Source organism: Bidens hawaiensis, unplaced genomic scaffold (genome assembly GCF_021521415.1).
Source record: "Bidens hawaiensis isolate Kalapana, Puna unplaced genomic scaffold, B.hawaiensis_p1.1 tig00022321_1, whole genome shotgun sequence".
Lineage (NCBI taxonomy): Eukaryota > Viridiplantae > Streptophyta > Magnoliopsida > Asterales > Asteraceae > Bidens > Bidens hawaiensis.
In genome coordinates this window covers 24,565-86,540 of record NW_027493473.1, presented here as the reverse complement: position 1 = coordinate 86,540, position 61,976 = coordinate 24,565, and the positions used below count along the sequence as shown (strand labels likewise).

Sequence of the window (61,976 nt, the reverse complement as noted above, 5' to 3'; positions counted from 1 at the left end):
ATAGTTCTGTTCACAAGTCACTCGACAAGAAGGTGTCACGTAATTAAATCTTAATTTCCTACTTGCACTGTGCTTCATTAATTAGTCAAAGAGAATCCGTTGACAAAAGAACACTGAGCAATAAAGTCTGTGGTCAATGGCCGATGGAATGGCTAACCCAAAACATAAGGCAAGAAGTTAACCCATGACTTTACTAAAGTCGTTCAAAACTCTTCTATATAAAGCAATCACCTTTCATTCCCAAATCACATCTTTTCACAATATTCCAAAACAAATGGCAACCAAACCACTTAGCTCGCGTACCTTGATTCCTATCGTCATATTCATTATCGTCTTGTTACATCCCATGCATATGCAATCTGAAGCGGCTATTTTAAATTCTCATGGTACGATCTTCTCTTCTTAAATGGTTAGATATTATAATAAAGTTTCATAGATTTGTTGTTTATAAAGGTTGGCAAATGAATTAATTGTGTTTTGTTTATGCAGAGTTATATCAAAACCATCGTTATCCGCCATGTTTGTGTTGTCAGACAGAAGCACCACCACCGCCCCATTGCTACTGTGCATGCTTTGTGACCCATGGGAACAAGTCACCTTGATGTTAACAAAATTCAAGAAGAGTTTCACAAGATACGTTGAGAATATTAACTTATGTTTCTTAAAGATGTATACGCGTTAAGCACACAGAGAAAAAAAAAGGAAAAAAACAATAATGGGTTTTTGTTACAATCATAATATGTAATATGTAATACAATTTGTTTATAACAAAATGTACTTTTTTTGGTTAAATTTGACACTTATACACATCAACATCAAATCTGTTTATTTAACAAATCTACTAGAAGTCAATAAAGTAACACTACAAGTTGTATATAGAAAGTTTAGAAAAATCAACTTATTAATTATAATAACCTCATTATTCTAAGCTTGTAGTATGAAATATCACCTTTAAATAATTAATCTCTCTAAGGATCGCATTTTAAACCCGATCATTTCTATAATTTGTTTTAAAAATATACCTATTGTGTCAGGTTGACAAGGTCAAACTTAATAAACCCTTACACAAGTGATATATGATATATGTATCCTTAAAAAAAGTAACATCCTAAAACCATTGCATAGTAAATCATTTGTAACAAAATCCAACTTTTTAAGATGTATTTCTTTCTTTCTTTTTTGTATATGTTTTATGTTAACACTTCACTATACAAAACATTTTACTACTTGAAAAAAAGATACACGATCAAAAAAACATAAGCGACGGGGATCTTCTATGAGAATCTTTCAAAGCTTCTGCATATTTCACTAACTCGGATTTTTGACCACCCATAGATGACGAACGCGACCGACAACCACCACTACCACTACCACCACAGACGTCGTCCTTTACAATGGGGTCAGTATTATAAAAGCTTGAATCACTATGCCTATGCCTTAACTTTTTAGACCCGCCTGTCGACATTCTCGACCTTTGATTATCCGGAGACCAACAAGAATTCACGTCATCACCACCTGATTCAGATCTCCCTCTACTATGAATTCGACGATGATTTTCTTTATCTCTGTCTTTATCTTTATCTTTTCCTCTTAATATTCGCATGAGTTTTCCAAAAAACTTATTATTTTTATGAGGTAACCAATCATCGGTAAATGATTCATCAAACTCACTAGAATCCATGTTGATTGAAGCTTGAGAATTTGACCTTGACCATTGATAGGAGTCGATTTCTTGTAAATTGATCAAACTTTCGCCGCCATCTTCTTTGTTTGCGTATTCGAGGATAAGTTGTTTTGCCTTATGTTCTGATTTGGGGCTTAAGTTTTTACTGAGGTCTTTAGCGGTTGTTTTACCGGGTCCTGGTTGGTAATTCCGAAGCTCGTATCGTAAACATGCGTTGATCCATCTGAGATAAACGAGTTCTTCAACATCGGCGCATCTGTCTGCTTGAAGTCGTTCGATTTCTTTTGATAAATCTTCATTTTGTTTCTTTAAGTTTTCACTCTCTTCTTTTAGTTTCTCGCCCTACGAATTTAATCAATACACAATCCGTGAGAAATGATTAGTGAATAATGGATTGTGCTAAACATACCTTGAGGACCCAAGTTCCTCATTTTACTTGTTGTACCACTCTTGTCACATGATATTAATACTCTTTTTTTCATACTAAAAAGGACAAGTGTATAAGGTTATTTGGCTTGTATGATATGTTGATAAGGTTATATACGAGCTTTTATACCACCATATAACTTTGTTGAAACTAATAGATGTGATAGTGATTTGTTGTGTTACGATCAATATAACCTCATACGGTCAGTCATTAAAAGTCATACATGTCTTATTATCTTGTATGACCTATATGATATGACTGGCATATTGGTGTGCCAATTTATAGGCCGTATAACTTTACTAGAAACTGATTGACGTGAGAAAAAGTCATACGACCTTGTAATCTTAGCCAACCCAAATAATATCTTTGATTTGATGTTTTCATGGGCATGAGAAAATTTTAGAAGGCAACGCATGTTTAGCCAAACTATATAAACGTGTCAAATAAAAGAATTAATGTGCTTACTTCGGCATCTTCTAACACAGATGTAGCCATGATTTGAACACAATCTAACCTATGATCCAAATCCTCCTTTTCTAACTGCAAATCATGGTTCGATTTTCTTAATTCTGCAACTTCAACTTCTAAACCCTTTATTTTTTGCAGCTCTAATTCGACTTGTGAATCAATCCTGGCATATTTATTTTCATCTTCTTGCATCTTTTGAACCCGTTGATGGAATTCCAATATTTGTTTCTTATTCTCTTCGCCTTCTGATTTAAGCTTCTTTTTCAACATCTTTATTTTGGCTCGTGCGTCGTCAAGTTCTGTTACAAGTTTCTTATTATCAGCCATTTGTGCCTCTAGCCTCTTGTTATCTGCTTGTAATGACTCGATCTTTAGTTCAAAAAGTTTAGCTTCCATATTATTCAATTTTACATGGTTTTGAAGCTCCATGACTACAGTTTCTTGCTCTTTTAGACCATAGAATTCGAGTAACTTAATCTCCAAATTACTTTCTCTCTCTTTAAGGTTTTTTACCGTGTTTCTTAAACTCTTGAGCTCTTGTTCATGGGTGTCTTTTTCTGCACACGAATATTCTTTTGGTGATTCATTATTTGCTCTTACAAATTCGGTATTGTTTGAGTAATGCAATTCCTCCTACACCATATCAAAATCAAGTTTCTTTAAAAACAAGAGTTAAGATTACATGTCAAACAGGATGACCAAAGATTCCTTGTGGAAGAAGGAACAAATTGCTCAATTTGCAAGCAATAACATGTCATGTATGAATCAAACATTATCTTTCATGCCACAAAAAGATATCCTTCACCCTCAATTTCCATAAAAAAACATTGCATTAAAATATTTAATGATATTTAAAATGTTGAGTTTCTTCATAAGATTGTATTTGGTATCATAATTAAAGAATCTTGTATGATCAAAACATATTAACCTTGTGACAAATCCGTTTTGAGGATAGATTCTTACATGTTTATCCTTTGCGAGAGGATCAAAACGGAGATGATTGCTTCTCGAATTCATCTGTTCGTTGCAATCTGACCACAAATGACAAATTCATAATAATAACATGGACACATGTTTTTTCTAATCAATATACAATAAAACAACACGAACCTGAACGTGTTCGAGTATCATCCGGGGATATAGAAGCCTTCAATCTTTTGTTTATAATCAAAGAATAAAGAACTCCACCAAAAGACAACGCTATAGCCACCCCAAATTTAAATATCACCGGAGTAATATCTCGGTTTTCATTCCCCATTTTCTAAATAAATAAAATTTCACCATTAAGGCATGTTCTTGATAATCATCATCTTTTATCTATTCATCCTGAAAATTAACAAGTTATAAGCATGACCCATTTTATAAAAACGATGAATTAGCAAAACCCTTGATTGGTTTTGCACGTAAATGCATATATGATGTTAATTTGATGAAACAAAATTGAAGAAAACTTACAGAGGGAGAGCTGATTCTTGAAGAGATTGTTTTTTTTTTTTTGGTGAAGAATCAGTTCCTTCTTCAAATTGGGCCGACCGATAACGGTTGATATATGAAATGGGGTTTTTAATATTTAAACGAAACTCCAAAGTAATTATTTAATGTAGAAACGGTATACGTTTGAACATGTGGATTATATTTGGTGTTATATGTTTCATGTAGATGTTGTGCCTTTTTTTATTCTTTTGGAATTTGGATGAGTTTGTTCTTGAAGTATCGGATGCCTAAGTTAGGTTTTAAACGTATGGTGAAGAGAATGGCTTTTAATTGAGTTTGGCTATGTTAGTTATATTTTCACAATTTTATGTTTATATGATCTACCACTTGTAATATATATACTATGATGTATATTGTATCTTTTTTTTATATATATGTAAACTCAATTCACTTCTTGTCTGACTTTTAAATAAACGTAAATATTATATTAGAAGGGAATTACTTCACGTTTAAGCATGTTATCTTTTATCCCCTTGAGTGTGTAATACATTTTTCATAAACTTCCTAAGGATTTGGTGAAGTGTGAATATGATTTACAACATTTTTTAAGGGAAATTCTCCAAAATAATCTAAGCGGAAAGATAGATTTCATAAACACCTCACTCTTTTAAAAAATGGCTAAACTGTCCCGTCCCATTCTCATATTCACAATGAGATTCAACGTCGAATAAAGAATTGCCACGTGGCTTCAAATCTCATCGTCACGATAAAATTGATCTCAATCAATATGTACCGGGAAATGTTTTCCTTGGAAATTTTCAAAATGGTGGTTCATTTTTGGATCACTCTTCCCGTTTGGCTTATTTTAAGATTTTTTCCCCATTTTTAATCTTTTTCAATACATATTAGAACTTAGAAGTATGTCATATTTCAACATATTTTGAGCCCAACTTATTATTATTATTATTATTATTATTATTATTATTATTATTACATTCAACAACGATAAGACAAAGAACAACAATGAAAGTAATGGGTTATTACAAGTGACAAACATAACCCGAACCAACATATGCTCATATGAAATCGAAATTGAAAGTACGATTAAGTTTTTTCGAAAAGTAAAAAAGAAGTTAAACTATGATTCCATAAATTGACTCCCTCGAGAGTTTCCAAATGCCTAAGCCACACAGTCAATCATAAGAGTAAGAGAGAGTAAACATGTTCCTCTTTTTTGCGGGTTCTTCAGAGCCAAAAAACAATCCAAGATAAGGTGCTAAGTTAGTTTTCATAAGTGATACTTGAAAAGCCATGAATAAGTTAGTTTTCATAAGTGATACTTGTTCCTTGCAACATCGAAGGAAAGCCATCACTTTAGGGTTTTTTTGGGTGGAGAAAGCACCTCACTACGCATGGTCTTAGAATCTAAAATCCATACGCTCGCTATCAATGACTTTTTTATTAGAAAATATAAATATTTTATCAATCTCAAAACCAACAACAATTAAAAATAAAAAGAAATTTATCATTTAAAAAAATAAACATTGGGCCTTTGTCGATTAACTTCTCTGATAATCGGAATCAATGTCTCCGATCAATCACTCCTCCTTCCTTTTTGAAATTGGCGCGTCTTCTTCCTTAAAAGCCTTCATCCTCCCAGTCTCATAAACCCTGAAAGAACCCCTTTGTTCATTAACCCATGGGTCCATTTCAAACCCTTTACACTCGCACCTTAACCACCCTCATCAAGCCCTTCCAAATCCCCAACCTTTACAAAACCTTCCACTTCACTCTCTCCACCGTCTACGACCCGCATTCCGGCCGTCTCGTAACCCAAGCACTACCCGACCCGAACCAACAACCCGACAACAGACAACCCAATTCAGACTACACCAACGCCCTCCAAGACGACAGGTCATACGGGTCTGTATTGAAAACCGGATACGGAACTAATAATATTATTATTAAGAAGAGTAGTAGTAGTAGTAGTAAGAGTAAAAGCAAGAGTATTTGGGTTTGTTCTGAGTGCGGGTACTCTGATGGGAAGTGGTGGGGGAAATGCAGGGAGTGTAATCATTATAATACCATGAAGGAGTTGAAGGAGTTTCATGACAGTGGGAAGGCGACCGGGTTTCAGGTGTCGGAGAAGGTTACGCGGTCGTGGCTGCCGAAAGAGGGCGCTGAGGCGGGTCCGTTGAGGTTAACGGATGTTAACCGAGGGGTTAATCACTCGGATTGGCGGTTTCCATTGTAAGTTTGTTTGGTTTTTGTTTTGTACTAGGTTTTGATTGTGTTTTTATGTTTATGTGTTTTTTTTAATGTTTAGAACTGGATTGTTTGGAGATGAAGTATCTAGGGTTCTTGGTGGTGGTTTAGTACCAGGTATGCGATTAGGGGTGTTAATTTCTGTTTTGAGGGTTTGGGTTTAGTATAAACGGATTTGGGTCAAACCTATTTAGCTATGCGGGTCATGCTCGTTTCAACTCGGCAGGTTCATTAGATTTTTTAATGCGAATATCGTCATAAATTAACCTGGTTGGGTAATTTATGTCAAAACTTAAAAAGAATTAACATAAGGTTATATTATTAAAATGTAATTTTTTGATATACATTAGTGTATTTTGTTGTAAATTTTTTAATTTTGAAGTACTAATATGAAAAAAAGTTCGGGGAAAATGGGTTGTGTTTGTGTCAATTTGCGAATATATGTGCCGTGTTTGGCTTCATACGTTTGACACGGTTTTCGGGTTCGGGTCAAATATTCGGGTCTGTGTGGGGTTGACTTGCTAACCCGCAGAAACAATAATTTACACAATAAGCTATTTTACACTCATATATTGCGGGGGTATTTTTGTCATTTTGCAGGTTCTTTGGTTTTGGTTGGTGGTGATCCGGGTGTCGGAAAGAGTACACTAATGTTGCAGGTATTTTGGATATCATGGCCTTTAGTTAATCTGCACAAAACTTATAATTTGTTTTCTATGAATATAACTCTTTGTAATATTATTATTTAAACATGATAGGTTGCAGCAGTTATAGCAGAAGGACAAGAGCTCGGTAAACCGGCCCCGGTGCTTTATGTATCAGGTGAAGAGGTATAACAATAGTTAATCCACTTTCATTGTTAATATTAAAATTTATATTCATTACACACTTAGATTTATAACATTTTTAAAAGTCTTTTAATACAGAGTGTAGAACAAATCGGGAACCGAGCAGATCGTATGGAAATCAACGCAGAAGAGTTGTTCTTATATTCAAGTACTGACATAGAGGTGCTTGTTTTGTTTTGTAGTTTTATAAATTAGATGGTAATGAACATATTTTATAACTTAACTAATTATGATTTCAGGATATTTTGGTAAAAGCTCAAGCGCTCTCGCCACGTGCTCTAATAGTTGATTCTATTCAAACGGTTCATCTAGGGGGAGTTCCGGTAGCGCGGGAGGTATCTACCAGGTTAGTTTTTTTTTGTTTTGTTTGATTTTATTTTATTAAATAAAACTTGAAATTCATTTTGGTAGATATGATGTGGATTTTAAATGTTTACAGGTTAAAGAATGTACTGCTGCTTTGCTTCGATTTGCCAAGAAAACAGACGTACCTGTATTTTTGGTGTGTATAAAAAACGAGCCTTTTATACTCGTTTATTGACTATTAATTTGTTATTTTGGATTGAAAAATCTATTTGGATTTGGGTCAGATTGGGCACGTAACAAAGTCGGGAGACATAGCTGGACCGCGTGTATTGGAGCATATTGTTGATGCAGTGTTATATATGGAAGTTGGTACTCTTTTGCTTTACAATTTTTATGAAGTATTTATAAAAATAATATGTTTTGTTATAATGATATTTTATGATTATACAGGGGGAGCAGTATTCCTCTCACCGTCTTCTTCGTGCATTCAAGAACCGTTTTGGATCCACTGACGAGGTATTTTTCTTTTATTCTTCTTATAAAATCAAGTATATTTGGGTAGTTGAGAATTAGTTATGTTTTGCTTTAATTTTCAGCTCGGTGTGTTTGAAATGATGCCATGTGGACTACAAGCTGTCAAGAATCCGAGTGAGATTTTCTTGAGTGAGGAACGTTCGGATTCGGAATTCTTGGCAGGTCTGGCAATTGCTGTAGTTATGGATGGGTCCCGCACGTTTGTCGTTGAAATTCAGGTGCTTTTTGTTTAATTTCTTGAATTCTGTTTTAAATGTCGATCGTGTCGGATTGTGGGTTGGTTGGTTGAATTGCTCCCAAACATGATATTTTTTATTAAACTGGTCAAAACAAACACAGCCCACTAAAATAAACAGGTCATCCTACAAAAAGTAATCATTTAACTTAAGTTTAGAAGAATTTATTTGCAGGCGCTATGTGCAGCCGGGTCCTCTCTCTCTAGGCAAGTGAATGGGGTTCAAGCAGGTCGAGCTGATATGATTATTGCTGTAAGTAATCATTAGAAATAATCCTTTTCAAATTTAATGAAAATCTATTACTATTTTATTTCTTTTTTTATTTAGGTTCTTATGAAGCAAGCCGGTCTCAAGCTCCAATCAAATGTAAGTTGCAGTTTCTTTTAATCTGCTTCAAGGAAAATGGCTCATAGTTTTTCTTATTTTTATTATTATTATTATTATTATTATTATTATTATTATTATTATTATTATTATTATTATTATTATTATTATTATTATTATTATTATATTAGCTAAATATTGGTTGTAAATTACAGTCGATCTTCTTGAATGTTGTTAGCGGGGCTACTCTAACCGAAACTGCTGGTGATTTGGCAGTTGCGGCAGCAATATGTAGCAGGTATGTTGTATAATGTATAGTTTTATATTGTTATAAATTCAATATGAAAAATGATGTGTTTTAAATTCATTGTGTTTGAGGGCCCTAGTTTTCTTGAGTTTCCTATCCCAAGCAATGTGGCATTTATTGGAGAACTCGGGCTTGGTGGCGAGCTTCGTATGGTAAGATATTGATTAATTTTTATTTGGTGAAATAAACACGTGTACTGACGTTGGTAATTGTAGGTACCAAAAATGGAGAAGAGGGTGAGTACAGTGGCAAAACTTGGCTATAAAATGTGTGTTGTGCCGGTGCAGACTGTGAAGTTGTTGAAAGGGTTAGATTTTGGAGAAATGGAGGTTTTGGGGTGCAAAGATTTAAAAGATGTTATAAACAGTGTGTTTGTAACAACTTGAGAGCTTCAAGTGATGTTTTTTTGGATCATATTTGTACAGAGTGCCATTTGAACACTTCTTTTAAGAAAGTTGTACTGTCTTTAAGGAGACAAATGGTTGATGTTTTTGGGATGTAAACAATCTGGTTTTTATGAGAAATTGCATATCATGTGACAAACGTATTTAGTGTTTCATATTTGATTGTTTTACTTGTTTTGTTCCCATTTAGTTATTAATAGTAGTGTTGAGATACTGTACAATAATGCCTTAACGTATGATATGTACGTGAGACGCTCAAATGCAAAAAACAAAGGCAAGAATACTAAAACGCTCAGCCGAAAACCTAAAACACTCAGCCAAAAACTAAAACGCTCAAAAACGGGTTTTGTGAAAAAAAAATTGATCGATTAATTGGGTATGTATTGATGATTCCAAGACGTTGAGATATGATTTTATGAATCAATTTCGTGAATATATGTATTCTTGTACGTTAAAGTACGTTAAGGATTATTGTATTGCATCTTTTCTCATTAATAGTATACTCATTGTTTTATTTCAAGTGTTAAAACTCAGGTTTTAGGTTGTTAATAAACCGTTTAGATCCAAAACAAATTGGTCAGTTTGAGATTCAAATGGTTACAAACTTTAAACATATAGTTATTTCTTTATTATTTTTTCTTTTTTGAACGGCATCTTTTCTTTGTGTTTAGATACATCTGTTTAAATTACCGTACTTCCTAAATTAGAGAGTCCCATTTCATTTTTGGATTGTATATATAATCAATAAAAATATAAACCTTGTAAAACTTACAATACATTTTTTTTTCAATTTTTAGATTATATATATTTATATATATAGGGTTTGAATCAAATACAAATGGAATTAACATATTAAACGTGAGAATCAGGTAGAATCTTTATATATACAAGTAGAGTAATTATGTAATTACATCATAGAGTAATTACGTAATTACTCTACTAGTATATATATTTACTCTACTTGATTCTCAGGTAGCATGTTCATTTCATTTGTACGTTAACTTTCTCCAATATATATAATCAATAATCATTTTAACCTATTATAATATATATAGGGAAGAGTTAATATACATATACAAATGAGAATCAAGTAGAGTAATTATATATAAAAGTAGAATAATTACGTAATTACATCATAGGGTAATTATGTAATTACTATACTTGTATATATAACTAATGTACTTGATTATCATAATTAGCACGTTAATTTCATTTGTATTTGAACCAAACTATATATATGTATATATTAAAAAGCAACTTTGCTATGTGAGTGTAAAAACACTATTCATCAAAAGTAGTTTCTATGCATCATGTATAACCCTTTTGATGCAAGTGTGTAATACTTTTTTTCTCTATCCACACCGTAATCATGCTACTAGCGTTTATAGATGACTCTTCGATCATATAATTTATCAATCAATCATATTATTTATGTAATTTTAGGAAATCTGAAGTTTAATTACCTAAACAACCACGCATTGGCCAATACTAATTCATACTATTGCGTAAGCGTAATGGTTTTGCTTATTTATAATTGCATAACGCAACACGTACTTTTTTTATATAGTTTCGAAGACATTCTAATGCACCGGATACACATGTTTTGGCGCCAGTCACATGCCACATCACGCGCCATGTCATCAATAATTAACGAAGTTAACTGGGATTGTTATTGGTAACAAAACTGATAGTTGGGATTGTTACCGGTCACATTGTTAGTTGGGATTATTATTTGCCAATAGTTGATAGTTTGGATTATTAATATCCAATTTTCCACTAAATATAACATAAAACATACCTGTGTTATATTTATGTTCTAAATATAACATAAATCATACAAAACTGATTATGATATACATCTTCCTTATCAAGGTTCATCAAAGATGGAGTTCAGAACAACTCTTATACATAGCACCGAGTTTCAAGAATCCCCAAAACAAAACAGAAAAAAACTTGACTTAGTGTCGAAAATGCCTCACGCCGGTAAACAAAAGCGAAACATTGTATTTATTACAACAATCGATCGCATCTTTATCTCTTATGCTACCACCTGGCTCAGCAATCACACCAATCCCACTTTCACATGCTTCCTCTACCGCATCTTTCCATGCTGTTTGACATAACATTCACCAATTTAAAATATATAAAATCATGCTACTAAGCTGAATAATAAAATGAGATTGGTTGGGTAACTAATTAGTTAGTTAATTACCGAAGGGGAAAAATGCATCGCTAGCCAAAGCAGCTCCTTTGACCTCGTCTCCGGCTTTCCTTATAGCTATTCTTAAACTATCCACACGATTCGGTTGTCCACTTCCCATTCCTAACATACAGTTATTCTGCCACAAGATTACCATAATTACAGTAATGTCCTTAATGACATTCACCCGAATTTGGGCATTCCCTTCAACCCCAAAGCCTAACAACGTAAATGCACTTGATATTTTTGAGGAAGACAAAAATACCCTTTTACCCATCATTGAGTGTTAAAAAAACTAGGGTGTTGTTTGGTCTTTTTACAATATCTGAGCATATTTTTGGGCGGATTTATTATTAAACGAAACATGATACCTACTTGGTGTAGAGGTGTGCATGAAACCAAGCTAACTGACAGTAACCGAAATTACCGGCTTGTAACCAAACTGAACCCAACCCAAAATCAATGCTTTTATGTTTGCCAAAAATCAAATTCCCGGTTCGGTTTCAGTTTGTAAATGTACCGAAAACCAAAAAAGACCGTGAAAACCAAACCAACTTTCATAACCAAACTGAACACATAAATACATAATTATCATTTAACAACAAAAACTCAGGCCCAAATACATCATTTCGGGCCTTTTTTCCGACCCAAATGAAACTGAATCCATTGTAAAAAGCATGAAACCGAACCATTTTAAAAGAGCTCAAAAATTCTGTTCAGTTTGAGCCCAAAACTAACCCAAACTGACACACGCCTACTAGAGGGGCCCACACACAACACCAAAAAAAATATTAAGACAATTGCAATGATACTATCATACTAACCTTCGCGATTACAATGGCGTTGCTTTTAACGTGTTTCACACACAACCATGCAAATTTTGCATCACTAAGCTCCTTTTCTTCTGGTGATTTTTCAGAAACTAAATCAAATTTAATTTCTTCTGGTGTTAAATCATCTGAATCCTGAGCTAGCCAACCCCCGCCCACTTGTCTAAGTGATAACTTCCCTCTACTATTTTTCTTTGCTTCAAGAATCCTCAAAGTCTTTGACTTTCCACGTAGGATTTCAAGACCTTTTTGACTATAACCAGGAGCAACAACAATTTCATAAAACATACGGGTTTCACCGTCTGTCGGGCTTCTAAATTCACGAATATCCCTAGCAAGTGCCTTTGTTCCAAAATCATATTTACAAGAGTTAGTTACACTTAAATGCACCTTTTACTAAGGTTACTTGCATATGATTGTAGGAAATGACAAGAAAGAACCATTTTGGGATATAAAGACTAAAAAGGTAAAAGTTACTAGGCCTGTAAAATGAACCAAACAGTTAGTGAACTGTTTGCCGAGAAGTTCGTTTACGTTCATTATGTTTGTTAGCTTACATCCGTTTAAGTTTGTTCGTTTACGTTCGTTAATATATTCATTTGAAGTTTTTAGGTTCATTACAATTTAGTCTAGCTTTAGAAATTAAAATATTACCCATTACAAACAAGTCTAGTGTTATTAACTTTTTAGATCCAACACATTGTTGTTCACATTTACTTTTAGTTGGTGTTAGCTCAGCTATGTTCGTTTATCTGCGTTCATTTATGTTCTTTCATTAACGTTCGTTTATATTACTAACGAACAAATATAAAAGAGCACGAACAAGAAAACCTTGTTCGTTTAATTGCTCGTGTTCGATCGTTCACTTAAAGTTAAACAAACGAACAATCGAATATGCTCCTTTAGTGCTCGTTGGGTTCATTTAAAAGCCTAACAAGGTTACTTGCAACTTGCGTGCAATTGTAAAAAAACAAAAAGTGAACCATAATTTTTAGACACAATGACAAAAAAGTGCAAGTTACTAAATAAGTCGATGACATGGCATATTCAAGAAATTATAGCATTGATAAATTTCAACTAACCTCATCAACTTCTCTGTTGAAGGCAACTATACCACCAAATGCACTTACAGGATCAGCTTTTACAGCTAATCTATAAGCTTCAATTAGATCATCACGAGAAGCAACCCCGCACGGGTTTGTGTGCTTTACAACAACACAAGTTGGGTTCTCAAATTCACAAACACAATTCCAAGCTGCATCAGCATCTAAATAGTTATTATATGACATTTCCTGCACAAGGAAAGGTTTTATTACATTAATCTTCAATAACATTAATATTTTGGTCAATATTTGAACTAATAAACTGAATACTATAAACTCACTTTCCCATGGTGTTGAATAGCTGTTGCAATACCACCACCATTAACTTCTGACAAGCTGCTGTCAGTGTAAAATGCAGCCTGCTGATGTGGGTTTTCTCCATACCGAAGTGAACTTTTAAGTGAAAGTGGCACTGTGAAGCTAGGTGGAAATTTATCTTCCAACAATAATAAGATAACAGTAAGTTTTCTTGTACTAATAAAGATAATCGAAAACTTGTTAAATTAATATTTTTTGGTGAAGTACCTCCTTCAGTTTGCTTCCACAACCACTCAGACACTGCAGAATCATACGCTGCGACATGTTGGAAAGCTTTCCATGCAAGTTTCCTTCAAAAATGTTGGTCATCTTTGTTTCCTTTGAGGAATTCTAGGAGTAGAGGGTAGTCTAGGAAATCAACAACTACCAACACATCCTTGTGATTCTGTTCAAAAAAGTTTAAATACAAGAAAAACATTTATTAAGAAGCAAAAAATCATTTATTAAGAAGTCATTGCATTTCTTATTAAACATTATATATTTAGTACATAATTTATTTTAAAATTTTAAACTAACAAACTTTAGTTAGAACAATAACCTTGGCTGCAGCTCTTATCATTGTAGGGCCACCGATATCAATGTTCTCAATCCCATCGTCAAATGAAATTCCATTTGCAGAGGTAACTTTTTCATAAAAGGGATATAAATTCACCACCACCAGTTCAAATGTACCTATAATAACGCTTAAAAGTTGATTAAATGTATATGCATTGCATTTGAAACCATTCAACAGGAATATCAATTATGTAGCTTACCGATGCTGTGTTTTTCTAGTGCTTCCATGTGATGGCTTTGGTCTCTTCTGGCAAGAATACCTCCGTGCACATTAGGATGTAAAGTCTTTACACGACCATCAAGCTGCAAAAGATGGAAAAGGGAACTAACATTAGAACTCACCTGTAACCATATGAAATACGCATTTTTTGATGCTTTGGTGATTTTTACCATTTCAGGAAACTTGGTAAGTTCTTCTACTTTTGTAACGGCAATTCCAGCTTTTTCCAAAGCGGACGCTGTTCCTCCAGTCGACACAATTGTATATCTGCAGGTTCAGGTCAAAGACTTCACAATTTTGACTTAAAAAACTTGACTTCACATATTTGAGTGAACAAGTTTGACTTAATAAAACAGCTTACAGTTAAGCAGCCAAATCTATATCAATTTTCTTAAATCTAGAGCTTAAATGCAGCGTGAATGGACGAAAACAACTTCTATAAAAGAATGAGTAGTGCTTTACCCTAATTCTTGAAGTCCAGCAGCAAGAAGATCCAAATCCTTCTTGTCTGACAACGAAATTAAGGCCTGCTTACTTGCTGAAAATTAGTAAACATAAGTAAGATGACAATCAAAATGAGTTAGGTATAAAGATGATAGTATGACTGACTATGAAGTCCAATTGCATGTCCAAAATGAGTTCGGTTTGCGTCGGTTTTGAGTTAAAAACCGAACCAAAAACCGAAACTTTGATTTTTGAAATTTTAAAAACCATTCGGTTTTGTTTTTTCAGTTTGATTCGGCCTCGGTTCTTTCAGTTTTGCCATTTGAGCTAAAAAAAAAACTTAGTCCAAAAAAATGAAATTGGACCTAAATCATTTTGTTAATTATTAACTAACTGATTATTATACTTTTAAGCTAAAATATCTGTATTACATAATTATTAAATTCTTAAGTTACTTTAAATAAAACATTGAAAAATAAAAATTCAGTTTCTTTGGTTTTAATTACATGTCCGGTTCGGCTTTTACAAAAACATAAAACGAACCCGTCGGTTTTCGCTTAGGTTTTTTCAGTTTCAGTAATTTCAAAGTAAACGTTCAATTTTATAAAACGTCAGTTCATTTCATGCACTAATTAAATCAAAATTAATGTTCAGTACCGTTTAAAGAATCGGTAGAGGCAGCCATGGTTTCAGCAGCTTCAGTTGTGGCTTTGTTACGGTAACAATTCAATCGAAATGGATATGTTACAAGCTGGATTTAATAAACGTATTGTGAGTTGCAAAATGTAATGAAATAATTAAAAGCGTAAGAGTTACGAACGAACCTGCTGAGAGGAAAAATTGCAGTTTCTGAGAGAGTCGGAGAGGCGAGAATTAGTTAGCCGGAAATGAAAAGTTATCGCCGGAGAAGTACGGCTGATTGCGGTGGTAGAAGAGGTGTACGGAGCTCCAAACCTCAGCAGCATCTTTGTGAGGGTTTTGAGTTATGGGCGGGTGTACGGTAATTAAAGGTGAAGTGGGTAAAAGCAAAGCCCATTAAGTACTTACTTGGGCTGGACTGATAAGTACTTACAAGGCCTGTGTTTTCATCTGAGTGTATTATACAGTTGACTTCGAGTTTGTTATAGATTTTAACTACACGGAAACGTCTCATTCATCATTTTTTTTCGTAGTCTCCTAACACCATGAAAATCAGTTAGCAACCGTGAGAGGGGCGGGCGGTGGAGGTGGTGGTGTTCCCATTTGGCCCCGTTTTTTCCCCACCTCTCCACGGACTTGCACTATGTGTGCTCAGTGCACTTATACAAGCGTTTTAAAAGCGATGAAGGAAAAATACTAAAACAAGTTTGGATGGAAACAAATAAAATGTTTAGTTATATTTTGAATTTTATTTAAAACTACTCATCTTTTTGAGATCCACTAGTACAATGAGTAAATTTAAAAAAAATAACCGTTCTCCCTCGCACTTCACGATCGACTTGCATATCACCCCTCGTTAATTGATGCTATTTTGAACTTTTGGAACATCTTTACATGTATATAGTTGTTACAATATGTTTACTATTTTTTTGTATGATGATTTTATTATAATTACCTATTTAGTACATAACTAAATAGTACGATACATCAATACAAATTAACCATAAAAACTATCTTAAAAATAAAAAACACAGGGTCTTAAAAACTAGCCATTTTAAAACCATCTTCTTTCGTCATAATATGTCCCTTTGATTCCAACAATTTTCATCTCTTCATATTTGATGTTCTCGATCCTTAAACTCGATGTCCTGGTAGGTTTGGATAACTGACTTGTAAAATAATATCAAAATGTTGCAAAGATCCTAGGATGTAGTAAGTGGGGTCCTAGAGTATAAGCCTGGTGATTAGAAAACACGTCCTACATTTGACTCTATGCTCAAAATACATTAGATTTGTAAAACATGTGGAGATAACGTACATTTGAAATGAACATGTGTATCGGCATGTTCTTGCACATCATCAAGTACTGAAAGCAAAACAACATGTTCCTACATTGATCCATGTATATCAACATGCTTTATATTTGTATTTTCCTTAATGTGATCATGAGTATCAACCTAGACACGAGGTTAGTAGTACTTCGAAATAGGGTATTCTTGTTTTTCTAATCAATAAGATAAAGTGAAAAACTCATTAATTATTGGGTCGTTGGCAGACATGGTTCATCTAATGGTAATAAAGAGGATGACTACGTGGAACTATAGAATCACACAAAAGAAGTATAATTTAGTAGTGATAAAGTGTGTTTTGGGATTTCTTTTATCCAAGTTCCCATAATTTCATTATTAGACCACCCGTAGTAACAACGTTGAGGACGAAAACGCGAGGGTACACCCCCCCCGCGTTATATGAAATTGATTTTTGGCTGCGTTGTATACAAAACGCGGGGGTTGGCACACAAATCAAAAAAATAGCCGTTGGGTGGGTGGGTCTTGGAGCCGGTTTATGTTATTGTTATGGTGGTGGTGGGTGAGTTACAGATCGGAGAAGAAGGAGAAAAATGGTGGTGGTGGGTGGTGGTAGCGGGATCGCCGGTTAAATGCCAGTCGTCGGAGTTAGTGGCCGGCGAATTGAAGAAGACGAGATGAGGAGTGGTGTATTATATATTTTTATTTTAATTTATAACCCACACCATTTTGTTATTGTAATTTTAAACCCATAATATATTTTTTATTGCAATTTTAACCCCACACCATTTATAGGTAAATAAGTTTCAAAATCTCCATATTGGTAAACACTTTTTACCCAAACCCCTTTGGTAAAAAAAAACTTGGTTTATGCTTATGTTTATGTTACTAATATCATAACTATATCAAATATTCATCGTAAAAATAATAATATTAGATTACTACATCCGTTTAATGTATTTTTTTAATTTTAATGTAGTGTTTTAATTATATATTTAATTATTTAAATGAATTATTATTTAAAAAAAACAAATAAAATTAACAATGAATGGGCGCCACGTGGCGCATATCCCCTGGTAATGGAGAGTTATGACTACAGCCTGTTTTTGTACAAAACCATAACTCTGACTGGGCGCCACGTGACGTATAACCCCTGGTAGTGAAGCTTTTTGGCTACACACGGTCTTAATTAAATACATGAATCCCAATAAATGCATCAATTGTTTTTCTTGTTATATTATTCATATCGAGCGAATGGGGTAATGTTCAATGGTTGTTTGTGATAGTCAAGTCCATATCGAGTCATGTGTTGTTTCTATTCAATATTCCATTTTTCTTGCTAATTTGTGAGCTTTTCTAATATATTTTTTTTCACCATTTACAACGGGGTAATCAAGATCTTAACTGTACTATTAAAGCAATAGACTTTAAGTCCATTTTTCCCTTCCTATTGGTTGATCTCATATTTTCCATATATATCAATGGTTTCTTTAATTTTCATCTTAATAAAATAAATCAATAATATATTAAAATAAGATTCATCAATACTATTAAAGTATTATCTTTCATCTTTCATTTAATGTTTAATTTTTCATTTTGAATATTCTAATTAATGTAATATTTTAAAATCGTAGCTATAGTTTCTAAAACCAAATATTCAAAATTTCATTTTGAATATTTTATTATTTTTGGTTGATTTCATTCATCACCTTTGTTTATTTTTTATATAATATATAATTTAGATAATTATTTGATATTTCATCAATAGAAGAAATTACGAATTTAATATAGAGATTACGGATAATATATATATATATAATATAGAGAGATTATCGATTTAAAATATTAAAATTTTGTTAAAATATTATATTTATTTAAAATTATCAAATTCATAAAGTTGTAAAGGTTTGTACCATTCATGTTAAATTTAGGAAATAATGACCCTTTGATTAAGGAAATTGGTTTAATTACGGAATTTGTAAATTTGAATTAGTTATTGTATATTCTTTGAATGTAATTAATTTGTAAATATGAATTAATTATTGTATAATTATGGTGTAAATTTGAATGTAAATTTGAATTAATTAACAATCATTAAGTTTTACAATATTTACGGATGTTGACCCACTGACCCATTGACTTAATTACGGTCATTAAGTTTTAACAATTATAATACAAAACCATTGACTTATTATTGTTTAACAATAACAATTGTGTTACGAATCCATTGTTGACCCATTGACTTAGTATTGTAAACATTGACTTATAATTACGATTTACTAATTAACAATTGAGTTACATATATATAACAAAATTAGTAGCTTTTATTTCACACCTTATATAAATTACAATACATAATATGTGGTGTTATAATTGATGATTAATTATACTATTGTAAATAATATAATTAGTAACTTATATTTTTACATTAATAACTTTATTTTCGAATGTTTAAATATAGTCAACATTTAGATTAAATAATATTTCATTTATACTAATTTAATTATGTAACATTGCATTTTACAAAATTCAAAATTTGAAAATCCATTAATTACGATTTCCCTTGTATTCGTTCTTACTATAACTTTTTTTAAAATTTTTGAAATTTCCTAAATTTATGTTTCTAATCAATTACTTGTATACCTTCCTTCTATAATTTAGTCTACCCTAATTCATTTCGTATAAATACGTACATTTGATAGGTTAATTCTTACCCCATCAAAGCCTCTTCAGTAAAAACGATAAGCTTGTGCCAAGGTTTTTACTTTTTGTTGTTTTTATATCTTTCATTTTCTTATTCATTTTTTTGCTTAAAAGTGTTATTGTTCCTAAATGATTTTTTTGTTTTTTTAAATTTTTCACCACTAGCAAGATGGAGCCAACAAATATCACCATGTTAAACCAATTGGATGTTCTTAACAATGAGTGTAGCCAACATTCCCTAACCATTTTAATCTCTCTCTCTCTCTCTCTCTCTCTCGGCTTATTCCTCAACCGTCTCCTATATTCCGGTAATGGTCAATTTTGTTATACGTTTTTCCGGTAAGGTTCTATTGTTTCCGGTAAGATTTTCGATAATGTTTTATATTATTTTAATTGCTATATAATTTTTTTATAATCTCTTTAGGTTGTAAATCAAAATCCAAGATTGAATTAATATGTTAAAGTTATTACAATTTTCCGGTAACGTTTTCCGGTAAGATTTTATATTTATTTTAATTTTTATATTACTTTGTTATAATATCTTTAGATTCTATATCAAAATCCAAGATTAAACTGATAATTTTCCATTTTTGTTTGTATTTATATTAATATTTATATGACTTTTTCTTATAGTCTTTTTAGGTTATATATCAAAATCAAAGATTTAATGGAGATCTTCACTATTTTGTTTTTCTGGTAACGCGATTCAAATTTTCCGGTTGTAAGTTATAACATCAGTTTTACATTTTTTCAGATGATTCAAATCTTCCATAATTTATAATATATTTATTATGTGATATTAATATTAATATTTAATTTTATCATTTCAGGTTATTGTCCTCAACTTGGTATAGCTAATTTCATGGATTGAGAATTGTTTGATAAAATGTCTTTTATTTTTGTTTAATATTTATTTATATTTATGTTAGTATTCATGTATTTATTTATTTTTCACAATTTATGTAATTTAATTAATTATTATATAATCCTGAAATAAAATTTAGTTGATTATTCTATAATACATTAAATTATCTATAGTAAATCTTATATCGTTGTTGGTCAAAGTCAAATTACATTGAATATGTTTAAATAACATTTACATATTTGATTATATTGAATAGGTTTAAATAACAACAATTTGAATAAATTAACGATTTGACTCAATTTGACCATTTATATTGAATAGGTTTAAATAAAATTTGCATATTTAAACATAATTCTCATTCCTAATTTGACTAATTTTTTTCAACCCTTTTTATTTTTTTGAATACCATCCATAAATATAAACTAATTTTATAATTATTCAATATTCATGCATTAAATAAAAAAATATTAGTTTCTTCTAAATATTTCAAGTTATTGTGAATTTAATGTCAATTTCATCTAAATTCCTTAAGTGAATAATAAAAATTATTTATTTGAACCATTTTGAAATTCGAATTCTTGACCACTTACAAAAATATGTTATATAGTTAATAATCCGGTGCTCACGTACATTATAGAATCTTTAATACATTTGACCAATTTAATATGTCTTTATTATAATTTTTTAATTACAGTGTTTTAATTAAGGTAACCAAAAAATTATTATTGTTAATTAATTAATGTATTTACGTTTTTATAAAGATTCTTATATTATGTTAGGTGATATAATGTTTTAAACACGATCAATTACAATATAATTAAAATTGATATGTTTAAATCTACACCATATTTCAAGCTTGAGCATAAAATTAGTAATGTACAAGAATAAGTTAATAATTAATATTTATTACCATTAATATAATTAATCATATCAATTAAACGAATTTTGGTAACTGGTATGAATTGTCAATTCCCATACATTTAAAATTAGACCAAGTTAACAATAACATAAATAATTAAGCCTAGAATAAAACTTTGTTTAGCTTTATAAATTTATAATGTATACTAATTAAGCCTATATATTAAATAATTTTTACTATAGACGGGATATGAAATTGAAAATTTTAATTGAGTCAACTAATTAAAAATAAATGTATAAACTAACTTCAAAGGATGTTTATTATATTGGATATGATATAATTAATTAAGCCTATGTATATACTATATTTATTTATTAAAATTATGTTTACTAAAGAAGAAATAATTTACTTTATGATAAATTATTTAATAGTTTTCTTAATTTACTTTATGATAGCCATTTATCAAAATTAATTACTTTCTATAGCAAAAATGGTGAGACTAACTTTTCTAATATCATTAAATATCCCAAAATTCAAAATCATTTGAATAACCGGATTAAAATCACATTCAATTACTAAAACCCCGTATAATTCAATTTACCATAATTATGCAAAATCATCAGTTTATGAATTAATTGTAATTAAAATATTTAATTATTCTCTATATAAATGGGAAATATGTTGACTTTTTTTATTTTTAATAAATTAAGAGATCAGTTTCACAACATTTGGTACCAAGCTTAATAACATATTTTCATATTTAATTTATTTATTATGTTTATTTAAATTTATATCATTGACTTTTGTAGGATTATTAAAAACTTTTTTGAGGCAGTTTTATGGTGATAGCACCCATTGTGGAGGTATAATGATTAGGATGAATAATACTATTATACAATAGTAAGCTTCAATTACTACTAAATATTTAAAAACCACTAAAAATTATTTTATTCACCTTTTGTATGTATTAAAAAATGAATACATTATTAGTATCTTACTAATGGAAAATAAGATATCAATAGGCTTATAAACTATCATCTCATTCTCAAACTCTAATCGGGTGTTAGGTAAAAACCTCAATTTATTTGGTGTTTGTTGTATAAGGTTTTTTACTTTATTTATCGAAAGCTTTATAAACTATTTTGTTTATTATAATTACATATTAGGAGATTGATAGTGGAATTTGAATACAAGGTAGTTTCTTACTTTATATTTATCAATTGCGTAGTTAATTTAATTTTGACCTTTAAATTGATTAATTACAAATTAAAGTATAAATCTTATATACAAGGAAGTATTTAGGGAGTTGTAGATACAAAATTTATGATACTTTTGTTAAATAAATAGTTAAATTGTATAGACTTTTCTTCATGTTTATTTTAAATTACACTTCAAGTAGTTCTTCATACACCTTGTAAAAGCACAAGGTACTTATACTTTCAAAAAAACACGAGGCTCACAGTTAGATGTCAATCCGTACATGTTAAAGAGATAAAATAATTTGCGAATTGACTATTGGATACAGGTGAAGGGAATGTTGGGGGGGGGGGGGGTGTTTCAAATGACGACAGATGAATGTACAAATTCCGATGATCTTCTAATTAACAATTCATTATATTCAATATATGATTTAATAGACTCTGTCTATCCTTCGAATTTAGACAAGTTCTATTAACTTACTTTCATTGTCGTTTGAAATTATATGTGTTTATTAGACGATTTCTATATTTACACCCGTGGCGCTCATGGGACAATAACCTAGTTTTACATTAAATCTGCTCTTTAAAAGTTTACATTGAGTTGAACTTAAACAACCTTGAGCCTTATAATAAGTTTATTTAATAAACGAGACAAAAATTCATGCCACACATATATCCTTTTGTCCTAGCTCTGTGCCCTAGCTTTGTTAGGGTGAAGGGGACACTCCCCAAATTAACTCAAACCCACCAAATTTTTACAATGAACATAAAAGCATCTGATTAAATTGCGACGGTGTTTCCAAACTACTCAATTTCATTTCTCATCTTTTTTTCATTGTTCTTATTCAACAAAGTCTTCGGGTTCGCAAACCCAAAATTGTACCCAGTTCCATCACCGAATTCAATTGTGCTGGTGTTTTTGATCGAACTACTCAATTTACCCATATAAGTGGGCCGTTTCTTTAAATTTATAAATACTTGATTTATAAAATTAAAGTGTAGCTAGAAATGAACATTAAACATTATTTTACCAAGTATCAGTACCATACCAACCGAACACATATATATCGATACCGGTACACGTTTCTCATTTTTTCAGTGTGTACTACCATTACTTTCTATACTAGGTTAAAGCCCGTGTTTCACATGGGTGGAAAATATAATAAAAATAAAGAATTACTTTATGTAATACTTAAATTCAATTATTTCATATAATAATTTTTATTTATGATTTTTTTAATAAGCTTTTGATATATTATGCAATATACTTTTAAGTTGAAAATCAAACGTTGGTGTGTGATTTATTTTAAAAAATTAAAACATTCATATCGACATTGTTATACTTAAATATTGTGTGTATAAAAATGATATTTATAATAAAATGTTTTCACATATTTAAAAACTAAATTTACAAAGACTAAGGTTTAGTTGTAAAATAAAATAAATATATTATATTTTATAAAATATAATGAGCAATGACGAACAATCTTAAATAGTTGTGTTATAAAGATATGGGAAGACACTCTGATATTATGAATTATGAAAATGTTAATACATAAATATAATTTTAGTTTTATACTTGAAGAGAATTACAGTTATATATGTTAAGTAAAAGAATCTAACACAATTACATCTTTAGTGAAGTTGGCAAACACCTTTAGTTTAAAACATGAGGTATTGGGTTCAAGCGCGCATCACACAATAATTCATTTTTCAAACCTTTATAATCTCACATTTTCAAGAACATTAAGATGTTTCATGTACACTCCATGAGAAGTTCAAGACCTGTGACTATTTCACTCATTCTATTTTTTAATCTTCGATTAAAAAAAACGTATGTGGTTGAACATATAGATAATTTGTTTTTAATACGTTTATAGTGCAGGTTTCTTCGTTATAAATTTAATTTTTTTAAAAACAAATAAAAAAAAGCATGTTTGATAAAATAAGTGAAATATACTATTATAATAAACAAAAATTATGGTTCAGCCACATATCCTCTAATTGTCATAATATTTTGCCAACTTTTTTTTTAACGTTAAACTTCATTAAAAAACGGCCAACCCTCAACAAAGGGCCACCACCAAAAAGATTACAATATATACATCGGGTTTACTAACCAATCCTTCCACTCTAAATCTTTAAAATTAGAGCGATTTCTAAGCCAAAAAAACGACACAGATTTAACTAAAGCAACCACCTCTATAACCTTAGACGACGACCCTTCAAAAACCTTTTTGTTTCTTGTTTTCCAAATAGTCCAGAAAACAATCATCATAATGCCACTCAAGATCCGTTTATACCACTTATTCTGCTTGCCGAGGCTGGGCAACAGCAGCATATCTTTAACATTTCTGAACATCGGTTGTTGTATACTACACCAGCTCCAAACCGCTTGCCAGACTTGAAACGCGAAGCTGCAGTCGATGAAAAGGTGACCTGCAGATTCTGTAACAGCATCACAAAGAGGGCACAAAGTATCATGAATTCTGATGTTCCTTCTAACTAAGGCCAAACGGGTCGAAATCCTCTCCATCTCAATTCTCCACATCAACACGTTAACTTTTATAGGAACCCAAGAAACCCATCGCATCTCGTTATTTTTCTACAGATTCCGCTCCCTGTTCAGCAAGCTTTTTACACTAGCCACCGAAAAAATACCACCAGAATCGGCTTCCCACACCCACTTATCTTTGGCTTCTGACAAAACCACCTTGGACAACAGATTCTGAACGTCTTGCATCTCGGATATTGTTTCAACAGAGGTCATTTCTATTCGCCAATCTTCATGCAAGACCATACCTGCATTCGCGTCCCATTTAATCCTATCTCGCACCATACAGTTCCGCATAACTTCCTTTGAATACAGTCCTGGCCATCTATCCATTAAAGGCACATTCCAAACCATATATCCTTCCAAAAAGAAATGTTTTCCCCATTCCCAATCTTGCCCTTTATCCAGAATTTTAGTTCTTTGCCATTTAGAATCAACTTCTCCAAAAAAAGAGCTATTTTTTCCAGCAGCCAACACTCTTAACAGGAAGAAACGTCCACCTGTTACGACCACCGTGGATACCTTGAATAACTTTTCTCCACAGCCCATCGATGTCAGTTTTATACCTCCATGCCCATTTAGCAAGCAACGCTGAATTAACATATTCTATTTTTGCAATACCCAACCCCTACCTTTTTTGGTTTCGTGACAACCTCCCAAGAAACCCAATGTAAACCACGTCCTTCCTTGCTCCCACACCAAAGAAAGTGTCGCATCATTTTTTCAATCGCCTCAACAATCGCTACCGGAGCCTTATATAACGACAAATAGTAAACCGGAAGGCTAGAAAGCACCGACTTAATCAATGTTAGTCTACCTCCTATAGATAGAAGGTTAGACTTCCATGATTGAAGCCGCCCCTTGATCGACTCCAAAACACCACTCCAATTCGCAAACCGGTTCATATTAGCTCCAACTTTAATACCCAAATAATCAAAAGGAAGCCTACCAACCTTACACCCAATAATATTAGCCATACTAGTCGACTCGTCTTCTCCAATACCCAACCCAAATAATTGAGACTTATGAATATTAATCTTTAGCCCCGAACACATAAAGAAAACCCGCAGCATGCGATCTACGTTCTTCACATTCTCTTCATTCCACTTCTCCATAATTAACGCGTCGTCCGCGTAAAGCATATGAGAGACCATCGGTCCGTTTTTACTAGTCTCAACTCCTTCAAAAACCCCCACATTACATGCTTGATCTATCATCTTAGCCAATGCCTCCATGACAACATAAACAGAAAATGCGATAACGGATCACCTTGCCTAAGTCCTTTTTTACATTAGAACTCAAACGTTGGTGACCCGTTCACCAAAACCGCTGAGACCGCCGACTGAAGAATGCCTCTAACCCATGTACACCATTTAGACGGGAACCCCATTTGTCCCTTAATATTAAGAAGGAACTCCCAATGCACATTATCGTACGCCTTCTCGAAATCTATCTTCATTAGGAACGCTTGCCTTCTATTCTTTTTTAGACACCCAATTAATTCATTGAGAACAAGGGGCCCATACAATATAAACCTGTCTTTCAGAAACGCCGACTGGGTCTCTGAAATAACTCCCCCAATAACCTTTTTCAACCTGACAGCCAAGACTTTAGAAATGATCTTACTAATAACCCCAACCAAATTGATAGGTCTATAATCCCGTAACCCCACTGGTGTCTTAGTTTTGGCTATAAGGGTGATATGTGACGTGCTACATCCCCGGCTAATAACTCCACTCATAGAACTCTTCAAACAGCTTCAAAAAATCATCTTCAAAAACCTCCAAAAGTGTTTAATGAACCTGAAGTTGAATCCGTCAGGGCCTGGAGCTCTATCAGACCCACAATCAAAAGCTGCATCCCTGATCTCATCATTTGAAAACGGCTTGATAACGACTTGGGTAAATGTATGATCATACTAGATGAGGATAGATGAGGATGATATACCAACCACCAAACATAAAATAAACAATTAAGCACATAGAGCATTATCATAGAGCATGCAATAATCACACATAAACATATATTGAATTGTGTTTTGAATAGATGTGAAAATAAAAATGAGTAAAATAAGGTATACATGCTACCCCCAAAATATAAAAGATGGAAAAAGGGGGGGATCTGTAAACTCACATTAGATAATAAGCAAATAAATACGTTAAGATTGGTAGGAGAATAAGCGTCGCGCTCGAGAGGTAGCAAATTCAAATCCTAACAAGTGTAATAACGGGAAAACACTACAAATTAATAAAAGGACTAAGGGAGAAACGAGATATGAACGGGCATTGAGGGTATAACATATTTCATTTAAAGTTTATGATTAATAAAGATTAATTAAAAATTAATATTATGTAATTGTTTATAAAATATTCATACTTATATTATTAAAGTGATAACAATATATATTTATAAAAAAATTTCATTTGTTTATAAATTTCTTAGCCAAATTACTATTATTATTATTATTATTATTATAACTTTTAGGTTTGATAAATCTTTGATGAATAACCATTATTTTGTATTATAAATAGATATATTAACGGGGAAAGAAAGTTTATTCTTTGATCGTTAATAACTCATTTGATCGGTTTATTAAACGAACGGAAAAAATATTAATATCATCTTTCTTATACGTATAATGATACACACATATGATTAACTAAGAAGTGAAAGACAACAATAACCGGAGGCTCGGTTTATTAAAATAATGTTTATTTAACGATTTATATACATAAAAAGTCAAGCATTTGATAAAAAGAACATTTAAAAAAACACATACGAAAACCGGGCATGGGGGATTCGAACCCGCGCCCCAGGCCGGTATACATTTGTTAAACATGCGCTAACCATTAGGCCAGCGCTTAGGTTTGATAATAGCATGAAACTGGAGATTCAAATACACAGGTTCAGTTCTTCCCCAATTTCAAACACAAACCCTAGGATTTTAAATTGATTAAATCGTTTAAGGTTTGATAATATTGATTTAGGGTTAATGTTTCTAGGCTAAAACCGATCTCAATGCATAGATTAATTACCTATTATGGTGACAGAAATGACGGGGAACTAAGAACAAAAGGCGCGGCTCTGTTTTGATCTTAAACGGGTATTGATGGCTTTGTTTACTGCAATTAGCTTAGGGGTTTAGGTCGCAATGTAGTGAGGGTGGTGTGGGCAAGTTTATCGAAATATGTTTACGTATTTATAATGGTTTAGGGTCGACTTTAGCCGCGGTTCGTTTTTAACTAATTAGCTTCTTTTGAGCTACTGTCCAATCAATACGTTACGCCCTGATGACCGTCGTTTGAGTCAATCAAAAACCTAATTATTCTAAATAGTTAGAGCAAGTAGGGTATCGTATCACAAGGAGTATGTGGTCAATGCAATTCGTGTAACAGATTTAATATTATGAAGTAAACGGTTTTAGTGCTGATCACACAAGCAATAGTTTAAATTAAGAGAACTAAGCAACTAACGAACAAGCGAGTTGTAAACAATTAACAAAACAAATCATACCCGGGAATTCAAGTAAGCAACCAAACAGTATCTCATGCAACCTAACAGATTGATTATCAACGATTAACTGAAAAGTGATCAACCAGACAAAACCTTAGATGCCAACAATTACTTTACACACGACACTGGTTATCAAACAGTCCTTGCCAGTGTGACTCAGTTAAGGGTAATTGCACATTTTATCGTATTCAATCTAACCAAACAGTTATATGACTAATTATCTAGCAATTGGTAACAGATCGTTCAGACCAACGTAAGCCTAAACCGACAGAACACGCAGAAATACTAAATATCAACAATCATACATCAATCATCAATAGCAAAACATAAGTATTCTTAATCACATGAGAAAAACTGTAAAACGTTACAAACTATACATCCCGGGTGCGACTCTAGGAGATTAGCTGAGCCTAGACATCATTGAATCTTCGATACGGATGATAGGAACCATATGTAGGATCTTGACACGAGCTAGGATAGTGGAAATCGCCTATAGGAACTGCTGGAATCGCCTCTTGGTCATCAAAAACGAAGTTAGGGTTTCAAATGATGAAAAGGATGATATTAACCAAAATTTCCCGTCTACACACCCGTCGCGGTACTCGACGGGGTCTTCTAGGGTCCATCGCGTACCGCGATTGACCCAAAGTCAACATCTCATTTATCTCCCATCGCGGTACGCGATGGGGACTTCAGCAAACCCATCGCGTACTGCGATGGGACTCTGTTACAGCAAACTCCATTCTTTTCCTCGTTTTGCGTGCTGGACATCCTGGGTCTTCATTCCGTGTCACAACAGGTCCATACTGAGTACTTTAACGCCTATGACCTGAATTCCAATAAAACACGTATGAAGTATCGATAGTTCTCGAATAAACAGTTAAAACTAAATAATAAACGAACTAAAACATATACAAATTAACCGACCATCACTCCCCAACATGTTCCGCCTTTGGTCGGGGTGTGACAGATAATATTTTGCCAACTGACATCCCTATCTTTTCATCTTGAATTCGTAATCATTTAATTAATATAAATCATTTAAAACATTCCATAACTTATTTCTTTATCCCTATCATATCAAAGCATTAAAATTATAACATGTTTTTCTCCCTAATATTTAATTTTAACAAAATGAATGTTTCTTAATGATTTCCCTTTTCAATATTTGTTTTATAATTTGAATATAACATTCCATTGTTTTTTTTTACAATTTAATGATTTATACAAAATAATACTCTTAATCATTTCAGATTAAAAAGTGAATGCTATAAATTTATACCTAATCTTATTTTTACTTTAAACTATAAACTAACACTTTAATTTTTAAAAACCATTCATGACTTTTAAAATCTTTCACTTTCCGACTATAATTATAACTTCTATTATATTCCAAAAACATTTATAATAATAACATGGTCAAAAGCCTAAAAACTAATTTTTATATAATCTTACTATCCTATGTGTTTTATTAACATTTGTTTATGCTTATTTTACATAAAAACAAATGTTTAAATGTTACAAGTTTTGGAACCATCCAACAACGATAATTTTCATTGTCGACCATGCATCATGCTCATGTGCATCAAATCTAGATAAATACATTTCAGGAAAATACATGTGAATATGACCAAAATATCTTACGGTCACTGTTATCCAAAACCTATATATATTGGTTTTATATTGTTTGAGATGTTTTGTTGCTTTGTAAAAGTGAACGACTTTTTATATTTAAGATAATGTTTTTTTATATTTTAAAGTACTTTTTCAGTTTTTGTGGATTATTGTTTTAAACTCTTAGTATCCGATGTTTTAATTATATATATTTTTTGAATGTTAAACACAAATATTAGTTTATATTGATTTATAAGCTAATATATTTATTTAAACTTTGAGTATTGTTTATTTAAGTATTTGTATGAGTTGTATCAATCTTCTTTTAAACACTATTATTTTTAAAATTAAAATCCTTATATCAAATTAATATTAGTACTAAATGATTTATGTTTTTAGTAGCAATCATGTGTCATTAGTAAGAAAAGTTAAGTAAATAATTTTTAAACATTATGTACAAGGAAAACTTTAAGAGATTTATGTCGCACTTTTCTTGATTAATAGTTTAATACTTGAGATGGAGTCAATATTTCAATATTCAATGGAGAGGGTAGCTGCAAATGTTGTATATGAAGAATTATCTAGAGATTAATGAAAATTTACCATCTAATTTTCTTTTCTTTTTTTTATCGTATGAAAATTTTATTCAATGTTGTAATACATATTCATATACAGATTGATTCATCTAATACCAAATTAGCACAAGTATTTCACATTGTGTTGTTTTGTTATTATAGTTTATCCGACCCGTGTATACACGGGTATTTAACCTGGTGTATAAGAATAAAAAACATATGTCAAAACAAGTTGTACAAGTGGTAACACGAAAGCAAAGTAAGGCACGACGTTATCTAATTGTGCCACACACAAATAATAAATAAAATAAAATAAAATAAAATAAAATAATAATAAATCGAAATCCCATCATCCCCAATTTCATTCATCTTCTTATTCTTCTTCTCTCACTTGCCGCATGCAATCAACCAATCACTCGTGTGAGCTCTCAATCACCGCTGAATCCCTCCGGGCCGTCCGAGTCACCGACAACAATGACTCGGCGATGCTCTCATTGCAGCAACAACGGCCACAACTCACGCACCTGTCCCACTCGTGCCGGCGTCAAGCTCTTCGGCGTCAGACTCACCGACGGCGGCTCGATCATGAAGAAGAGTGCCAGCATGGGCAATCTATCCAATCTCTATCAGTCATCCAACCCTAGCTCCCCTGCTACCTCCGACCCTATCATTGACGGTTACCTTTCCGATGATCCGGCTCACGCTTCCTGTTCCGCTAAACGCCGAGCCGATCGCAAAAAAGGTTATTATTAAAATTAAATTAAATCTCGTGTTATTGTAAACCTAATTTGATTGGATGATTATTCGTTTAGTTACAGTATTCATACGGAACTATTATATAAAATGTTATTGGGAAAATTCTCAAAATAGCCCTCTTTATAGAAAGAAAGAGATTCCAAGTTTGTCCCTCCAAATTAAAGTTTCCAGTTTTGTCCTTCACGTATCTCATCGTTGGGCGTTGTATTAGGGAGTACCGCTGATGAGCTAGTAAACCAATCGTATAACGACGCGTGGCTGGAATATGCATGGTTGACGATGCGTCAACCATGAGCCACGCGCCGTTATACGTTTGGTTTACGTTAGGGACAAAGCTGGAAACTTTAATTTGGAAGGACAAACTTGGAATCTCTTTCTATAAGGGGCTATTTTGGAATTTTTTTAATATTATCTTAAAGTGGTAAATACAAAATATTAGTTAATGATAATATAAACGTGGTTGGTGCTTTTGAGTGGATGGATAACTTTGCCTTTATTGTTTTAATTATGTCTGTGATCTCACCTATTTATTTGTCCTTTTGGGTTTCTCTGGGAATATATGAAAATGTTTGTGATTACACTCTAGCCTTGTAAGATGTAACATTTTGTGTTATGTGTTTTTTCTGTATTTGCTAAGTAACGGACGATTCATGAAGTTCAAACACATGACTTATACTGATGGATTATTTACAAATTCGTCGTTGAGTCTCCAATCCATTGTTACAAGTGTTGAGTACATGCTTGTTCTTGACTTATTTTATATAATGCATCAAAGAACTCATGGGACTTTATTGTAACGCCACTGAAAGTTGCTTCATATTTCAGTGATTGATGAAAATTGTATGCAAATTGAAGTTGTAACTGATTGTCAGTGGTAATCATCAGTAGTAAGCTAAAGCTCCTACTGATGAGTGGCAATTTGGTCTGTCAGTAGGGATGGCAAATATACCTGAGCCCGACGGAGATTCGGATGTGGGACTGGAAAAAGAAAATATTTCGTTGGTATGGGATTAGGTGATATCTGGCCTGATTACCCAAAACTATAAACCCGTTATACCCCATACGCCTGAAAAGTTTTATTTTTATTTTTAGTTTTCATTAAGCGTTGTCCAGTAATGCTTCAGTCTAATAGTTTTGTTACATAGAAAATAAACTTCTCTTTTGACTTTTGAGATATGTATTTTGATGATGTTATTTATATTTGTATGCTACAAGGTACAAAATTATCTTTCATTCTTTTGAGATATATCTCATAGTGAAAATACAAATATTAGATATTCAGACGTGATATGGTGGTGATGATACGTACCTAACTTATTATATTTTAATTCATTGTAGTTGTTAAAAACATACAGTTATATAAGAATTAGAATGGAAAGAAATAAAGTAGATTTGAAATCTTTTTAACAAATTAATGGGATGCCTGATACCATTAATTTTTTGCTGAGGGATTTCCATTGATATGATTGTCTAGCTGTAGACAGTTATAACCTTGATTTTGCTAATAATAAGATCATAATCTTGACATACGATATATGGTGGCATTAAATGCTTGCAATTTGATTTATTGCAGGTACACCTTGGACCGAGGAGGAACATAGGCTGTTCCTGCTCGGTCTCCAAAAACTGGGGAAAGGAGACTGGCGTGGCATAGCACGCACTTATGTCTTGTCCAGAACACCCACACAGGTTGCTAGTCATGCCCAAAAATACTTCATAAGACAATGCAGCGCTTCTAGAAGAAAAAGGCGGTCCAGCCTTTTTGACATGGCCCCAGACACGGTTTGTTTCGCTTCTTATGTTTGACATTCGGTTATGTAACTGAATATCTGATTATTATAACGTTTTCAGTTTATGGATATCGAGTTTCTTTATCGTTACAAAATTAAATGATTGATGAAATATGTGTGTAATGTTTAACAGGCGTTAGAAGCACCACCGGAAGATCATTTCATGCTCCCACCACCCGTGGCGGGTGCAGATCATCCGGAGACCTCCAACTGTTCATTAAAACTTTCTCTAAAACCCGACTCTGACCAATTAATGGAGGTTTCTCCAAGTGAAGTAATAAAAGAAAACACGAAAGAAGAAACTTTAAAGCCCGGAAACAATCTTCCGCCGATAATACCCGCTTTTTATCCGGCTTATATACCGATTCCGTTCCCAGTTTGGCCATCGGTTATGGCCCAATTCGACGAACCAACTAACAATGCGGGGCCCGACATGAAGCATCGGGTCGTGAAACCCATTCCTGTCCTCTCGAAAGAACCGATGAATTTAGACGAATTAGTCGGGATGTCGAAACAGCTAAGCTTAAAAGATAACAATACAGGACCTGATATGAAGCATATGGAGCCGTCACCACTGTCGTTGAAGTTACTGGCTGAACCCTCAAGGCAGTCGGCGTTTCATGCTGGTGTCCTGGTGGTTGGTAGCTCTGGTGTAAACAAGGGTGGTGGTGCTGATGATGTTGGTGGTGGTGGTTTGATTTGATGTGGTTGAAAGTTGAAAATTGAGGTGATATTTATTTACTTATCTGCATGGTTTGGTTTACCTGTTCTCTTCAAGCTTGCTCATGTTAGATTAGTGTGTTTTGTTTTTTTTTCTTTTCTTAAATATGTTTGATTCTTTTGTATTAAACGGGCTGATAGGAAAAATAATATAAAGGCATTGTTTATTAATAATTGCAATTGTTTAACATGAGTTGACTTTATTGCTTGGTACCGATACCAAAATGCTTGTTGCATGTTTCGGTACTGGTACTCGGTACTATTTGCTCTACACTGGTTATGTTAGGAAGTTCTTTTGATTTGATAAACAGTTATCCTCACATATTACGTAAGATTTTACTATAGATAACGCCGATATGTTACTATATATGTATGTACTTCACATTTTGCTCAAAGTAATGAATTTGGATATGTACCTTTTGAGCTAAATTTTTTAATAACCACTCTTTAATGAATTCGGTACAGTTCATTGCAGCTAGGTTCACAGGTTCGGTGCGGTTCATTTTGAAACAAGGCATCACTGAAACCAATAATAATTTTCGGTTTAAAAAGAAAAAAAACAACTTTTGATTTTAACCACAGTTTCACGCTTTTTAAACAAAAATAATTTCTTATTTTATCATCGCTTTTTAAAAAATCAGAATTCATGTCCAAAATCTCTTAATGATAGTTGCATTTGATCTAACCAATAACTGTATATTTTTCTGATTATATGTTGAATCACTAATCACTAAATTACTAATAGATGTAGTGCATGACGCTTAAATTGTTTTTATAATACCAGACGAATTATAAGTCTTACCATTATTTATACTTTAAATGTCTTTATACTAAATAACAAGTCAAAAGTCTACCATTATTTACACTTAAATGTCTTTATACTAAACAACAAGTCTTTTAGTCTACTATTATTTATACTTGATTGTCGTTGCACCAATTTCTTGAATATTAAACTCAATTTATGAGTACTTATGGTAGAAGACATATAAAATTGTCGTTGCACCAATTTCTTGAATATTAAACTCAATTTATGAGTATTTATGACGAAAGACATATAAAGATGTCGATGCTCGTTTTTCTTTTGTATTAAACGAGTTGTGGGATTGTTTTTATTGGACACAAGTTGATAAACAGCAATCCAAATGACCACTGGAAAACCCTTCCAAGAAGTAGAGTTGCCTGAGCAAAAACCTCAGGACGACGGCGTTCTTTTCCCGGTGGTGTTATCACCAAACACCGATTCTACATTTCTACTGCAACAGAACTCACTGCTTTTGAAGATGCGATCAGAGATCATAAGCCATGGTTGGAGTCTCTTCTCCTCAAAAGTGGTGCTATTCTCTTTCGTGGTTTCCCGGTTATATTTCCTTCTGACTTCAACATCGTTGTCAAAGCTTTCGGCTTCCCTGAATTGAGCTACGCGGGTGGCGCAGCCCCTCGAACCCAAGTCGTTGACCGGGTTTACACGGCAAATGAAAGCCCTCTCGATAAGGAAATTCCTTTCCATCATGAGATGGCTTATGTAAGTTTGAGTCTATGCCAATAGCTTTGTTATAACTGGATTTTACTAGGTACGTTTGTTTGTTTGTTATCACCGGTTTATTTGTAATGAATCTTTCGCATAACAGCTTCCAAATCCCCCTACCAAGTTATTTTTCTTTTGCGAAGAAGAACCAAGAATGGGGGAGAAACTCCAATAGTTTTAAGTCATATCATTTATGAAAAAATGAAAGACAAACACCCGGATTTTGTTGCGAAAATGGAGGAACATGGTTTGACGTATATAAAAATAGCAGGTGGATGATGATGATCCATCATCCTATACTGGTAGTAGTTGGAAGTCAACATACAAGACTGATGACAAGAATATTGCAGAAGAAAGGTATGCATGTATATTTGCTGAGATTATTATCCATTATGTTAGGACACATAATTACACACACGAACAACACAAACGAAAACAAGTAAACAAACACAAGAGATTTAACGTGGTTCAGTCTAGGTTTGACCTACATCTACGAGTGGCAACTAGGGTTCTTTTATTAAGTGATAATGTGATACATTACAAGTAAATAATGAGATCTATATATAGGAAAAAACCTAATTAGGGTTAACCCTAGGAAACTTAAGCTACAAGTTAACTAACTAGCCCTATTAGAGCTAGGGTCGGCCACACCCTGCTGCTCCTTCTGACTGGCTTGGCCCACAGTGGGCCGAAGCCTACGTAACTCAACACACCATAGTTACTATCAGAGCATCTACGTGGCGTACAAAGGACGAGATGGTTACAAACTTCCTTGATGTTGAGCAAAGTTTATTCCTACAATTAGTGATGTGGACAACATTTTCTCTCTCTATCTCATATAAACATATAGATATATATTATATATTATTTTAATGGGGTTTGTGAAGGTTTGTTGTTGTGGAATAAACGAAGGTTAATTAAAAAAGTTTGGAATCTAACGTGAAGCTGATGCGGCGGTTGTGAAAGTTTGTTGTTGTAGATGTTGATATGTTATTTATCATTTATATTTAGCTATTATTTTATCTATAAATAATAGTAGTTATTCGCGCTTTATTTTTATCACTAAATGGTTACCTTCATTAGTTGGTTCATTTGTTATAATTTTATTGTAATCTCATCCAATTATTCAATTCAATATACATAAATATATGATGAATATTTATAATAAACCAATCGTCGATTTATGTTTGGGGATTGATAGGGCTGCAAAACAAGGGATAAAGTTGGAATGGAGAGGGAATGGTGCAAAAATGATTTCAAGTCCTTTACCGGCAATCGGAGTTGAGGAGAGTGGCCGGAAAACATGGTTTAATAGTCTTGTAGTTACTTACAATGGGCCGGCGACTGATAAAATTGGCAATCAGAATACATCAGTGGAGTTGGGTAACGGTGAGCCCGTGGATGACGATGTTGTGAAAGACCTTTTAAAAATCATGGAAGATGAATGTGTTGTAATACCTTGGAAGAAAGGTGATGTTTTGTTGGTTAATAATTTGACGGTTCTTCATAGCCGACGACCACTGATTAAGCCTCCCCGTCGTATATTGGCTTCATTGTGCAAGTGATTCGAAAAAGAAGATACGTTGTTGTTGTTTTTTTGTTGACATATGCTATATATATTTTGTAGTACTTAAAAGTATTAATGTATTTTGTATGTTGTGATTTGGATACTCTTGTTGAATTATTAAGCATGGTGGTTTGATTTGAGGTGGTATTGTTGTTAAAAGCTGAAAGTTGAGGTGGTATTTGTTTATTTATCGTGCTTTTTTTTCTTCTTCTTCTTAAAATATGTTTGATTCTTTTGTATTAAACGGGCTAATAAGGAAAAAAAATATATAATAGTATTGTTCATTAATAATTGCACTTATTTAAAATGGTCAGGCTAAACGTACCCCTTTCCTTGTTATCCATACACCCTCCTGCACTTTCATTTCCCATTGACATTTGTAATTGACATGTCAATCACTCTTATTTTATTTTATAATTCTCTTAAAATATCAAATAAAAAACTATTAAGTTTTTATTTTTGTTTTACAGTTTTTTTATATATTTTGTTATTGATTTTATTATGTTATTTCTTTAAGATCTTATTAAAAGTTTGTTTATTTTTTTACATGTATTAAAAAGTTTTTGTATGTTTTCTCTAGCTAGTTTTTTATAATTTTTTATAAAATGTATTCAAAATAATTTGATTATTTTTTGTTAGGTTTGGATACATGAAATTAATGTTACGTGAGAAAAGAGTCAATTTTTTTTATCAAGTTTTATTTTATCAAACCTTTTTATTTATAAAAAATGATATTTTTTATAAAAGAATGTAAACTATCTTTTAATTTAAAAAAAAGCTCTCCAAAAAGATTAAAACAAATATAGAAAAAAACATTTTTTTAAAACAAGAAAAACAACGCTTTTAGATAAGAAAAAAAAAACATTTTTCTAAGCAAGAAAAAAATATGCTTTTATTAAAGACTTTTAAATATGCATAAAAAGATAAATAGAAAAAATATTGTTAAATAAAAATAGAAAAAAATGCTTTTATATAAATAATAATGATAATAAAAGATAATAAAATGACAAAAGAAACAACAAAAAGGTCTAAATTGTATTAATGTAAAACTTGAGGGAGTGGGTATGTTTAGTAAAAATGAGTGAGAAGGGGGTACGTTTAGCAGCACCCGTTTAAAATCGGCTATCGACATTATTGCTTTGATTAGATTAACTGATTTTGGTTACTTTCAATCTTCGATGTGTTACATATTGTCATTCAGACGATCCCAAGTGTTCCTAATCTCTATCTTGTGGCTTTTCCGTTTTGATATCTGATTTCCGACTTCTGATTGTGTTATATATTCTGTTATATTAGTGTACACTAATGATGTTAGGAAGTTGTTATTCGATAAACAATTTATAGTCACTTAAGAACATAGTTTTAAAAGTCGTTAAATGCTTTCAAGTCGGTCGTCTAGGGAGTTGCGAGCGCTCGACCTAGCCGGGAGGTATTTGGAAGTTACTCGTCAAGTACTCGACTGCTTAGACTGACTTTTACAACACTGTTTAAACCTTAAAAGTATTGCATACGGTTTCACTATAATTAAAGCCTATTTCTGTATACGTTTGCTCGTCGCTCGTAATCATAAATTTGGATATGCAACTTTTGACCTAAAAAGCTTTGTTAACAACTTTTTATTAAATTCGGGCTCGAACTTTTAACTCGAAATAATGAATTTAGTGTAAATACAATACAAAACATTAAAAGAAGTTTGGTACAGTTCACTTTGGCTTGGTTCACATGTTCGGTGCTGTTCATTTTGAAACGAGGCATAAATGAAACCAACAATAATTTTCGATTTAGAAAGAAAAAACAACCGAGACTTTTAGTTATTTAACCTAGCTGCTACATCGGTTTTTCTCGCATTTAAATTTGGATGTCAACACTCGCTTAACATCATAGTTGTAAAATTTGCGCCTAGACGCCAATTAATCACTAGTCGCTACCCCACCGACTAGTCATTGACTAATTGCTATTTGCTCAAAATCGATCAAAATAAAAAAAAAATATATGTTTTTTGGTGATTTTAAGAGATTTTGGATGGTTAAACATGTTTTATATTAATCAAAGCATGTTTTCATGATTAAACCTTATTAAAAACAAGATTAAAACTTGTAAAATTTGGCCTAACCTTAAGAGTTTTTCTGCTAGGAATGAAGAACTCAGCTGATTGTTTTGTTGTTTGGTTTTAAATGTGGACACATCAAAGAAAAAACTAGATATTTCAATAAAAAATATCAAGGGGGTTTCCCCATAACTTGTTGTTGTAACTAAGGGGGGCCCATTGGGCCTCTTTTGTTGGCCCGGCCCACTTGCCTCGTTTTGCGTGACCGAAGTTCAATCTTATATAATTTTAGTAAGGGTTCGGTTTTTCACAAGGAAGATAGTTCGGGTTTGATAAACATCGCAAAAAGCGAGTATTTTTCAGCCAATTTTTGTAAATTATGAAAAACTTACTGACTCGTTGTAAAAATCCAAAAAAAATTTTGTGGATTGCTTAAAACATCTTAAATAAGTGTTCAGTAAGTCTTTTTCGGCTTCACTGATGATGGAATGTTTGTTTTGGTATTTACGACCGTGTTTAAGTTCACAGCGAAACTATTTTTTGTGAACGATGAGATACGTAAGGGACAAAGCTGGAAACTTTAATTTGAAGAAACAAACTTGGAATCTCTTTCTATAAATGGGCTATTTTGGAATTTTCCAAATATTATCTTAAAGTGGTAAATAAAAAATATTAGTTAATGATAATATATGGTTGGTGCTTTTGAGTGGATGGATAACTTTGCCTTTTATTTTAAGGCTTTTCTAATCACACCGCCGGTGTGGTTTGAAAACCGCACAAGACGCGACGGTAAGGACTAACCGTGGCGGTGTGGTCAATCAATCAAATCAACTATCATCTCACCGTTTCAAATCATCATATTATTATCATTAATATTAATATTACTAATATTAACCTAAGTTGATAATTATAAGAATTTGATTTAAATATAAATTTGTTTTAAATATATGATTATTATGATAAAAAATGATATATATTTAAATAAATATATAATTAAATAAGTGATTTTAGTCTATAATATGAGGTATTGGCTATTTGTTTAAAAAAATATTAAATGAAATATACATCTTCATTTTGCTTTGATTTTTGGTGTTTTGGAATCAAAGCTCTCCTCGTTTTCTTTTTTGTTTGGAAAATACATCTTCTTTGAAGTCAATTTTCATAAGTTTATTATGTAGTTAAACTAATATTATGATCATGTTTATGTTACTAGTTGGTTAGATTTTAATAATTGTAACCTTTCAATATTAGAAAGCATAAAAACATAAAACCATGTGATACAAAATATAAAAGTTCATAAAAAGTTCATAACATACAAAATATTAAAGTTTGATAAAATATAACAAAGTAGTGTAAATCAATATTTACACTACCGTGTCCCCGTCGGTTGAGGCGCCGACGCCGGCCCTTAATGTGCTAGCCTCGTGATCAAAGCGTGGGGGAGGTAATGTGTAATCCTCACCGCGCTGTCGGCTGGCCTATCTCTCCATCATCCAATCCATTTGACGTTGCATCCGTAGCACCGCGTCCTCTACTCTCCGTAAGCGTGCATCCGTGGCGTGGTCTAAACGCACAACGCGATAGGTGCGCGGGTGCGTGCTGCGGCACCCGTGGCTGACATTAAAATGATAATTAAACGTTAATATTTAGACGAAACAAATAAATGTAAATGAGTTATAAAAGTAACATGAACATGCTCTGTTCCATCCGCCGCCTCATCCTCCCCCTCCCCTCTGTCGTCGTCCCCCGATTGCTCTTCGTGGTTGTCATTGACGTGCACCTCCGGGGCAATCAATGGTGGAGGCTCGACTAATGGCACCGGTAGGTACGGTGGTTTGTTGAAGTCCGTAACGAGACGGTATACTCTTCTCCCGTCGGGGTCCTTAAACTTGAGAACAATACGCATGCACTGGGCGCTACCACGGGCGGGGATAATGTCGGGATCGTAAGGGTAGCTAGCTGTGTTTGAAGTCCCAAATGATGCGCGATGCGCGTCACGTAGGGGCCACCGAGCTACGATCCTCGTCCCTGCATGTGCGGGTATGTGGCGATGTAGTAGGCGAAGCCATGGGCGAGGTTGCAATGGATCCCCGTCAGAAGGCACCGCAGAAAAAACAAGTCTGAGGCAGTGGTCAGCACCCTCGTGTCGACCTTGTACTGATGAGGCTATCAGCCTATGTAGGTACCTGCACAACGAAATATAATATAAGGTAAATATAATATAATGTAACGTAATGTAAAGTAACATAGGTTCACGTACCTGTACAACGGGTCAATGATGCAGGAGGCTTTTTCTTGGCTACCGGATGGGAAAGGCTTACTCGCAATCGCGCACCACCAAACGCGCAGATAATCGTCGGCGGCCCTGCGGACGCTCGTGGTGTAGATCGGCTGCCGGACCTCCTCCTCAGTGTAAAAGCCGATCGCCACAGCGAACTCCTTCAATGAAAAGTACCGATCGACCCCAAACATCTTGAACGAAACCTCCCACGCCCGACCCTCTGGGTTCTGATCTCTCATCTGCACCTCTGGCCTCCCCGCCTCCCGTGGCCTGAAATAAAATAAACAATTTGTTTTGAATATATTAAAGTAATGTGTAGGCGGTAAACAAAGTTAAAGTAAAAAGAAAAACACCTGAAACGCAATGTCGAATAAACCTCTAGGGTAAGCTCCCGGTGTGCGGGGTAGTTCATCGTAAACATCCTCATCCACGGCGTGTCGTTGCCGACATACTCTAAAATCCTTTTGACCGCGCCAACTGAATCCATAAAACTGAGGCTTAAAATGGTATTCGGCATAGGGTTCATCAATCGGAGCTGGATGTATCGATCGTGCTCGAGTGTCCCGAGAACAAACTGCGTGTGTGGGTAACCCACCAACACATCATCCCCTTCAATAGGTTTTGGCGGCTGTTCTCTCCGCTGCCTCCGTCGTGGCCGCTGCTCAGCCTCCTCCTCCTCATCCTGCTGGTAGATGATGTCTTCCTCTTCGATGTCCATCTGTTTATCATATATATATTAAAAGCCACATTTTAGTTTTCTCAATAAACACAACTGTTGATGGATATTTTAACAAATAAGATTACGGTTTCAAATTTTCAAACCGACCGTATAAAACCGTACCGGACGAAAGATTTAATCGTATATATTAACTGTTTAATATTTCATAATATATAGTATTTCTTTAAGTTTATTTAAAAAAAAGGTGCATTGTATAAACCCCAAACCATGAAACCAAACCGGAACCAAACCGTTAATAACGGTTCGGTTTGGTTCGGTTTTAAATCTCAATGGTTCGGTTATTAGTTTTGGATAATGCCAAACCGTTTTGGTTCGGTTTGACCCGAAAACCGTCAAAACTGGGCCTTGAACACCCCGAGTTGAGTCGTCTAACTAGGTCAACACAGTCATGATTATCAAACCTATACAACGTGATTATCAAACCCTTAAATAACCCGCTCAAGTAAACCTATATAACTTGATTATCAAACCCTAACCCGATTAAATACTCTAATATATACGAGAGTGAACCCATACAAACTTCAACATAATCATTCTTACTAATTGTAATTTTAGTAAACAAAAAAATAATAATTGAACCAAAACATTAAAATATACCTTATTGGTGAAGGCTGGAGTGAAGGAGAGATGGATAATAGGGATTGAAAGGAAGGCTGCGGATGGTGTGGTTGCATGAGAGACGTCTGGCGGTGGACTCCGGCGGTGGTGGGGGGTTAGGGTTTGACCTGGAGTTGTGGTTGGGAAGGGAAGTTGTGTTATGTTTTTGTTATTTATCGATGGGTAAAAATAAATAACCTAACTTGCTGGGTAAAAAAAAGGAAAAAACTGGAAATAAAAAAATAAGGCGCTGCAGATGAGAGTCGAACCCTGGTTGACAGGAGGGTTGGCTAGATTAAAGGGAGGAGTAACACCACCAGACCAGAGTTCCAGATTGTATATGGGTCCACTCTCAAAATATATATGGGTTCACTCTCACATATATGAAACAAATTTTGAGATGAACTTCCTTTGTATATTAATTATGGAAACCGATTCTTTATGCACGTCGCCTTATGGCCTGCTGGTTAACACTTGAAGCTTTGTGGGTAGAGGTCGCGGGTTCGACCCCTGTGCAACCCGTTTTTGTTGGAAAGTTATGTTTTTATTTCCTTTAAGGCACAATTAATCATATTAATAATAATGATGACTAAATATGAATTATTTCACTAAAACCCGAATCTGTAAATACCGTTTAACCCGACTAAATATGAATAATGACTAAATATAATTATATTATGTTTTTATTAAATAATTTATTATATTTATAATAACCATAATAAATCCCATCCGGGCCGATTGCAGGCATAGTGAACTCCATTCAACCCTGGAGCGGGGAACACCGCGCACTGACCACCTCAAACTGTCTACTACTTAATGAGGGTGTACCGTGGCTCTTAATGAATTCGGTGCATCATCATAACATCATCAGCATCATCATCATCATCATATCATCATCATATTGTCATCATATCATCATCATCATAACATCATCATCATCATCATATCATCATGATATCATCATCATCATCATAATATTAGTTTCATATCATCATCATCATATCATTATCATCTTGTCATCATATCATCATCATCATCATCATCATAATATCATCATCATCATCATCATCATATCATTATCATATTGTCATCATATCATCATCATCATCATAACATCATCATCATCATATCATCATCATCATCATATCATCATCATCATCATAACATCATCATCATCATCATCATCATATCATCATCATCATCATAATATTAGTTTCATATCATCATCATCATATTGTCATCATATCATCATCATCATATTGTCATCATATCATCATCATCATCATAATATCATCATTATCATATTGTCATCATATCATCATCATCATCATATTGTCATCATATCATCATCATCATAACATCATCATCATCATATCATCATCATCATAATATTAGTTTCATATCATCATCATCATCATATCATTATCATATTGTCATCATATCATCATCATCATCATAATATCATCATCATCATCATGATATCATTATCATATTGTCATCATATCATCATCATCATCATCAAATCATCATCATCATCATATCATCATCATCATGTCATCATCATCATATCATCATCATACAATCATCATCATCATAATATTAGTTTCATATCATCATCATATCATTATCACATTGTCATCATATCATCATTATCATCATCATAATATCATCATCATCATGATATCATTATCATATTGTCATCATATCATCATCATCATCATAACATCATCATCATATCATCATCATATCATCATCATCATCATCATATCATCATCATATTGTCATCATATCATCAACATCATCATATCATCATCATATTGTCATCATATCATCATCATCATCATAACATCATCATCATCATATCATCATAATATTAGTTCCATATCATCATCATCATATCATCATCATCATAATATTAGTTTCATATCATCATCATATCATTATCATATTGTCATCATATCATCATTATCATCATCATAATATCATCATCATCATGATATCATTATCATATTGTCATCATATCATCATCATCATCATCATAACATCATCATCATCATCATATCATCATCATTATCATCATCATATCATCATCATATTGTCATCATATCATCAACATCATCATATCATCATCATATTGTCATCATATCATCATCATCATCATCATCATAACATCATCATCATCATATCATCATAATATTAGTTCCATATCATCATCATCATCATCATCATATCATCATCATCATCATCATCATCATAATCATCATCATCATAATATTAGTTTCATATCATCATCATCATCATCATCATCATCATCATATCATTATCATATTTTCATCATATCATCATCATCATAATTGTTTATTGTAACACGCCTTTATTTATATTTTGTAATTTAAAGATTAGATGTTAGCACTATGACCTGTCTAATTTGTTTAAAAATTGTTAGCACTGTTGTTATTTTTATAATTTCTTAGACTATCTTCATTTAATGTAACATCCTAAAATTTTAATGTTGAATAAAGAAAGTTATGTTTAGTGATTTCGCGTTAATTATTAATATCGAGTAAGGAGCGGATCATGGACTTGGAATAATTGAGATGGGTTAAATGAGAATGGGCCTTAGGTCCATGGGATTTAAGGGATATAAATATCCCCTAAAACCCCAAACCATCATTCATTCCATCTATTTTTCTAACACTCCAAAAAAACACACACACCACACAACTTCGCCGCCGGCCGAGGGAAGAACCGGGCAGATCCAAGAGAGAGAGAGAGAGCGATTAGTTGTGATTAACAAGTAAACGAGATCCAAACAAGCTAAAAAAGGTATGATTCTTGATCTTTGAAGTTTAAAGATCCAAGTTTTATAGTGTAGATACGACCGAAAATGGTTGGGAAACGTAGTGGGTGATGTCGAACCATAACAAGGGTGTTAAAATCGCCCAAAATGCTGGACAGAAATCAAAGCCGTGGCTGATCTGGGCAACTTCGCCTGCAACTGGGCAACTTCGCCTTCAAAGCGATAACTTAGCCTTCAAAGCGATAACTTCGCCTGAGGCCAAGTTCGCCTAATTGGTAACTTCGCTTACGGCCAAGTTCGCCTAACTGGTAACTTCGCCTAAAGCCAAGTTCGCCTGATAACTTCGCCTAGAGCTAAGTTCGCCTGAGGTTTAACTTCGCCTAAAGCCAAGTTCGCCTGATAACTTCAACTAAAGCTAAGTTCGCCTAAGGTTTAACTTCGCTTAAAGTCAAGTTCGTTTAGAAAATAAATTAAAAATCTAATGAAAAATGTGTTAAGACAGTTAATGGAAATAAAATTTTTTCAAGCTGACCTGGCAGCTCGACCCCAGCCAGGGGCTCTGCCCCTTGGATCCTGCTAGGGGCTGCCGCCCCTAGACCCCGCTGCCAGGGGCGCTGCCCCCGGACCCCCGTTCGTTGTGGGTCATATAAAGATAGAAATACATTATGAGAAGTGATAGTTAATTGATGCGTATACTTGTTATACAGTCAGCCGTGCACAACTGAAGAAAGGGATTACGATTAACGGTGAACGTAACCATGTTCATGTGAGTTTCTAGCCCCATTTATGTGTTATGTTTTCGGGGCTGTGTGCATACTCAATATGTTTGTTAATACGCTTATCCTAAGAGGTAAGTGTATGCCTTATGTGAATGATATGTTATGTATGAATGATTGCTTGAGGGTACGTAAACGATCTTCGGATATTGCACGTACTGTCAGGTTGTAACGCTATGTGTAAGGTAAGTATGATATGTATGCTTATGTGTATGAACGTGATAAAGTTAATAAATGAAGGAAATGACGGTTGCATGGTTGTATGGTTACGAAAAGGGTACCGAGCCCTAATAATACTCGAGGTATGATGTATGGTAGTATGGTAACGAAGAGGGAATCGAACCCTACTAATATTCGAGAACTAGGGAACCGAACCCTACTAATATTCGAGGAAAGAGGGAAACCGAGCCCTAATAATACTCGTGGAAAGAGGGAAACCAAGCCCTAATAATACTCGTGGAAAGAGGGTACCGAGCCCTAATAATACTCGAGGAAGGAGGGTACCGAGCCCTAATAATACTCGAGGAAGGAGGGTACCGAGCCCTAATAATACTCGAGGAATGTAAGGCGTAATGCTCTTTATAACGTAAGATATGAAGGTAAGTTAATACAAAAGAAAGAATGAAAGTATGAAAGAATGGAAGTATGAAAGTATGAAAGTATGAATGAAAGAATATAAGTTTATGTGTATTGTATAGTGTATGATTAACTAGAACTCACTCAGCGTAGCTGACTTTTAGTATGCACGCAGGTGAGTAGGATGAGGCGGCTTGCTTGAGGAGACACGTGGCATTGAACAAGAGTCCGACATCTGAAGACTTATGATGTTTTAATTTTAATGCTTTAATGTTGAAAGACAAAGGATGTTTTGAGACAAGTTAGGAATTATGTAATGTTTTATGAAAGTTTTATATTCCGCGTAAACGTTTTAATTAACTCTGATATTTAGAACTGTGTTTATGAGTAAATCCAACACGAAAGTAGGGCTACCGGTAACGGGGCCTTACATTTACAAACCAACCAAACCAACCAAACCACAATTTTTATTATAAAACTAGTATCTCTCTTTTCCACCAATTTAATCCAACAAAACCAAACTTCATTATTTTTTATTAAATAAATTTAACTTATAAATATTTTTATTAATAATTGTTGTGTTTTTTTTTAAAAAAAGTGTTTAAAATAGGTTAAACTAATTTCTTTATTTAAAAATAAACAATATATATTTAATATAAAATTAATTTAAAAAAATATTTATATTCCTTAGAACAATTAAATGAACAATTTCATTATCAACAGTCGCCGTCATCCTACGCCGCAGTAAACGCTTACCGGGGCGGTGAACACGCTCCTCTTGCAGTAGTTGACAGCCTTTTACAGCTTTATGGGATTTCGAGTAACCTTCATAAGCACCGTTAAGTTCTAACCGCGACGTTTAGAACACCACAGAAACCACTATATAAACAGGCGATATCTATAGGCTCCATACAACAAAAAATTGTTAATCCCCCACCCATACATCACCGTAATACTTTGGAAATAATAACAATGGAGCTCGAAAATAACATCTACACAGCCATGCAAATTTTGGTCTGAAATAAACAAGAAAATTGTGGCTGTGTGAATGCTATTTTGGGGCCCATTATTATTAGTATAGAAAACGGTCTCATCGGTCTACGATTTAAGTCCGCTCATCAATATATTACCTGGAAACTAATAACGATGGAGCCCGAAAATAGCATCTACACAGCCACGATAAATTCGGTCTGAAATTAACAAGATAATTAGGGCTGTGTGAATGCTATTTTGGAGTCCATTATTATTAATATAGAATACAGTCTCGTCGGTCAATTTAACTTGGTTGGTCGAGCGGATATTGGTGGCTGTGTAGATGCTATTTTGGAGTCTTTATTAAAATCAATATAAAACGAGGGGGATGAACGTACCTAGAGGGCCCCCTTCATGAATCCCAACAGTCTCGAAAATCCCAAAAGGTTTAAGGGATTTTGGAATTCGGTCAGCTAGGAGTAATGACTGTTGTGCGTCATTACCATTAATCGATGAACAAAAGGTTGCAGGCGGATTTTGACAATTGAAGCAATTGTCGTTAATGTTCTTGTTGTGTAGATGCTATTTTAAAAATCTTAGGACTAGTTTGTAATTACTCGCTCGTTCGTTCTAATGTAATCGTAACTTGTGTAACACTATTATTATATTTCACATTTTAAAGATTACATTATCATTGTATATTACGTAAAAGACGAAACGTTTGAAACAAGGACATATTTATCGCCATTTAATATTAGTATACTTTGTATATATATATTTTATATCGAAAATGAGACGATATTATTGTAACAACTCGAAAATTCCAATTAAGATTGTATCCGTAACCCGACCCATTTTGATTTTCTTAGAGAATTTAATCAATGAAAAACCGCGTTTATCGAGTAAATTAACTATTTATTTAATTAATTATATAAAACATATTTATAAACTTTTAAATCTTGGCATTTTTGACCAAAACATAAACTACTACCCCAATTTACTTCCATCTCTATATTCAAAGGACCAAACTGCTATATTATGCCTTTTGATCCATAAACCCTTACCCGTTTACCCGTATCCATTTGACAACCCGCGACCCCTCCTCAATTTTGGAATCAAATCATTCATCATAACATACATTCCTAAATCGGCCATACCGACAATCGAATTTTGGAAACCGTGATCAATATTATGCTTATTGCGTATATGAATAACTCTAAACTTAATTGAACGAACATAGATTGAACGATTTTAATTCCTTCTGGTCTCAGTTTATGGTAATTGATTCATTCCTTCTGGTCGCTCTAACCTATCCTATAATAACCCTAAACTTAATTGAACGAACTTAGATTGGATTGATCGATTTTAATGGTTAGGGTTTAAGATCAATTAAGTGATAATCGACTTCTGGGTTTTTAAATTTATGTTGTTATGATTTAATCAACATTTGACCCTGGCTCAGATGGTTGTGAGGTGTGCGTCAATGTACTCAGCCGGCCAGGGACGCAGGTTCGAGCCCTGGCCAGCCCAGTTTTGGGTAATTTTATTTCTTTTTCATTGTTTAAATCTTTTTAATAATGAAATAAATATCTCATAACTAAAATTAAATATAAATGATATTTTCATCCAACCGACATCCATAAGTTATGTTTTCTTGTCTATAAATCTCATCAGAAGTTTTCGTTTATATGCGTGTCTATATATATATATATACACACATACATGTAATATAATTATAAATTAATAATAATAAGCTTTGCTTTATTAAAACACGGCACTTCTAATTCATGTATTTTCATCGTGAACATTTTTATAAAATATGCTTATATTAATTATATATATATATATATATATATATATATATATATATATATATATATATATATATATATATATATATATATCGTATGATATAACGTTTGTGTTAAATTAATTAATACAAGTTGTATTTATATGTGTACACAACACCAAATATGTTAGAAGTGTTTGGTTTGTTGTGATAGGGGGTTCGGGGTTTTATACACAATTTTCCACGTGACCTATATACACAATTTTAATAATTATATGTTAAAATAAATATAAAACGAGGGGATGAAATAGAATTACAAAATAACACATACACGACAACTATCAGGCACAGTGATATCATCTTATCAAATAGAATTAGGTCATAACATTGCAATCCGTACGTCGCTGCGTGTTTTATAAAAGAAATCACTCAACATATATCCCACTTGTAAGATGGTAGCATTCCATGTGAGATCACTTCATGCTTGTATTTTTGAGGTGGCACCGAATTCATTAAAAGCCTCGGTCCATCTTCATGAAGTAGTAGGTAGTTTGAGCTGGTTCGTGCGTGGTGTTCCCCGCTCCAAGGTAGAATGGAGTTTAATGTGCCTGTAATCGGCATTGATGGGATATATGAAGGTGGACTAATTAAGAGTTCTACCTTGCCACAGCTACCCCTACGACTTGTCACCACAAAATAGCGTCTACACAACCACTATATGGTTTTAAGCATATTGGCTTGAATAATTTAAATAGGGTCGATGATTTTTGAATAAATTGTAGGTCGAGAAGGAAATATCGTTGCTAAGAAACATTTTTGAGGGGGATATGGTAGACTAAAGTGTTTGTGTAAATGGTTGATGGTAGTCGTTTTTATAGCCAAAAGTTAGGTGCCGCGTTAAGGGCTTTAGGGGATGATAAGTGTTACCGATGATAACATTATATGCCACCGTTGTGACTTAACGCAGAGGTTATCACCGACATTATTTTGCATGCTTTGTAGACTTTTTAGAGTTGCTTCAGTCATCACAGTTGTTACAGGCTTTTCGGGCCATATACGCCGCGGTAATGCCTCAACGCAGCGGTAAGACCGACTTTATTTTTGCATGATTTGCAGAGAGGTTGGATACACTTCACACACTTTGTAGATTTCCAGGTTACCCATATACGCCGAGGTGAGATCTTAACTCAGAGGTTAACACCCCTAGAAACCATCTATAAAACATTTAATAAACTACAAGCTAGGTGCAAAACTAGTCAACCCCATACATCACCACACCCATACAACACGATTTAATTCCTTATCCTAGACATAATACCATGCCAAAAATAATATAGAATATGGTTTCGTTGCTCAATATAACTCGGTTGGTCCAGCGTATATTGGTGGTTGTGTAGATGTTATTTTGGAGCCTTTCTTCAAACACAGAAATGATGAACATGTTTGTGGGTCATTGATAGCCCCGAGAGTGAGATCAAAGGGATGTTTAAAAAATATATCGGTCAACGAGGAGCGACGATTGGTGTGTACCACATTACTATTAAAGGAAAAAATCTGGTACGCCGATTTCGATATTGGAGCAGTGGTCGTAACACTTTTATTGTATTTGTAATTTAAAGATTAAATTATGATTATTATACATTACATGATGATCGGTTTTGAATAAGTAAATGTAATTGATAGTTCTGAGAGTGAGATTAAAGGCATGTTGATAACATTCTCGGTCAACGAGGATCGAGGGTTGGTGTGTACCACATTACTATGAATTTAAAGATTAAATTATGATTAATTTTACTTTTTCATTTAGTTGTTTACTGTAACACTTTTATTATATTTTGAAATTTAAAGATTAAATTATAATTATAACACATTACATGATGATCGGTTTCGAATACATAACTGTAAGTTTAAATTATTAATAACACCCTACCAATATCACATTAAAAAAATTTCTAAAATTGTTGTTGACATCTACGAAATGTTCTTCTATCCTTTCGGGTGGTTCTTTAGAATGTCCTGTGGAAACCGTCTATTGGAACACTAGTAGATGATGACGCCTGGCACGACCGAGGAGGAGAAGTATGATAGACAGGTCTCCTCCGTTGACCCGTCTGTCGGAACACAAGTAGCTGATGGCTGGCACCACTGAGGAGGAGAAGTACGATAGACAGGTCTCCTCCGTTGGTAGCATTACTAGTTGAGATCTACGGTGACCTCAACTTGGCTGCTACATCGGGCCTCGACAACCATCACCACCACATGTTACCCCAAAATAGCATCTACACGGCCAACATGTGGCTTTAATAGTAACCGACTTCATGAGTAACACAGGAAGGTGTTGTTAACAATTTGGGGGTGCCGAGATAAATGTTGTATAGAGGAAATATGGAGGAGGCTTTTATGATAAACATGGAGTAGGGTGTGTTGTATTTTCAAGTTTTGTGTTAGAAAAAATAGTGAATCGGAGGGTGTGTTTGTAGACAAAAATGTTTAGTGTTTGAAAAAATGGTGAATCCTAGTGGGGTTTTGTAGACAAAAATTTTGGTTCACAAAACGCCGCGTTAACAGCATAATGCTGCGTATATATGCGCTGTAAGTTTGCACAATCTCAGATTATTTGTCATTCCAATACTTTTTACTAAATCAATATAATTTTTTAATTGTTTTTTTATTAATAACAGTTGTTTAAGTTATTTAAAGTGTTTAGAAATATGAAAAATAACTTCCTTATTTAAAAATAAACACACTTAAATAAAGTTAACATACGTATTTAAATATGTATAATAAATACATAAAAAATAACTATATTAAACATATGTATTTACATATGTATAATAAATATATACAATAGTTAGGCGCAGCATTAAGGGCTTTAGGGGACGGTAAGTGTTACCGACGTTATCATTCAACGCCGCGGTTATGCGTTAACGCCACGGTTGGCGCCGACATTATTTTTGCAGGCTTTGCAGACTCTTTACAGTTGTTACAGGCTTTTCAGGCTTTTCAAGCCATATACGCCGCGGTAATGCCTCAACGCAGCGGTAAGACCGACTTTAATTTTGCATGCTTTGTAAAGAGGTTGAATACACTTCACACACTTTGTAGATTTCCAGGTTACCCATATACGCCGAGGTGAGATCTTAACGCAGAGGTTAACACCCCTAGAAACCATCTATAAAACATTTAATAAACTACAAGCTAAGTGCAAAACTAGTCAATCCTATACATCACCACACCCATACAACACGATTTAATTACTTATCCTAGACATAATACCATGCCAAAAATAATATAGAATATGGTTTCGTTGCTTAATATAACTCGGTTGGTCCAGCGGATATTGGTGGCTGTGTAGATGTTATTTTGGAGCCTTTCTTCAAACACGGACAAGATGAACATGTTTATTGGTCATTAATAGCCACGGGGGTGAGATTGAAGGCATGTTGATAACATTCTCGGTCAGTGAGGATATTATAGATTGGTGTGTACATCGATCTTGAAATTGGAGCAGTGGCCGTTGTCTTCAAATTTGTGTAGATGCTGTTTTCAAGTCATTGTTAATTCTCATTTAGTTGTTTACTGTAACACTTTTATTATATTTTGTAATTTAAAGATTAGATCTGTATTGTTTAATTTTAAATAAAGAAATTATTTTTTATATTTTTAAACACTATTAATAAAAAAAACACAACAATTATTAATAAAAAACAATTAAACACTTTTATAACGGAAGATTGGTTTAGGGTTGGTTTGTGGATGGGGGTGGTAAACATAAGTCAATAAAATGTGAACATAATACTACATTCAAATACAACGCCATCTATAAAGTTGGTTTGCCATGTGATGACGGTATCTAACACAAGCCTCTTCAACGTCATCTTCTATCAGCATAGATTTGTTTCTAACAAGGTTTTCCATCATCATGCAAACACCCCCGGCAGTAGAAACATTACCATTATCCTGAGGAACATCTAACTCAACCAAACCAACAGACATTTCATACTTCATGTGGTGAGTAGACCTAGTCCAATAGTGAATATCATCAAGAAACCACGCGAAAAACAAAGTTATCATCTCAATGTAGTACGCAACATAACGTCGTTTTTCATTCCTCCACCTCGTGTCGGTCCAATATTGGGTAATTACCATGGTCCGCATATCAATACAAATGAGGAGCCAGTCCGATTGTTGAATCCATAATGGGAGATAAACGTAATCAACCTCCCAAAATTGAGGGTATGGTTCTTTATCACCGGCCATCTCCCTAGCGGCTAACGAGTTCGCATCTTTTATATGAACGTAGAAATCAGGAGGCAACACCGTCCAACGTTGTTCTTCGCTTGGATATTTTAATAGCCTTGACTGTCTAACACGCATCATTCTAAGTGTCCACGCTTCAACATGTTGTACAATTTCGTGATATAAAAATAATACGTAACAATAATACATGGTCTATATAATTTGTTGTAATATAATTTAAATTTAAATAGTCACTCAAAACATATGACAAACACCCGTTGGACTTGAAACCTAGCAGGGCACCCCAAAAGTTACGATTTAAAGGTTTGGTGATGAAACGAGTATGGCAAAACGGTGCATCCCCGTTGTTATAAAAATCAACGGCATCCTTCGACCAACTCCTAGACTCTTCAACTTCAACCGCAAAAATCTTTGTTTGTTCGGGGCGTTCGACAGGATCTACTTCTTCCGGACCTCCCGAATGAGTACTTGACGACGTGCCTGAAACGTCTACGATAGACGGCCTCCTAACACGCCTCCAATTTTTTTCCGTGATTCTTGCAGATTTTGGAGCCGGTTGAGAACAGAAAAACCCGTCATTATTTTTCTCCATATTTTGCGGAATTTTTGGGGTGTTGGATGTAATGGTCATGTTGGTATATATGTTACACACAAAAGTCGGGGTGCATAAAGTATGTTAACATACTATACGTCGCGTTAAAAGCTTACCGTGATGTTAATCGTACATCAGACAGGCTTTGAGTACTGGAAGATTCCTGACATGTCGGAGACCAGTTGACCAAATATACGCAACATTATGTTCTTTACGTAACGGTTAAATATATTTTGTCCCTAAATGTAAATCAGCATCTCAACATATAAACATATATGCAACTAGAAATATTGCTAGTCCCTAAGGAAAAAATGTGGTACGTCGATTTCGAAGTTCGAGCAGTGGCCGTTGTCATCAAATTTGTGTTGATGCTATAATGAAGTTGTTAATTCTCATTTAGTTGTTTATCATAACACTTTTATTATGTCTTGTAATTTAAATATTTTAAATATTAGATCATGATCATAACACATTACACAAGAACACAATAATATTTTCTTATCAAACGCAATTCTTTCGTACATATTTTGAAAGTGAAGTCACGACAACAATCATCGTCTTCACTATCATCAATTCTCAGTTATAAAGATACAGGACCTTAGAAACACTCTTAATTTAGAAGACACTACAAATATTACATTCAAAAAGTAGCATTTACACAACATAGTATTACATTTTATAGATGTTGTTGACATATACGAAAATGTTCTTTTAAAGGAATTCACTCATCTTTACGGCGCCTCTCGGGTGGTTCTTTTAGATGTTCATTGGAACCCGTCTGTCGAAATGCCCAAACTCTTCCCTCCATCATTTAATGGCGGCCACAGTGCCTGTAAACGGCACTGTTGAGATTTATGACGAGGGATACCTAACAGTTCCATCGGGCAACGACAACCCCACCCCTGCATTTCACTCCAAAATAACATCTACACAACCAACAATAAGTTTTAATAGTAACCGACCGCATGAAACAATGTGAAAGGCTTTATTGAAAACATGAATGAGGGTGTGGTTGAACGAATGGTAATTCGGAGAGGCTTTTGTAGACAAAATTTGGAGGTCGTACACGCCATGTTAGGTACGAAACCTGGCGGTTTAGGACGACAGGTTACTACATGTTGGCAGATTTTATATGTACTTTGTTATCTTTATACGTCACTTTGAGGACTATACGCGCCTTTATTTCACAAAAAATTCCATTATAAATTAACCCCGAAACCTCACTAACCCTCTATCCATCCAATAAATAGATAATTATTATGTTCACCCCAACTCTAATTTCAATGATTAAGAGGAAAATAAGTGTCAACCGAAAGAGATAACGTTGGCCGTGTAGATGTTATTTTGGTCTAGTTATTATTCTTTGGGATAGAAGCTGTCATTAAGATCAACAGTGGGGTGTTGGCATTAAGTTGTTGGAAGAACAACAAGAAAAGAAGAACAAAGTGAGTGTATTGCCACGACCCCTTAATTGGCGTGCCATTAGATTATCAAGGAAAGAAGGTGGCGAGACGAAGCTGCGTAGATGCTATTTTAAACTACAATATGTTTTAATGTCTTGTTGTACTAGTTTTATCTATTGTAATCGTTTGTAAATTTTAAGCAACGATTATGATGTATTTTTCATGCCGGTATGATATATAAATTTTTAACAATAGTATTTTCTAATGTAATCGTTTAGAAATTTAAAACAAATGTTTTTGCCGAGCCTGTTCTATTCAATATTGGAGTAAGCGTTATATGCCGCGTTATTAGCTTACCGCTGCCGATAAGACGCTCCTGCTGCAGCCTTTTCGGACTTTGTCGATTTCGAGTTACCCTCATACGCCACGTCAAGGCCTTAACGTGACGGTTAAGGGACTCAGAGACTAACTATATAACAACCGATAATATATGGCTCAATACCACAATAAATCGTTAGTCCTCAACACCACTCCACCCATTCAACACGATAATAACCTGCAAAATAATAACAATGTAGCCCGAAAATAGCATCTACCCAGCAAATCAAATTTCGGCGTGCGATAAAAGATAAAATTGTGGCTGTGTGAATCCTATTTTGAAGTACATTATTATTAATATATAATACGGTCTCGTCGGTCAACTTTACGGCGGTTGTCCAGTGGATATCGGTAGCTGTGTAGATGCTATTTTGGAGTCTTTATTAATATTAATATAAAACTAGGGGATGAAGATGCCTAGATGGCCCCTTTATAATTCACAAAAGTGCCCCAAAAACCCAAAAAGGAAATCAAAGGAGGGTGTCTAACATCCAAGCCCAGCTATCAGTAAAGGTAAAGACTGGTGTCTGATATTACTATTACTTGTTGACTAGAAATTTGCAGGCGGATTTCGAAATTTAAGCAATTGTTGTTTGTCTCCGTCATGTATAGATGCTATTTTGTTACTGCAATGTCTATCTCAATGTTTAATTTGTTTGAAAACTAGTTTACACCACCTACCCGTTTGCTTCAATTTCTTTGTTTTTTTTATTTTGTTTTTTATTCAAATAGTGAAACAAAATACTCAAAGTTTGCTAATGGGAGTATTCTAAAGATTACAGTATCGTTAAATACTACGTAAATGTGGCATCTTGAAACGAGGTCAGGTTTATCGGCATTTGTCATACCATGTATATATATATTGTATTAACAATGAACGATATCGATAAAAATACCCAACAAATATCATATTCGAAATAATATGTTGTCATACATATTTTTAAAGACAGAACTCGACAAACTTTATCGTCTCCACTGTCATCAAATCTGAACTACAAATTTAGAGGAATATCTTTCTTTGCAACTTTTTTAGGGGTCAAATATTTTATTATCATTTTACCCCGCGTTTATGTATATACGTGACGGTTAAGACGTACATTATTTTCCGCATGCAAACACAGGGTTTCTCTTCAAAGTGAATAGGTGAGTTACAGGCTTTTCAGAGTTTGTAGATTTGCCCCTTACCTACATACGCGACGTTAAGTTCTTAATGTAGCGGTTAGAGATATTTAGGCAATCAATATACGCAAAGGTAAGCGCTTTACGCAGAGGTAAAGGCCGACAATATTTTTTGTATGCAAAGGCTTTTACAGGCTTATCACAGTTTCTAGAGATCCACGTTACCATTATACGCTCCTTGAAGATATTACCGTGGCGGTTAATGTTGGTACATGTATGTCAGTAGTTCATAGTCTAACGTTTGTAATCGAGTCTGTAATGTAATTATGTTTTTGATTATGTTTATGTTTTTGTATGTGCGAAGTTGTCAACAAGTTCGCTTAGGCGAACTTGTCAAACAAGCGAAGTTGTCAACAAGCGAAGTTATAGACAACTTCGCCTGAGGCGAAGTTGTCGTGCTTATTTAAACTGTTCACCGTAACAGTTTAGAAAGAGACTGAAGGTTAGCCATTTTGAGCGAGTTTCAGGGTGAGATCATTTCACGTGTTTTAGAGTCTGTAATAGTGACCTCGAGTCACGTGTTCGGTTATCAATATAACGTGTTCGTTCATTGCTCGTGTATTTGATTTATACATATTCTGCACTCGTATCTACCTACGCAGGGATTCCGCACCTGCGAAGATAGCGACATCCCGTGTACGATCCTTCCAGGAACCTACAATTGGTATCAGAGCCATCGGCTCGATTGTGAGGTTCGGGATTTCACGCGGGTGTAGAAAACGTCTCGTTTGACCTATTCGCGGGACGTGTTTTTATTGGGATTGTGTTTTACTCGTGTTTGACAGTCATTTGCAAGCCATAACATCGATCGGAAACTGCTAGATTGACGATATCAGATCTGAACAGTTTCCTTGTTCATCGGGCGAAGTTACCGTTCTTCAGGCGAAGTTGCAGTCACTGGAAGTAGGGTTTCGGCGAAGATATAAGGATTAAGCAAAGTTAACCACAACTTCGCCTACCTCCTAAGTTCGCCTAAGCGAAGTTATCCTCAACTTCGCTTACCTCCCAAGTTCGCTTACCTCCTAAGTTCGCTCATCCTAAGCGAAGTTATTCTTAACTTCGCCCAGTCAAGCGAATTTAAGGCCCAGCGAAGTTACACTTTCCAGCGAAGTTAACTTTCAAGCGAAGTTATTCTTAACTTCGCCTACTGTACTGTTTGGAAGATTTTTTTTATTTTCGGGTTTTCGGGTTTTCGCAAAGATGTCGTCAATTAACATCTCCGATTTAGTCAAGATGGAAGTAGAAGCGGGGTCAGCCACTAAGGCCCCGAGGTTGATGAAAGGAACTGACTTCGTGGCATGGAAGGACAGATTCATCCAATACATTAAATATCAGGATGCAAAAATGTGGGTGTGCATCCAGGATGGATATATCCCTCCAACTATGCAATACGAAGGTCGTGATGTGGTTAAGAAGTATAGCAAAATGGAGGACGAAGAAAAGAGAATGTATGAGGCCGAAAGCAAGGCCCATGCTGCTATAACAATGGCACTTCCTCAAGAGGTTCTCCATACGTTCCGAAAGTACACTTCTGCGAGAGAGCTTTGGGATGCTCTTGAAAATAGATTCGAGGGGAACGTGGGTATCCGTGCATCAAAGATCAAACTTTTAAAGACCCAGTTCTCCGTTTTCAAATATTTGAAGAACGAATCACTGGATGATATTATCACCAGATACTATCATCTAATGACAGAGCTTAACAATTATTCGATTGCTTACCGAGAAGAAGAGATCGTTGAAAAGCTTCTCGATGCTCTCCCACCGAAGTGGGAAATGTACACCGTTCTTATGAGGGAAGACAGAGACTTTCCTAATTATGATTTGGAAACGGCAGTAAACAAGCTCAGAACTTATGAGCTTAATATGGTTCGAAAAGAAACACCAACAGATCAGATACAAGACCCTGGTATGTATGGTGCAAAAGTTTACTCAGGCTCAAGTTCGAGGCCTGAATCAGCTGCTTATTACTCAAAAGGGGAGTCAGGTTCTGACTCTTCTCATGAAGGAAACGTTTCTGTAAACTTGAACGGTGATGTCTGTTTCGTTGCTGGAGGATCAAGTACTTCAAAGCCTCAAGCATCCACAAGTGGTTTCTCTGCAAATGCCTCAAGCAATAATTATTCCAAGATGCCTATGAGTGTAAAATCTGCTGAAGAGCAGTTTGCAGTCTATGCATCATTTATTGCTTCCTACGAAAACTACATCCAGGGGAAGATTGTGGACCCTGCTGTTCTGGATGAGGATTATGACCAGATCGATGCTGATGATCTGGAGGAGATGGATTTGCAATGGCAAATGGCAATGATTGTGAGGCGAGTAAAACGGTTTATGAAGAAAACTGGGAGAAAGTTTGTTGGTGGTAGGCCTGGATTCGACAAATCTAAGGTAAGGTGCTATAATTGTCAGCAATACGGGCACTTTGCCAAAAAATGCAGAAATGAAATAGTTGAACGTGGACAAGGTCGGCCTACACAACACTCTGGAGTTAATAGAGAGATTAATGCCATGTTGACCAGAGAGGCAGGTGAATACAACTGGAACCTGCATTCAAATGAATCTGGTGAGCAGGCGAACATGGCTGAGGCTGAGGTTGAAGAATGTGAGAAGGTTGATGGAAATGAAAAAGCTTCTGAAGAAGAAACCGCTTTCATGGCAGATGACAAGGATAATCGCTCCGAGGTAAGTACTAAGAATATTTGTACTAGTTGTGAGAATTTGTCTGAGCAACTTACAACGATAACTGATCAGTACGTCCGTTTAGATGCTGATTTTAAAACAATTAAAGAAGATCACCATTTTACAAAAGCAAGAGAAAACAGTTATAAAATCAAAATAAAAGCATGTGAAAAAGACATTCAAAACTTAAAAACAAAACTTGCTGAGAAAATCGAAATAATTGATCTTAGTTATGTAGTTTTAGAGGAAAAGACTAAATTGATTGCTGATCGGGAAAAACAGATTGCTGACCACCAGGTGAAAGTGGTGGAACTGAATCGCAAACTTGAGCAGTTCAGGAATTCCTCGGCAATTCTTGATCACCTCGTTAGTGATCAAGGTACCTCTGCGAAGAGTGGAGGAATTGGTTATCACGAGGTTCCACCACCTTTTAACCACAACTATACTTATAATCCGAGTGTTCAGAAATCTGTTGATTTCGAAGTTCCTCAGACAACTCCAATCAAGATTACAAGTGTAGAACCAAGTGTTAGCTGTGGCGAAACGAGTTCGCCTGTTTCTAGTATTTCTGTTTCGAGTCCAGTCTCATCGGATTCGGATAAGTTGTCCGAATCAGGTAAGACGAAAGAGAAGGTAGTAATACCCACTAGTGGAGATAAAAATAAAACCTCTAAAAAGAGTACTCCACTTAACCCGTACGTCCCACCTTATGTGAGACGAACGGCTGGTAACACTGCCTCTACATCCAAAACAACATTCGACAAGAAAATAGAGAGTAGGTGTTGCTTTAGATGTAACAAATTAGGACATCTAGTTGCAGATTGCCCTCTGAAGCCGAGATTCAGAGGCGTGAAGCCAAATAAAACTGAGCATAAGCATCATTTTGATACTGCAAAAAATGAAAACTTTTCAAAATGCCAAAATGTAACTACTTCAAGTTTTCATAAAAACAAACCTCAGCTTTTCAACCAAACCACAAGATATAACACTTTCAATTCACATAGGTTTGGAAGGCATTACACTCCATCTGCAAGGAGATTTCCTAACAGGACTTACAGGAATTATCCTGATGCTAACTTGAGAAAGCCAGGGTACGGGACGTATCGATCCAAGACCAATTGGTCTTGGGTCCCAAGATTCTAATTCTTTGTTTTATTGTGCAGGAACAGTTGAACAGGGCTGCCCACAGTCTTTGGATTGTAGATAGCGGCTGTTCCCGGCACATGACGGGCAACAAACACTTGTTGCAAGACTTAAAACCTGTTCAGGGAGCGAGAGTTAGTTTTGCTGGTGAAAGCGGAGGAAGAATTACTGGTAGAGGTACAGTGTCAAATGGAAGGATGACACTTGAGAATGTGAATTTTGTAGAGGAATTGAAGCACAATCTGCTGAGTGTGTCGCAGATTTGTGATAAAGATTACACTGTCCATTTCACGAAGAATGAAGCGATTGTGTTGAAGCCTGGTTTTCAGATACCAGACGAGTGGATAGTAATGAAAGCTCCACGTGAAACAAATACATATGTGATGGATATGAGGTCTACTGAAATGGCCACCGGAGAATCTTGTTTAATGACAAAAGCAAGTGAATCAGAATCAGAATTATGGCACAGGAGAATGGGACACATTCATCTTCGGAAGATGAACTTCATTGTCAAGAATGGGCTTGTGATGGGCGTTCCCTTAAAAAGTTTTAACTTTGAAGACAAATGCATAGCATGCAAGAAGGGAAAACAACACAAGAAATCCCATCTCACCAAGAAGATCAATTCAATTGCCGGTACTCTAGAACTACTTCATATGGATCTCTTCGATCCCG

The 61,976-nt window shown here is 34.2% G+C and overlaps 5 protein-coding genes and 3 pseudogenes across 8 annotated transcripts; 3 read left to right on the top strand and 5 right to left on the bottom strand.

The window, feature by feature from the left end:
- Positions 1-1,246: 1,246 nt before the first annotated feature.
- LOC143565351 (uncharacterized) lies at positions 1,247-2,246 on the bottom strand. The gene is made up of 2 exons (XM_077052342.1): positions 2,241-2,246; positions 1,247-2,026 (listed from the first exon to the last, which is right to left on the bottom strand). The coding sequence occupies exons 1-2, from the start codon at positions 2,244-2,246 to the stop codon at positions 1,247-1,249; spliced, it is 786 nt and encodes a 261-aa protein (XP_076908457.1).
- A 185-nt stretch (positions 2,247-2,431) lies between these two features.
- LOC143565333 (protein CHUP1, chloroplastic-like) lies at positions 2,432-4,389 on the bottom strand. 2 transcript variants are annotated; one of them, XM_077052328.1, is made up of 4 exons: positions 4,016-4,389; positions 3,690-3,889; positions 3,543-3,610; positions 2,432-3,212 (listed from the first exon to the last, which is right to left on the bottom strand). In XM_077052328.1, exons 2-4 carry the CDS (start codon positions 3,835-3,837, stop codon positions 2,538-2,540), a joined length of 891 nt encoding a protein of 296 aa, XP_076908443.1. In that variant the 5' UTR covers positions 3,838-3,889; positions 4,016-4,389; the 3' UTR covers positions 2,432-2,537. The 2 variants fall into 2 exon arrangements, with proteins under 2 accessions (XP_076908443.1, XP_076908442.1); XM_077052327.1 differs by having other exon boundaries at positions 3,690-4,389.
- A 1,217-nt stretch (positions 4,390-5,606) lies between these two features.
- LOC143565341 (uncharacterized) lies at positions 5,607-9,356 on the top strand (annotated as a pseudogene). The gene is made up of 15 exons (XR_013141050.1): positions 5,607-6,263; positions 6,340-6,395; positions 6,879-6,937; positions 7,037-7,108; positions 7,205-7,288; positions 7,366-7,472; positions 7,566-7,628; positions 7,717-7,797; positions 7,883-7,948; positions 8,029-8,184; positions 8,377-8,454; positions 8,530-8,568; positions 8,742-8,824; positions 8,913-8,985; positions 9,049-9,356. The product of XR_013141050.1 is annotated as an uncharacterized LOC143565341 (transcript).
- A 1,683-nt stretch (positions 9,357-11,039) lies between these two features.
- LOC143565340 (uncharacterized) lies at positions 11,040-15,886 on the bottom strand (annotated as a pseudogene). The gene is made up of 11 exons (XR_013141049.1): positions 15,732-15,886; positions 15,565-15,658; positions 14,926-15,001; positions 14,444-14,730; positions 14,227-14,360; positions 13,896-14,073; positions 13,652-13,806; positions 13,350-13,559; positions 12,262-12,609; positions 11,450-11,576; positions 11,040-11,347 (listed from the first exon to the last, which is right to left on the bottom strand). The product of XR_013141049.1 is annotated as an uncharacterized LOC143565340 (transcript).
- Positions 15,887-24,571: 8,685 nt separating this feature from the next.
- Positions 24,572-25,072, bottom strand: LOC143565350 (uncharacterized). Its single transcript, XM_077052341.1, has one exon. It carries the CDS (start codon positions 25,070-25,072, stop codon positions 24,572-24,574), a length of 501 nt encoding a protein of 166 aa, XP_076908456.1.
- Positions 25,073-25,629: 557 nt separating this feature from the next.
- LOC143565349 (uncharacterized) lies at positions 25,630-26,268 on the bottom strand. The gene has a single exon (XM_077052340.1). It carries the CDS (start codon positions 26,266-26,268, stop codon positions 25,630-25,632), a length of 639 nt encoding a protein of 212 aa, XP_076908455.1.
- A 4,799-nt stretch (positions 26,269-31,067) lies between these two features.
- LOC143565339 (transcription factor MYBS3-like) lies at positions 31,068-34,216 on the top strand. Its single transcript, XM_077052333.1, has 3 exons — positions 31,068-31,477; positions 33,065-33,273; positions 33,415-34,216. Exons 1-3 carry the CDS (start codon positions 31,210-31,212, stop codon positions 33,982-33,984), a joined length of 1,047 nt encoding a protein of 348 aa, XP_076908448.1. The 5' UTR covers positions 31,068-31,209; the 3' UTR covers positions 33,985-34,216.
- A 906-nt stretch (positions 34,217-35,122) lies between these two features.
- Positions 35,123-37,136, top strand: LOC143565332 (clavaminate synthase-like protein At3g21360; annotated as a pseudogene).
- Positions 37,137-61,976: the final 24,840 nt, after the last annotated feature.

What these genes read in the sequence shown, in the direction of transcription:
- LOC143565333 (XM_077052327.1), bottom strand. Translation starts at nt 3,837, where the DNA reads ATGGGGAATGAAAACCGAGATATTACTCCGGTGATATTTAAATTTGGG. An exon ending in TGATACTCGAACACGTTCAG is followed by an intron (nt 3,611 to 3,689) that starts GTTCGTGTTGTT and finishes ATTTGTGGTCAG; the next exon opens with ATTGCAACGAACAGATGAAT. An exon ending in CTCTCGCAAAGGATAAACAT is followed by an intron (nt 3,213 to 3,542) that starts GTAAGAATCTAT and finishes GATATGGTGTAG; the next exon opens with GAGGAATTGCATTACTCAAA.
- LOC143565350 (XM_077052341.1), bottom strand. Translation starts at nt 25,072, where the DNA reads ATGCGATGGGTTTCTTGGGTTCCTATAAAAGTTAACGTGTTGATGTGG.
- LOC143565349 (XM_077052340.1), bottom strand. Translation starts at nt 26,268, where the DNA reads ATGGAGGCATTGGCTAAGATGATAGATCAAGCATGTAATGTGGGGGTT.
- LOC143565339 (XM_077052333.1), top strand. Translation starts at nt 31,210, where the DNA reads ATGACTCGGCGATGCTCTCATTGCAGCAACAACGGCCACAACTCACGC. An exon ending in CCGAGCCGATCGCAAAAAAG is followed by an intron (nt 31,478 to 33,064) that starts GTTATTATTAAA and finishes GATTTATTGCAG; the next exon opens with GTACACCTTGGACCGAGGAG. An exon ending in TTGACATGGCCCCAGACACG is followed by an intron (nt 33,274 to 33,414) that starts GTTTGTTTCGCT and finishes AATGTTTAACAG; the next exon opens with GCGTTAGAAGCACCACCGGA.